This window comes from Oreochromis aureus, linkage group 5, assembly GCF_013358895.1.
Source record: "Oreochromis aureus strain Israel breed Guangdong linkage group 5, ZZ_aureus, whole genome shotgun sequence".
In the NCBI taxonomy this organism is placed as follows: Eukaryota; Metazoa; Chordata; class Actinopteri; order Cichliformes; family Cichlidae; genus Oreochromis; species Oreochromis aureus.
This window is the reverse complement of record NC_052946.1, coordinates 1,292,396-1,364,484: the sequence shown is the minus strand read 5'-3', so window position 1 is coordinate 1,364,484 and position 72,089 is coordinate 1,292,396. Positions and strand designations below refer to the sequence as shown.

The window sequence follows — 72,089 nt, the reverse complement described above, 5'->3', positions numbered from 1 at the left end:
TTCTTCTCTCAACATTGAACCTTAACATTTGGGGGCTCGTTCCGGTGAGAGAGAGGGAATAATGTTGGGGTTTTGGTGAGATCCGGGGTCCGTGGTAATTGGACGGGCAGACGGTAATCAGTGGTGAAAGTGAGTAGGCATTCCTCGGGGCATTTAAAGGTAAGACACTGCCTGTTGAAATATATTTCCAAAAGGTGTCACATTGGGCATGTCAAATTAAAAGCCTGGTCACTGTAATTACTGGTGAAGGTCTGTTTTGAGTTTGATGGGAATTTCATGAGCATGCTGGATGAAGTAATGATAAGTGATAAGTAAAAGTACTGGGTTCAAGTCCCAAAGAAATGTAGAAAGTAGGAAATTGGTCATTTCTGTGGGTTCAAGTCCCGCTGGACATTGGGTCTATCTTGTGATGGTCATCTCGTGGGTTCAAGTCCCCTATGTCCACAAAGGTAGATCTGCCTCAATCTTAATCCTGTTTTGGGCTTAGATTGTTGTTTCAAATTATTCTAAATTTGTCTAGGACGACAGCGGCGTCTGTTAAGAAGCGCATTTTCTCGGAGGTAACGCTCCCTCCTGGATAAAGACGTTTATCCTTGACCTAGCGGCGACTAATGGGATAGTACGGTATGACAAACCGGGGAAAACTGGGGAACTTCCAAAATTGCTAGGGGTTCAAGTCCCCTATTCTTGCGCTTTTTTGGCTACCGGTAAATTAAGTTAGGGCTAGAAATCTGGACAGAGCAGTTCGAGTCTGGTCTGTTAAATTGGTTGCAAAAAACCTGAAGGTTTGCCCGTTCGAGTCGGTTATGGAAAATTTTCGAAATTTGTAGGAGCGACAAGGCCTAAAAAATCTGTGCAGTTGTAATTAATAAGACGTCTGTAATATAAAATATGAGATCTATGAGTAAGATCAGTCTCTGTGTCAGTAATGCACAGCCGGATGTGCACGGATGGTGTGTAAATGCAAATGAGCAGCAGTGACGCGCAGAGAGGGTGGTTTCAGTTTTCGAGAGGACTGAGAGCTTTTTGCTAAATGCCTGTATATAAGAGGTTGGTTTTGCTTATTATGAGAGTGTAAATACAGTTTGAATATATTAGTGTGGATGTATAGAAAATGATTAGAAAATGACTGAATTTTGATAGATGTATAGTTCGTGAGCCATAAATGTTGGTGTGGTTTATTTTCCACTTATGTGTGTGTGGGGAGAAGCTGCGAGACGATGAGAGGTTTCAGTTTTCTTTTTCTTTTTCCTTTTGACTTGCTCTTTCTGATCATGGAAGGCATGTCCAAAATACTCGTATGAAAGCGTATTTTGTGTGATTTTAACTGTGTGAAGGCTGTCAGTATGTGATTTGAGTGACTCTGCATGATTTGTCTGAGTGAGTGGAAAATGGAAGTTTGAGAGAGAGAAGGCAGTGCGTGTGAGACGATTTATGGCGTCTGAAAGAGGTTAGAGCATTTAAAAGGTGTGTATGGAATAAAGGAGTGTGAAATATATTTCTTTTGTGATGAAAAGTAGGATGTTTTAAAGTTTGAAAGTGCTTTTAATTCGAGAAATCCATGAGAGATGTTATGACAGGTTGAGTTTATTTTTTCTGATTGAAAACACATAAGTATATACACTTGGGAAGCCCAGTTAAGAGATTATTGGGTGACTGATGCTATAAAACTGACCTAAAGAATGGTCCTGTGCGTGGAGAAGTGTTAGTTGTCCTGATGTTTGGAAGAGCTCTATTTAAAAGTGTGTGTGAGAGGAAGGTGTGTGTGTGTGACTGATGATGTCAGAGGAGCACCCAGAGGAATAGACAGAGTTAAATTCTAAGAAGATGAAGCGAATGCATGTTTTAAGAAAAAGTAATAAAGTAATAAAATTATATTAATTACAGGTTTTAGAAAAGAGACAGACCGAGAGAAATAAATACAGGAACTAACAATTACATTAATGAATTGAAAATGCACGTACACAAACTGTTACATGTGAAATTATTGTTGGAAAGTTTAATAAAGAAAGCAGTTTACACTCCTTTAATTTCCAGAACCAGTGTGTCCCCTAGGTCTGATAACACCCTTGCCCAGTTGGCTCCTGTAGTAGGCGGGCATGGAAGGCTGGACAGCCCATGACGGGTAAGATCCCACCTCGAAACCCTGGGACAACCTAAGGCAAGGCGCAGTCACGATTGCTTGAACCTAAGTCCCGGAGTGACCTTGGAGTCACTGGAGGAGACGGATTTAACAGGTAAGGCCACTGGGCACAGGCGGAGGGGAAATGTCATTAACAAGGACCAGTGATGAACCAGAGAGAAAAATACACCCTGTCAAAAGGAGTTTGAAACACTGCAAAAGAAACATTTACAAGATCACAAAGATCATAAAGAAACATTTATAAAAACCACACATACAAACAGAAAATGCACTAACCTTACAGAGATAAGCTCATGAAGAGTAATGCATAGATAGTGATTAAAACCTGGCTAAGAACACAAACATATGTAATTAAATCAGCCTGCTAATTTCATGAGGGTTAAAATGGTGTGAATGTTGAAGAAAATACACTTAAAACACACTTGGATAAAATAGAGTTGTTGTGGAATAACTCAAACGAAGCTGTATGACAAGGGAGTGAGTTATGCAAATTACCTGGAGTGAGTGAGTGACAAAGACACTTCCTGTGTGTCTGTGTGTCGGAGGCTTTCTGTTCAGTTCAAGAGAGATCGGGGCTGTTGAAGAGTATTTGGCGAAATATAATGGTAAAGTATCAGGATAGTTGATTACGGTGGTCAGGTCTGTTCAGAGGGGCAGATTTGGACAGGAAATTTATAATTTAAGGATGATATGTGGTTGAAATTGGTTTTTATCTTGTGCTGAATGAACACATGGTAAAGTGAGGAAGGGTGACATTGTGCAAACGGTCTTTGATCTTTGACGAGGTTTTCGTGTGTGTTGAACGGGTGAAATTTAAGATTGTTTCAGATTTTTGAGGCTGTTGTTTTATTTCCAGAGAGGGTGTTTAATTAAGACATGGATATGTCTGAGAGGGGCCCCAAAATTTTTGTAGTAGTGCACTCAGGAAAAAACCTGTCAGGTGATTTTGTTTGGTACTTTGATGAGCTAATAATCAGCTCTCTTTTTCATTTTGTTCTAAGCAGGCCTGGAAGAGAGTGAACGGACGGCGTTGACAAAATTACCAAGTACGAAAAATCAGGTGGGCTTTACAGATTATAATTGATTACAATCAGAGACTGATTGGCGGCAAGTCTCTGTCTAAAAATGGATTGTATCGATTCAATCCAGTCAAAAGTATAGAGAACTATTTTCCTAAAAGGAAAACGAAATAAAACAAATGATTGAGCTCATTTTGCTGATGTGGAGCATCTGATGACGTGCGCAGAAGAAGGCTGCAGATCAGCAAAAATATCATGTGAATGCATGTGAGTGAATGTGAGTGACTGGACTAAGGTGGGAATGAATAAATGTGGACAGATTTATCATGTGAGGAAAAGAAAGGGGATGCTTTGTTTTGCTTTTGCCATAAGCAGGACAAGTGGGAGACTTAAATCTGGGGATGCTGATGTTCCCTTGAGTGAATTTCTGTTTTATTGATTTGGGTTAGACCATATTAATACATTATAAAATGCTAAAAGGGAAAACATTGATGTAACTTAAGTTACCATTAACTGAGGTAACACATGATTAATAACTGTTCTGTTTAAGTTCATTTTGTGTCATGACACAGACTGGATCATAGAGGGAGAGTATGAAATGTAAAGTACAGGTTTTGTTTCCAGGAAGTTCCAAGGATCCAGACTTTGCATGGAGCAACGAGTGGGAGGAGATTTGACATGATGATTAAATTAATTTTGTTCCGTAAACATAGGTTTTCAGGGCTGGAGCAAAACACCGGTGAGGAGAATTGCTGAGCTGTTCTGAGAAATGAAATGATATGACTAACCTTTTTTCCTTTTGATTTGTTAAGCTTGGGTGGAGCATGTTGAGTTTTTTGCCACATGAGATGTGTCAAAAAAGGGAGGGATTTAAGATTTAATTTGTTTAATTTGAAAGGGGTTTTACTAGGATTTTATAACGATTGGGGTTGTTTGATAAGCTAGATATAGTAAAACTGAGGATTTGTTAAAAGAAAGGATTAAAATGAACTGAATCCTGTTTAGAAGATAAATTGCTGGGGTTAATAAGAAGTTGTACATCAAACTTAGGGGGGAAACTGTGGGAATAAAGGATATGCTTTGGGGAAAATAGTGAACATTTGATGAGTAGAAAATGTGGGATTTCTTTTTGATTTTTAGGATAAGTTGTAACAGTGACATAATGTCAGAATGTTGTTATAATGTAGGCTTTAGAAACAGATAGTAAATAGATTTATTTCTAGGGTAGAGGAGAGCTTTTATGAGGATGTTAAAAGTCTCGCTGACTCAAATGAATAATATTGGAGATTATATATGTAGAAATGATTTTTTCTTACACATTGCAATCGTGCTCATTAACCGAGTTGAGGTTCGGTCCATTTGAAGGTCATAAGCTTCGATGAGCGTTATGTCTCAGTCGATATATTGTAGGGGACTTGGAGCAACAGAAGGATAAACAGCATTCACGCTTACAAACACATATGGTTTAAACATAGGTGAGGCCTAGGGCCTGAAATTCCTTTAGCTTTTAACTGAATTTGAGTTGGCCCAATAACAAATGACAGAAAGAGGAACTGAATAGGAGTTTTGCTTGTAACTAAACTGAGTGACATATAAAATATTGAGATAACAGATGCAGCTCTAACTTAGTCCTCTTATATAAAAAGCAGTTACAGAATACAGAAATACAGAAAACAGAAGCAAAGGGAGAAAGCTTATATATGTTGGTTAAGTCTGATAAAGTTTAAGTTAGAGGGAGGCATTACATTAAAAGCAGCAAAATGAAATAAAATGATAGATTCAAACAGGTTATCACCCAGGAAATAGGAGTTCAAAATACTGTTAGAGTTCAGCTTTTAGCTATGATGAAGTTTATCTAGGAGCAATTAACTATGTGCTTACACTGAGTGATTAAAGCGGTTGTTTTTTATTATCCTTTTAGTAGAATAAGCCCTTATAATGATTTTATGATGATTTTGCTTGTGAGAGGTGACTTTAGATGAGAGGCCCTTGCAGCAGTGACAGTTTTGTGCACAGGATGTTGATGATCAGATAAGGAGCAAAGAGGAAGCACATGCAGAGACGTGCTTCCTTCGATTCTCTTGAAGGCAGTGCTTGAAGAGTTTTACAAATGCTGAGTACGGTTGATTAAGATTTGAAAATAAAAGTCAAAAAACCAAATATGGAATAAGGTTCATGTTTTGAGAACAATTGAGGGACATAAGGCAGGGAAGCCGTACTAGGGAGAAAGTGTTTTGTTTCCTTTGCAGGTGGCCAGAGTTCCACTAGAGTGGGACCCAGAAGAGGAGCAGAGACCACTTAAGCATGAAGTGTTCTCAAGTGGGAGCGGGCATTTTATAACTAAGACCACCTAGATGACATGAGGTTGTCTGATTTGTTAAGTCACAGGATGCCAAGAGAGGGTCAGAGCTAAGAACAGTGATCCTAAATGTCCATGACGTCAGGGGTGGACAGGGAAACAGTTGAATGGGCCAAGGAGTGACCCAACATAACGTATGGCGACCTCTGGTGTGCCAGAGGTCGAGAGTGGGGGTGAGAGGAATAGAAATATTTTCCTGCTATTATTTGCTGCTATTTTATAATCATCATTAACATTTCAGTGTTGATAGGGATGTTGCATTCAGATGCATCCAGATGTTCAAATATATTGGTATTATATTAGTCTTTATTACAGGTTCAGTTATAATCAGTTGAATCTATAATTTAAAGGTTTCTGAATGTTTTTATATTCTTACACATAGTCTCCAGTGGGTGAGAAAACTGAGTTGCAGGCTGACAGGAAACGGCGTGCTTTTGCAGAAGTGAAACCGAAAGCAGAGCGAGTGCAAGCCAAAGAGCCAAAGAGTTATTATGCATTTATCTTTGATTTAAGCTTTTAGTAGAGGCTTTTGATCAAAACATTAATTCAGTAGAGTACACATATATAGTCTTGGTTCGGACATACACGTAACCACACGCACACTTAGTTAGAGGGATCACTGATAGGGGAAAGTTCAAGTTGCTTAAGTTGAGGTCAACTAAGGTTCAGAAAAGCAGATGCAAACTCTGCACGCACAGACAGACAAATAGTGAGAGGTCATGACACGCACGCAGTACACAGCATGCACGCACGCCCTCACGCGTACGTGCACACACACACACACACACCATGGTAGATCTATTTTGGTAGGGCAGAAATGCAGAAGTTGTGCCTGTATGAGTGACATTTTCTACAGGAAGTGCACCTGATGTTCCAGGGAGATAAGCGACAGCGAAGGCGGGCTAACAGGAAGCATCAGCCGTCGACACGAAGATGATGTTCTATGTTAAAAGTCATTGTGGTTTTGGTGTGACGTAAATCTGCCTAGTAACAGAAAAGGGGGCTGTACAATTCTTAACCCCATAAAACAGTTGTCTGAATATGAGAAAGACAGTTCAACACTGATTGGGTTGTTGAACTCACACATGTGTTCATTAAAATGCCGTCTAAATTGCACACGCCTGGATCTGTGGTTTTTATGGATTCTTCTCTCAACATTGAACCCTAACATTGACTAAGCTTTTCCTTTCATTTTATAAGAGGTGGTGAAGTACTTTGAGTATTTTCAGTTTTAATAGCTGGTTTTAGCTTATTTGACACATGAGATGTGTCAAGAAGGGATGATTTGGGGTTTAATTTGAGGGGCTTTATGATCATGTTAGGACCTGGTGGGAGTTTGTTGATTTAGCTATGATAAAACTTACGCATAAGTAATTGCTTTTATGCTTAAACTTAATTGATTAAAATGTTTGTTTTCTCTTTGATCTTTTAGTAGAATAAGCGGTGTACTGTGACTTGTAGGTCAGAGTTAAGGCACATTCTGCTTGGGAACTTTCGCACTTGCAGAAGCAACGGTTTTGTGTACAGGATGTTGATAATCAGATAAGAGACAAGAGAGTGAGCAAGAGGAAGCACCTGCAGGGACGTGAAAGCGGCGCTTTAAGTGTGTTAAAGGTGTCAAAATGTTGTTTACTGAGATGACTAATATTGAAGAATATATATAAATAAAAGTCAAAAACTTGGTTCAGCGTGGCTGACTGGATTGATATATTGTAGGGAGGACCTTGAGGGCCGATGGATAGATGCTAATACTCTTATACACATAATTAGGTTAATGCGCTTGATTAGAGAGTCCTAAACATGATAGGTTGAATCAAGTTTGAATAATTAAGAGAACAATTGACGAACATAATAAGTTAGGGAGGCGTAGTAGGGAAAGGTGTTTTCTTTCCTTTGCAGGAGATTTTGGGACCACAGCAACCACAGGGGTGGCGAGATTCCAGGGAGCACCGGATTGAACGGAACCACCAGAGAGGGGCACCCAAAAGAAGCACAGAGCACCACAGTTGAATAAAATTTGTTGTTTAGGAGATTAAAAGCTTGTTAAGGTTAGATGTGAGCATAAAAGTAATGAAAAGTAATGAGAGCAACTTTAGTAATAGTTTCCAGGATTTATATGTTAGGTAAACTGCCCAAGAAATAGTGCTAAGACCGGATTTAGGTTATCCGTAGAGGGGGTGGGAAAGCTTAACTCTACAGAGGCTGTTTCCAAAGAGTGATAAATGTAAGTAGGCCCTTTGACCAGGAAAAGCTAATTATATCTGTTGTTGGTAGACAGTAGTTATTGGGGGAGTCAGTTAATTAGGTTAACTAATAGAAATATGGTGACCTTTCTGGGGAAAGGTCAAGAGGGGGAACTGTTAAGGTTTAAATTTATAATCTTAAATGCTTATATGCTGATTATATTGCTTTATAAGAAAGGCCCAACTCTGAGTACACTCTGTGCCAAAAGTGTTGATAGGAAACGACATGCTTTTGCAGAAGCAGGCTTTTGCAGCCAGAAAGTGAAACCAACTAGGCTGTTTGATCGAAACTTAAAGTGTGATGTGACGTAGAGAGCGAGTATATAAATAGCTAGGCTTCCGTTTGTGCTTCAGACCTGGGGTTGTGTGTGTTGTGTCCAGGTCTCCATATCCGGATATGTAAAATTAAAGATCATTTTTAAAGTAATAAGACCACTTCTGAGCCATGTCTTTTTTTTGGCCGTAAAGAATACAAAAGAACTGGGATTTAATAATTCTTTTAATAGAATTCAGTGGGCTACATACTGAATTTAAGAGGACACAAACAAAGTATCAATCCTGTCGCACTAGTATCGACTCGATACCAATACTAGAGTTGTCAACTTTCTCTCAACTCCCAACTTTATTTATATAGCGCCAAATCACAACAAAAGTCGCCTCAAGGCACTTCATAGGTACAGAGAAAAACCCAACAATCATATGGCCCCCTATGAGCAAGCACTTTGGCGACAGTGGGAAGGAAAAACTCCCTTTTAACAGGAAGAAACCTCCGGCAGAACCAGGCTCAGGGAGGGGCGGGGCCATCTGCTGCGACCGGTTGGGGTGAGAGAGTTGGTAATGATACTATCAATATTTGGACTGATCTGCTCACCTCTAGTATAAAGACAGTGTAAACAGCGTACTGTCAGTGTAGACTGGGGCAGGACACTGCATAAAACACCTGGTTACCTCTTGTTACATTTAATTAATTTTAAATCCACAAAGAGCAGTAAACCTCAAAGCAGCAGTACCGCAGATCAGCTGATCACAGCCTGTACACAAAGAAAATCTACTGGAGCCCACAATATAAAGTCTTTTTTCCCCATGCTGAGCCGCTACAACCAATTTTGCTACCTGCTGCTTTAACCTCTGTTTTAACTTCTGTTTAGAGGCAAAGTCAACCTCAGAAACTGGAGACATTTTTTAAATTTTCTTTTCCAAGCTGAGTGCATTTATTAGAATTAAAATTTAAACTGAAGTAAAGTTTGTACACTCATTTATAAATATTATTTTATTATTACATTAATATAGCACAAGGTTGAGTTACCACTGCTCAAAAATAGCTGGTAGGGACATTCTCCAATGAGATAGTTTTTACTTCCTTACTTTGGGTACATTTCAGAGCCTAAGCTTTTTTACTTTTACTCAAGTAAAGAAGTTGAATCAGTACTTCAACTTTTACTGGAGTATTTTCAGTGCTAGTATGTGCCCTTCAACTTGCAGAATGTCTAAACTTTTTCCACCTCTGAATTAAACCAATCGTCTGGTCAAGTCTTTATGTTTACAATCAGAAATACACCAGCCTGTTCAAATTCAAATAATCCAAATTGTCTTTGCTTATGACCTTTATTCATTCAGATATACAGACAGGACAGTTTTCCTCAGTAGACTTCATGGCAGTGAATACCATCATAAAATGGATTAAAATAACAACAATGAAATATATTATACAATGACAATGTATCATACAAAATACTGTAACGAAACAATAAGCATCTAGTTAAAAGTGTATACATTTACTTTATTTTACTTATTGCTTCATTATTTACAAAGCAAGTGAATAGCATTTGTCTCCTTTTACTATAATTTGCATAGTTAAAGCAGTTTCTCTATTTTAAGATTCAAAATAAGTATAAAAGTTTTAAACTCAGAATGTTGTCAATAATGTTAGTCATATTACTGATAGCTACATTTAGCATCAAATACAACACACTAGCTTTTGAATGTGATTTCTGATTTTGGAAAATTACAGAAAGGTCTTGTGCTGTAATTTTCTCATTACAAACATACATTTGTTGTTAATTAAAATGCCCCTTTTTTTCTTACTGTGGACTCACTGTAATAGTGGAAAAACAGGAATTTTGTATTTTACAGCTTTTCCTATTGAAGGCCGCCTCCATTGCCATCAAATCAATTAACTAACAGAGTTCAAAATCTACACACTATTTCATATTTTCTAAAGTTGTCCAGCAGCTGTCACTTGACGGTATCCAAAATCAAAGTGGATAAAGGGTTTAGGATTTTCAGCTTCTTAACCAAAAGTACTAAAAGTAGGGGACCAGAAGTAATTGGACAATTGACTCAAAGTGCTATTTCATTGGCATGTGTGGGCAGTTCCTTTGTTATGTCATTATCAATTAAGCAGATAAAAGGCCTGCAGTTGATTTGAGGTGTGGTGCTTGCATTTGGAAGATTTTGCTATGAACAGAAAACATGTGTTCAAAGGAGCTCTCCGTGGAGGTGAAACAAGACATCCTAAAGCTGCAAAAACAGAAAAAAAAAAATCTGAGAAGGATTAAGAATGGCAAAATCTACAGTTTGGTACATTCTGAGAAAGATAGAAAGCACTGGTGAAGTCAGCAACACAAAAAGACCTGGACGTCCATGGAAGACAACAGTGGCGGATGATCGCAGAATCATTTCCATGCTGAAGAAAAACCCCTTCACAACAGCCAACCTAGTGAACAACACTGTCCAGCAGGAAGGCGTATCAATAGGTAAGTCTACCATGAAGAGAAGACTGCATGAAAGTAAATACAGAGGATTCACTGCAAGGTTAGATAGGACTCTGCCAAAAAACATCTAAAAAAAAAGCCAGCACAGTGCTGGAAAAACAGATGAAACCAAGATCAACCTCTTGCTCTGATGGCAAGAAAAAATGTATGGAGAAGGACCACATCGTCTGTAAAACACAACGGAGGCAGTATGATGGCTTGGGTGTACATGGCTACAAGTGGCACTGGGACACTAGCGTTTGTTGATGATGTGACACAGGACAGAAGCAGCTGAATGAATTCTGAGGTGTTCAGAGACAGACTGTTTGCTAAATCCAGCTAAATGCAGTCAAACTGATTGGGACTTATTTCATAATACAGATGGACAATGACCCAAACATACAGCCAGGAGTTTGTTAAAGCAAGGAAGTGGAATATTCTTGAATGGCCAAGTCAGTCACCTGATCCAAGTGAGCGTGCATTTAAGTTGTTGAAGACTAAACTTCAGACAGCGGGGGCCACAAACAAACATCAACTGAAAGTCACTGAAGTAAAACCTGGCAGAGCATTAAAAAGGAGGAAACAATGAGTTCAAGACTTCAGGCGACGTCCGCGCCGGCATGCCTTCATATTTATCTGTCTCGCTCATGTCTGCGGTAGGCTCACTTAGCATACGGGGTCTAGCCTTAGGACCCTTACTGGATACAGACGCCCCAGGCAGGAATCGAACTTGCTATCCTCTGCTCCAAAGGCGTGTAGTCTAACCACTACGCTATCCAGGTCATAGAGGCTGGGGTCTATCACACCAGGCAAGACCCCAGGTGCAGGCTGTGTAAAGATGCCCCAGAGACAATCCAGCACATAACAGCAGGGTGCAAGATGCTAGCAGGCAAGGCATACATGGAACGCCATAACCAAGTGGCCGGCATAGTGTACAGAAACATCTGTGCCGAGTATAACCTGGAAGTCCCGAGGTCAAAATGGGAGACGCCCCCAAGGGTGGTGGAGAATGACCGAGCTAAGATCCTGTGGGACTTCCAGATACAGACGGACAAAATGGTGGTGGCTAACCAACCGGACATAGTGGTGGTAGACAAACAGAAGAAGACGGCCGTAGTGATCGATGTAGTGATGACAGCAACATCAGGAAGAAGGAACACGAGAAGCTGGAGAAATACCAAGGGCTCAGAGAAGAGCTCGAGAGGATGTGGAGGGTGAAGGTAACGGTGGTCCCCGTGGTAATCGGAGCACTAGGTGCGGTGACTCCCAAGCTAGGCGAGTGGCTCCAGCAGATCCCGGGAACAACATCGGACATCTCTGTCCAGAAGAGCGCAGTCCTGGGAACAGCTAAGATACTGCGCAGGACCCTCAAGCTCCCAGGCCTCTGGTAGAGGACCCGAGCTTGAAGGATAAACCGCCCGCAGGGGTGAGATGGGTGTTTTTATATATATATAGTACACAGTATGTCGAGTCAGTACAAGAAGTAAATAACATGTTATGGCACTGCATTACTGGATGAAATACCAGTATTTCAGTATATAATACCTCACAAAAGAGAACATCTTTTAAATACCAAACTGCTCTTCTAAGGTCACTTCTATTGTCCCATTCCATATACAGCATATCATTTATAAAAACAAACAATCCACATACCTAAAAATGTGACACAAACACATGGAAAAGTCTGTGAGGAACTCTAGTGAATTTGATGTTAAGTGCAAAACCATGTAACCAAATGCAGTATGTGTCTGTGTTGAGGTAATCATGTCCCTTAAAAATAGAACTAGCAATCCCATATGTGAGTCCAATATAAATTACATTCATATGCAACAACCTGTCTTGGTTTCCACCAGATTTCAGCTACATGAATTTTCAACATCCCTCAAAATTTGCTGTACAGTACCCATACCAGTCAGATGGCTGCTTCAATGTACAGAGGTTATAGGTCTCTTCAGCGTCCGGGATGTTATGCTCAGAGACAAACCTATAACACCACGAAGGGTACATGACTACACGACATCTGTGTTCAGCTCTTGGTAGGCTGTATAAAATGTAAAGAAAAACAAAAGATCCATATCAAATGTTGACATAAAGCAGCAACATATTTTAAAGCTGCTGCGTGTTACTGGTGCACAGCTTTAAGGCCAGCATCAGTAACAATATGAGGGTGCATCATGGTATAGATGTTTTCAACATCTGTGAAGGCAGCATTTACTTACATGCAATGATATGTGTACTAGTTAATACAGCAACATGCTCTCAACCACATATCTACTTTTCTGCCAAATCCTTGGACTGCATCAGCATCGATGTGCAGTCCAGGTGCTAAAATGGCCTGCCTGCAGTTCAGGTCAATCACTCACTGTAAACATTTGGTGCATTATGAAATGAATTACACCAAACTTGGGAGCATCTTCTTTTCAAAAACAATTTCCCCTTTTTATTATATATAGTTTTTCTTGTACCATTTTCATAAACGTAATCAATTTGTTTGTAAATCATTACATTCTGTTTTTATTTGCATTTTACACAGCGTCCGACCGTAAAGAAAATGTGATTCTGTTACACAAAACTTTCCAAAGGCTTCAACCAGTGTGAATAAATATCCACAGCCTCATTCCTCACTGAGCTTCACAGGCCAGTAGTTGGGCTGGTTGGTTCTTTCACTTTCACTTTGGCTTCCATGGTCCAGATGCATCTTTGGATTCATTTACATCGCACTGTCAGAAACTCTTTCTGTTCATACTCTCTGTAGCTTTTTTTCATAGTTGATCTTCAGCGTGAGCTTCTTATATGCTATGTTCCCTTGTTAGTTTTTCAGTAGTCTCTAATTTATAGGATATATCCTGAGCTAAAAGAAAAAGAAGTATGCTAAGTGATCTGAAGTGTTCCTTTGTTAATACAGTGCATATATAACAGGAGGAGTCTTGAGTTCAGGAGTCTTACCCCATTCCTTTGGATTTGAAATTGTTATTATTGCCCAGAAATTTAATTTGACACATTTAAATGATTTTGTTGTAAAAATTTGGTCTTTTTTTTCCTATTTCTGAGACTTTCCAGTTTTTTGAGTCAATCCTCAGAAAGATGCTCCATCAACCTTAACAGCACCCAGGGGTTGAACTAAAAGAGGAATAAAAGAAAATTATAAGAGAGGCAAAGATAGCTTATCATGGGAAATAAATGCAAACCACTATAGTTATGAGAATAAACACTCCTATACTAAACAACTGTTCAGATAACCAAACAGCAGATGTTAGGATCTGACTCACTTTTTCTGTAAAGTGAGTCATTTTTCTTATGATGTTGTAAGTTAATAAAAGAAGCATCCAGACTGTGATATTACTGAGGGAACACTTGCCCACATTGTGAACATAACTACGACTTTTCAAAACCTACATCCTTATAAACAGTCATATCATTTGGGAGAATCACACACAAAAACAGCACCACAGAGTAATGTAAGAAGACGGTCTGCTGAATAGGACAGGTGGAAAGGTTGTGCTGCTAATAGAGACTCACCTTGTGAGAATCACACCTTCATGGTGTGGGTAGAGTTGGGAAAGTCAGCCGAGGAAGGGGGAGAAACTATGTTTGTTGGGGAGACGGGAGAACTGGAGGCACACTGAGCTGCAGTGAGAGGAGATGGGCAGAAGGTGAAAATGAGCAGTGACTTATTTTCACTCAGACATGTAGCATCAAAGAAGCTCCAGACTAGGCTTCATGTGATTTTGATTAGTCTGAATTGTTTCTCAACTAAGAGTGTGTAAGACACTGCAAAGTAACACAAGTACCGTTTAATAAACTCAAGGACACATCTCTTCTGCATTTTTGCAAAGTAAAGATGAGAAGGATACATATGACAGCAGAAAAAACAGTAAAGCAAGCACACAATGTTCATGCACATAAAAGCAGCTACCAGTCAGGGCTTTAAAACACAAAGATCGATTGTGCCACTGTGGTCCTGTCTATGTCATGACTTAGTTTTAAAAGAGTGTGGTGGACTCAAGTGCTATGTGATGCTGCCATGCAGTGAGAGTGTTCACCAGAGAGAAGGCGACTACGACGAGAGGCCTCAGCAGCCAGAGCACAGGAGATCTCAATACGCTTCTCTTGCTCCTGCAACTGCTGCTGGGAGCTGGCTGGAGCTCGACCCTCCACTGGGCCGTCCAGAAGGGGAACCATATTCTGCAGACTGACAGGAAGTACACGAATGTGATAACTTTCATAAAAATGAAAATCTTTCTATATATTTAGTAAATTTATAAATACCCACACAGGAAAATATTAGAAAAAATGTGTACAAAACCCTCAATTTCTTAATAACATTCAGCTTTTCAATAATGAATTACACAGCGTTGAGAAATACATTTCATTACACTATGTGTTTTCTGAAAATGCTGTAACTGAGTTAAGGAAGTCATTCCACCACTGTTCATTTCTTCATTGTCATGTACCAACACAATTTAGAGCAGCTATCTAAACTATACTGCCACACAGGTCAGTTATCACATTAATAGTGCCCACTGTGTCCAGCTGCAGATATTGTGATGTTTTTTTATACAGTGCCAAATCACAACAACAGGCTTTGGATGATGTGACACCTCTGAAAAAGAAAGCCTCAAATCAGAAGTGCTTGACTCCCTGGTAGAACTCACAAATGCATTCCTTAAAGAAAATAATTCATAAACTGGACAGGAAATGGGGTCTCACTAATTTAAAAGGGTCTTCAGTTAGCCTGGAGAAATAGTTTGCTGCTTTATAAGAAAGCCCTCCGCAAAGCCAGAACATCTTACTATTCATCACTGATTGAAGAAAATAAGAACAACCCCAGGTTTCTCTTCAGCACTGTAGCCAGGCTGACAAACAGTCAGAGCTCTACTGAGCCAACATTAACTAGTAATGACTTCATGAACCTCTTAGAGAAAAAATTATTGATAACCATAGCCGTATTATAGCTTTTATACTCTGAAATGGACCGTGCTTCAGAATGTTGTTAATGCTACTGAAGAGGAGGACATTTCTATTAGCTCAGCAAATATCAGGAAACACACAAACTGTTTGTGTGCAGTTTGTTGCACGTTTCATCTGCTAGCTAAACGTCTAAGGGAGAATGCAGAAAAAGAGCTAACTACACTCAAAGATGGAGAAAGATGGATAGGACAGTGGAGGACGAAGAAAGGTTATATAAAGGTAATGATTGCTCAGAAATACTTGATAAACTGCAAATTTAAAGCTTTTTTGTAATGTCACATTCATTAGAATTAGAATTTAGACTGGAATAACATTCTCATGTACTAAAATTATTTTATTATTAATATAGCACAAGGTTTAGTTAAGTTTGCATAAAAATTGTTCTTTAAAGAGCTACGTTTTACTTTCTTACTTTGAGTACATTTCAGAGCCTGTACTTTTTCACTTTTACTCGAGTAAAGAAGTTGCTTCACTACTTTAAATTTAACTGGAGTGTTTTCTTTTTTGTGAGTGTCATTTTGCCATCCCTCACAGTTTGTACTGACAAGTATGCTTAGTTATGTGTCAGTTTCATTTCATTATATACAGTAAATCCAGGTCTGATAAATTGAGTCAATGCAAAAGAGTCACACTGTTAAAACTGTAAGGTTTCCCTTTTCAGTTTTTGTATTGTCAGTTTGGGTTCCTTAATGGATATTGTATTTAGTTTAGGTACATTGTTTTATATGTTTTTAGACCTGGGACATAGTAATTCTTCAAATTTGGGGGTATATAAAGTATTGCTTATTCTTACAAATGTCATGGTTCTGGGTCCTTTTGACCCAGCATTTTGTGTTTTTATGACCTATTGTATTATAGTTTATGATTCTTTGTGGTAGTTTATTCTATGTTAACCTTTGTACTCTGTGTCTCCCTCTACGTATCGGTGTTTATTTAATTGTGTGAGTCGTGGTGCCTTGTTTCCCCTCCTTGTGTTCAGTGTTGGGAAGGTTACTTTTAAAATGTATTCCACTACAGATTTCAGAACACAAACCCCTAAATGTATTTTGTAAGGTATTTTGTTACGTTACTCAATGAGAGTAACGTATTCTGAATACTTTGGATTACTATAGATATTATCAAACTTTTTTACAACTACATGAATGTACTATTGCTGTGTTATTTATTAGTATTACTGAAGGCTACTTGCCATACCAATACTGTGCTGGTGTAGTTCTTCTTCCCACCAGCAGGAGTCACTACATTTCTTTCATGCCAAGATTTGTTTTTATTACCTGTAGAGTTAGTAATGCAGTACACTTTGAGAAAAGGCTGACTCAGCATGTTGTTCTCATAACATCTGCATCCCCCCTCTTCATTGTTTTACAGAAAGCATCGCTTGTGAGTATTTACGTTGAACAAGAGTTAAGGCAACTATATTGTTATCATTTATGCACTTTTATGGTTAAAGGTGTACTGTATTCAGATTTAGTTTCTTTCCAATGTTAGCTAGTTTGGTCAACTGATTTGCATTATTGTGTGAATGTATAGACTGAATATTGTTTATTTTGTCTGTTTTTAGTTTCACTCTGTTGATAATTGAAGGCAGCGTCAATAAAAGGGACAGTACACCTGTCAGTTGTTGAGGAGTTTATCTATCTGCATAACTGTATCCAGTATAGCAGTGAGGGCAGAATAAATACCAACTAGATTTTTAAATCTTAATATAAAATGAGTAACAGTAGGTGGACATTAGGTAAGGCTGCACTTTTTGCAGCTATGTCATATAGAAAACTATTCCGCGTGTATATAAAACAGGTCCACGTCTCCGAACCGTAGTAAAGGGACCTCTGGCTAATACGTCGTCGTGTTGTCTGGGTCAACTTTGCTAGCGAGAGACAGAGAGAGGCGATGAAAGGCTGCTCCAACGGAACTTATTGTTTCAGAGGAAAACACGAGCACAGTGTACAGTCGAGTCTTAATAGCTTACTTACAACTGGGCTACACTGCCAATGAGGCTACAACCTTTAGGGCTATACCTGTGACACTCTGCCTGTTGCCTTCATATTAAATCGTTTTTTGAATAATAATTTTAAAAAATATTTCTGCACGTCATTATGCGGGCTGCAAGAAGAGGTGACATGGGCCGCGAGACTGAGACACAGGCATCTTAGTGCGTGTTATCGAGAGGAGAAATATTTTACTGCTATTATTGGCTGCTATTTTTATAATCATCATTACCATTTCATTATTAATGGTGATGTTGCATTCAGATGCATTCAGATGTTCAAATATATGGTTATAGTCTTTATTACAGGTTCAGTTATAACCACTTCAAACTGTGGAGTAGAATCTATAATTTAAAGGTTTTTGAATGTTTTTATATTCTTACACTGAAGTCTTCAGTGAGTGAGAAAACTGAGCTGCAGCGACAGGAAGTACATGTTTTTGAAGTTACATGCTTTTGCAGAAGTGAAACTGAAAGCAGAGTGAGTGCAAGCCAAAGAGTAGGGTGTTTATTATGCATTTATTGCGGATTAAGCCTTAAGTAGTTGTGTTAGATTGAAACAGTTGTTTTATATATTTTACATAAGTCAAGATCATTACACACAGGATGGCCTTAGCCTGGTTGCTTGAGTTGAGGTCAACTAAGGTGCAGAGAGCATCTGCGCACAGACAGACGAGACATACACACACATACAGACACAAATAGTGAGAGAGGTCACGACACGTACGCAGTACACAGCACGCACGCGCCCCCGCACGTGCACGCACACACAAATTAGATAGACTCATTTAGTAGGTAAGAGTGAATGATGTTTTGCTTATGGCTGCAAAGTCGAGGTGTACGTGTTAGTCTGTTCCAGGAAGTACACCAGATGTCCCAGAGATGAGCGACAGCGAGGATGGAGACAGGAAGCATCTGCCTTCGAGGCGAAGATGATGTTCTGTTTTAAACTAGGTTAAAAGTCATTGTGGTTTTGGGTTGACGTAAGCTGTACTTTGTCTGCTTTGCAAAAGAGGGGGGGCTTTGTTGTCCTACCCCTATAAAACCTTTGTCTAATTATTGTAAGTTTAGTTTGACGCTGAAATCTGCACAGCGTTCGGACTCACACATGTGTTCATTAAAATCCCGTCTAATTGCACCCGCCTGGATCTGTGCTTATTTTTGAATTCCTCCTCAATATCTGAACCTTAACAGTGTTTTGTTTGGGTTTCCATCAGCGTGGAATTACCAAAACTAGTGAGGGCATAGCGTAACATATGAAAAAGGAAAAGACCGCCGTGTAATCCCTTTATTTCAACAAAGTAACTGTATTCTGAATACCACCTTTTTAAACAGTAACTGTAACGGAATACAGTTTTATATTTTGTATTTTAAATACATAACGCCGGTACATGTATTCCGTTACTCCCCAACACTGCTTGTGTTTTATTTCATCATGTTTCCCCAGCTCAGTCTGTGCTCTCCCTCGTGCTCCTCTGTGTTCTTCCTGTTTTACTTTGATAGTCTCCCGTCAGTGTACGTCATGTTGTGTTTGCTCCTGCCCTGTCTCGTTATGATTATTTGTGTCAGCTGTGTTCCCAGTGTGCTCCCAAGTTCCTTGTTATTTTTCCTCTGTTTTTATGTCCGCATCTCCCTCAGTTCCGTGTTGTGTCCTCCCTCATGCTGTGTGTGTTTCACTGTGTGCTTCTCCACGAGTTTAGTTTATATTATCCCAGTGTAGCATTGTATCATTTTTCCCTTGAGTCAGCAATAAAGCTGCTGTTTGAGTTTGCTTTACCTCTGTGAAGTCTGCTTTTGGGTCCGATCTCCTGCCTGCCACACAGCGACTCATGACAACAAATTGTTTTTCTAACCATAGTTTTGAACTTCTTCTCCTTTTATTATACAGGAAGAGGTAAAAGATGTTACGAATTTAAAATGTGTGCAGCTTTAAATAAACAGACTATTGCTAGAAATTTAAGGAAGTTAAAACTGTACTTTGATTTGGCAATAAGGGTCTTGATTCGCTCTAGTTTCTTCTGCTTCTCCTTCTGCTCCTCTGGGCTCAAGGGAGCGTCATTCTCCACATCCAGGTAGTGCTCAGGAATCAGAACCTTGTCAGGAGCCATCTTTTATAACAAGAAAGAAAGAATCTCTGTTATCTTTGTCTTTTATGATTTTGGACACAAAGGTAAGCTATTCAGTTCAGTTCAGTTCATTTTTATTTCAAACATATACATTCACCAACATAACAGACCTCTCTGCATCGAATCATATCTGTTATTAATCTCTGTCTCTCTTCCACAGCATGTCTTTATCCTGTTTTCCTTCTTTCACCCCAAACGGTCGCAGCAGATGGCCCCGCCCCTCCCTGAGCCTGGTTCTGCCGGAGGTTTCTTCCTGTTAAAAGGGAGTTTTTCCTTCCCACTGTCGCCAAAGTGCTTGCTCATAGGGGGTCATATGATTGTTGGGTTTTTCTCTGTATTTATTATTGTGCTATCTACTGTACAATATAAAGCGCCTTGAGGCGACTTTTGTTGTGATTTGGCGCTATATAAATAAAAATGAATTGAATTGAATTGAAATTGAATTTCATAAAATCTTTCCATGCAGTTGTTTGAAAAGGAGTAAGCAGAAGTATATACTTATTTAGCCCTACCCCCTCAGGTTTACATCCTCATCATCTAAATTTGAACAACAAAAATGTTTACAATGCCTTCAACTTAGAACATAACATCACAAAAAATATTTTCTCATATTCAACTAAAACTATATTTAGATTTGCTAATTTGCAGAAGAAAATAAACATCACTTTGACGGCTGTCTTGGATTAATTGCATTTTCTTCATTCTTATACTTATTTGAAATTTCTTTTTTGAGTTTTATTTTAAACTGGTTTATATCACTGCTGACCTTTATTTCTCATTCCAGAATTTAACTCTCGCTATTGAAATCCTTTTCAATGTTGTTCTTACTCTTTGTAATTTTAAATTCCACTTCCCTCTAAAATTATACCTCCCTTCTCTTTCTAAGAACCATTTACTTATTTCGATTGGGAGCATCCCTTTCCTTGCCTAATATATTATTTGCATTTTTTTAAACTTCACCAGATCCTGGAATTTTATAGCTTGCGTCTTAATAAAGAGTGCGTTTGTGTGAGCCCTATACCCCTCCTGATTTATTAGTCTAATAGCCCTTTTCTGCATTATGATTATAGTCTGAATATTAGGTAAGCTATATTCAGACTATAGGTAAGCTATTATGACTCTATTGTGAACATATCTGCTTTAAAATAGCCACAAAGTTAATAACAGATTCAACTTATTTCACCTCTTTGCTGATGTTGTAATGTTCTGGTTCAATCTGTAAACGTCTCAGACGAGCAATTTCTTCCTGTGGTGACTCTTGCCCCTGTCCTCGAACTGCCTTCTCTAAATCTTTGATGTCAATCTCATGAGGTGTGAGCCGCCTACGAACCTGTCAATACAAAGACAAACTAGATAGGACAAACAGGCAGATACAGATACAATCAAATCATCAGCTAGCTAAAAAGCGTATACCCTAGTCATACAACTTTGGCCTATATCAATCACTGGTTTTACATTTGTAAATATTGGTAATGTTTTTCAGTGGATTATCTTACCCACCTGGAAGTACCAGAAATGCAAACAGGTGGACAATATGCATGGTACATGGATTGTTTTTTACTTTCCTACTATATCTGAGCACTCAAAGCACTTTACAGAGCTCTCCTCATTCACACAAGCACTTTTTCTATGCAAGTGCTTTCTATCTAGCATTCACATACATTCATACTCCAATGGATGCACTGGAGAGCGACTTGGGGTTAGTATCTTGGGAAATTTGGCATACAGACTGGAGCAGGCAGGAATCGACCAACCAACCTTCTAATTAGCAGATGACCTTATCTACCTTCTGAGCTACAGCCACCCCAACGTGATCAGTGTAAAGTGATCTCTATCATTCTGTCAGTTTTACACATGAACTTACGATGTTGGAGAATCACACTCACACAACAGGAGAAGGTCCATTTCAGATAAGTTGTAACTACGTGGTGTTTACATGGGTTAAGTCTAGCTATTGTACCCAAGTGAATTTACTAGACCACAACTTTCTCAGATGGGCTCAAATGGAAATTACAAAGCTTTGTACTGGAGTAGGCAGGTATGATAGCAACAATTTGGGAAATTTGGGAAATGTGCGATATTGAGAAAAATTTCAAGCTGCAGTACATTTTTGAAAGTTCTTTATAACTCTGTGACTATCATCTAAAAAATAAACACCTAGGAGGATAAATACATGATTCAGTTTTACTTTACTAGCTCACTGTGACAATACTACAATTAAATACATGACAAGGATCACCATTAGCTTCCTCATACCACTTTGTAATTGGCTGGAGACTGGCCTCCTGACAGGTTTAAGCTTCTCCTTTTGTCCCTCATAGAGCTGCTCTGGTTGCGACGAAGTCGCTCATTCTGCTCCTCCACACTCATCTTCATCTTAATTTCTGCAGGAAATGCAGCACTTTTTGGGCGCTCCTGTGACATAGAAAAGGCTTATTTTTAGAGATAATTTCTCTGATATAAAAACATTTAAAAAATGGATTAGAAATAAATTAATGCTGTCAGCGTTAATCTCGTTAAAATGACATTAACGCAGTAACCGCATTAACACGGCAAATCTCCGTTATGGCGGAGATTTGCGGTTATGGCGGTAATGTCATTTTAACAAGATTAATGCTGACAGCACTAAAATAAATATCAACCTTGTAACAGTCGCAGTGGTGTGGTTTCTCTTTAAGACAATGTAAGGGTTAGTGATGTCATAAGTATGCGCTACTGCCCACTGTGGAGTATGAGAGCAACTTCCTTGTAAGTGAGTGTATGGGCACAGACCTCTAACTTTTTGCAATGGGTTGCAGGAACACTGTGCTTCATGTATGATAATCAGCAGCTGTTCAACAGGGCTTTATAAGGTTGAGTGTGCATTAAAAGACAAGCACTGTGGAATTCCCAGTACCAGTGTGGTCGTGAGTTTTTCTGACTGTCCTGCTAAGTGTTTCCACCGCTCCTCTCAACCACTGAGTACAACCCACGTTACAACCTCTTGTGTGCATTCATGTCTGATGTTGTGAATATGACCCATTTCACATGTTTCTCAGTTACACTAACCTGTTCATTGTTTATTATTGTTTGTTGTTTATTAAGGCTTTTGTTTTTTCTCTCCTAACCAGAGTGGGTTGACATACCCTGGAGACTCCATTAAGCACTCTGCTGTTACGGCGATGAACTTCAGTAAAGTTCCTCTGTGATTCATCAGTGGGGGATTTGGTTCTAGGAGGAACAATGCCAACTGGCATGTGAAAAAATAAATACATTTATAAGTACAGGCCAAAAAAACATGTTTGTATTCTCAAACATAGCACTATGAGTCAGTCTTTAAAGTGTCACTTGATTAAATCATGCAATCAGACGTCAAAAGACAGAATACTGAATTTTTATCTCTAACTTGCTATTGTAAGCACCTTAAAGAATGTATCTCTGGGTTCTGCATAGCCAAGTTATTGTTGTCATTGTTATGGCCATTTTTAAATAGGATCTTGATATTAAACTGTTGTACCTTTATTCACGGTGGACTGCCTGTCCTGGGCCTGCTCCTGAACATCGCTGACATTGTTCGATTCTCCAAACTTGGGCTGCAATGCAGAGATATTTTCATTTTGTCAGCACTGAACCTGAAGGCAATGAAAGATTCTAATACTGTTCAAAAACCTTTGGTTTAACAAGAATGCATTAGATAATGCCGTTTTGTATATGGTGATGGAAGAAACAGCTGGTACACCTGAAAAATCCCCAATGATGCAATCACACTATGGTTGAAAAAGTCTTTTTTATTTTAAAGGAATTGCAGTAACCCATTGTTTAACACTGCTATACCTTTACTGTGCAGCTGACCAGCTGCCAACTGAAGTGACAGTGCTGATCAAAATGTCCTCTTCAAGTACAAATGACTTTTACAAATGTGATGCACCAAGGTTGGTTCACGTTTTATTTCTTTCTCTAATGAAAGAGAATATACCAGCAGAAATACCCAATTACCTTTCTGAAGTCAGAATCTTCACCACCAAGGTAATCAACATCGATGCCGAAGCTGTGTGGCCAGGTTGTGCTGTCAAAAGGCAGGGTAGGGATGGAGGGAGGAAAGGTATAGGAGGGATCCAATGGGTAATAGGATTTGGGGAGGGGAGGCCTAGGGGGAACAGTTTCCTAGATCACCATAAGGGCAGTAGGGAGTGAAGAAGGAAGTTAACATAGGATAGGAGGAAGAGAGAGTGCTGCATATGAGGATAAGTGACAATAAGCCAGGCAAATTGCAAAGCAGAAAAGTATTAATTGAGTTTCAGTCTAGTTAGTTAAAGAGTTGGATGAAAATCCCCAGCTGGTTGCTGAAACACTGGTAACACCTTATAATAGTTAAAGATGGTCTTAAGTGTTGACCATAAACCTAACACTGGCCAGTCAAGTAAGAGCCATATACCTGTCAAATTTAAACTAAAACATGGGCTGCACAGCAATTGTGAAACTTGAAACAGGCTTGATTGTTTACAAGAATATTAAGGGTATAAAGTGCAAAACTACATTATAACCTAAACCATACTTCAAGTAGACCAGTGTGATAAAAAGCACTGATCATGCACTCTTCCCTTCTTATCGTAACATCTTTTATCTTAGACTTGTCACCTCTTTGTATTTCTATTTGTATTCTATCCCCCCACCTCCTCCTTTTTGGTTGGTGTTTTATTTTTGTTTATTTCTCTTGCCTGTCTTGCCGTATACATTATCATATTAAACCACATACAATGTAATAGCTGAAATAACACATTAAAATGAATAAATAAATAGATTAAAGATTCACATGAAGAGGATGCACCTATAGACACTCAATATAGCTGTTCTTGCAATAGTAAAATGTGTTTGGCACCACAATGCATTCAGATCACAATTCAGACAGGACAGGATTTTTTTTAAAGACTTTTTACCTCTTTTTCTTATTTACTTCTTCTTTAGTTGTTCAGAACTTTAGTTATTCAGTTGAAGTTGATGTTGATACTAAAATAATTTGGAAATAATTTGAAATTCATCTAAAATAATTTGGTATTAACTTTGTTCTTTATTTTATTGACAGGTAAACTGAAATTCAAGCCTGAATATTTGTCATTGTCCTTGATCCAGTGTTTTTATGCACACACACACACACATACATATATAAAACAAGGTGCACGTCATGTGTTGAGAAACCAGGACACCTCAAGAAGTGGGCTACTGAAACATGATGGCATAAGTGGGAAAGAGAAGAAAATAGGGCGCTGTTGATATCGAAACAACTAGTAGCTCAGTGTTCCAACATCCAGAAGAAGAACCTGCTCTCACAGCTAGAGATTGACAAGGTACAAAACAAATGTTATGGCAAGGGAGACCCTGGAATGAACCAGCTGTTCTCCGCAGAACCATCCAAAGTGTACTCTCAGTGGCAGGGGAACAGTATGAGAACAATATGAGAACAGCACCAACAAAGCTGGAGACTGGGAAATACTGGAAGAACATATGTGAGAAGGATGCAACCCATTACAGCAATGCTCAGTGGCTAGTGGATCTAAGAGCAGACCACAGCAACCTCCATGAACAGGGTCCAGTAACCATCACAGTGGCAGACATGCAAGAAAGGGTCTCCAGTATGAAGAGTTGGACAGCACCAGGCCCCGACATGGTTCACGCCTACTGGCTAAAGAAGCTGACTGCACTCCATAAGCGCCTGGCAGCACAAATGAACCAGCTGCTAGTCGGTGAGAGACACCCAGAGTGGCTAACTGAAGGCCAGACAGTCCTGATCCCCAAGGACCCCCGGAAGGGATTGGTCTCATCTGGCCAATACCCTGCCTCGGTATCATCTGTCAGTCATCATATCGGCCAAGATGAACAGGCATATGGCTTAATACATGAGCGGGGCACAGAAAGGGATTGGCAAGAATACCAGAGGCGCAAAACACCAGCTACTGGGAGACAGACCAGTCACCCCAGACTGCAAGATGAGGCTGACTAACCTGTGCACTACCTGGATTGATTACAAGACGGCCTATGACTTAATGCCCCACAACTGGATCCTGGAATGGCTAGACCTATACAAGATCAACAGGACCCTAAGAGCCTTCATCAGGAACTCAATGGGGATGTGGCGTACAACACTAGAGGTCAACTTCAAGCCCATAGCACAAGTCACCATCAAGTGCGGGATCTACCAAGGAGATGCTCTGTCCCCACTGCTGTTCTGCATAGGCCTGAACCCTCTCAGTGAAATCATTGACAAGAGTGGCTACGGATACCGACTACGGAATGGAGCAGTTGTTAGCCACCTTCTCTACATGGATGACATCAAGCTGTATGCCAATTCACTGATCAACACCACCAGGATATACAGCAATGACATCGGAATGTTGTTCAGATATGAGAACCTGGTACCTGGGAATCCCACAGGCAAATGGGAACAACGAAGAGCCCGTTAGGAAAGCTGCAACCACCACAAGTACCTGCAGAAGGTCAGGCAAGTCCTGAAGAGTCAGCTGAACGGTAAGAACAAGATCCTGAAATCAAGATGAGGAAGCTCCTGACCATGCTTGGAGGGTTTCACTCCAAGTCCAGCACCCTGAGGCTGTATGCTAAGTTGAAGGAAGGAGGTCATTGACTGGTGAGTGTCAGTACCACAGTCCAAGATGAGACAACAAAAAATCCTTGAGTACATCAGAAAGACAGCCACAACCAACCGCATGCTCAGTGAATACCTCAGGTAGCAGAAACCCAAGAAAGAAGAGGAAGAGGAGGAACCATCATGGTTCACAATATGTACCACCGACATACAGAGGAAGTGGCTGACATCCTACCAGTGGCTGGACAAAGCTGGACATTTAGACTGGTTGGGCAAACTCACATGCATCCTTGAATGTCCTCCAGTGGATAAAGAGGAGTTCTAAGACAAGGAAGAAAACTGCTTTGTTCCTCCTGAATCTAAGGTTCAATTAACAGATGGACTCCCCTCTCCAGTCCTGGCATAGACTTTCCCACTCTGATCCCCCTACAATTGGAGCATAATCTCTAGTCCTCTTTCTTAAATATGGGAACCACCACCCCAGTATCCCATTTTAAAGGCACCACTCCAGACCTCCACACAACGTTGCAAAAAACATGGCAGCCAGGACAACCATAGCATGATGATACTATGCTATGAACAGCTCCTAAATAAATGATCTGTTCTTAAATTTAGAAATGGTGAAGCCATTATTTAGAAATTATGAAAACACCTTTTATCAAACAGGTTGTATATTAGGTTATTAATTAAGAATAAAAATTTCATACCTGTTTTTTTAAGTGCACACTGATATGTAATGATGTGGGAAATAATGCCTTATAAATGATAAAATAACTATGTATGAATTACAAAATAGCTAGCCTAGTATTTCAGACATTTGTGAATTAGGGGTTAAATTGTAAAACAATTGAAGGAATCAGTAAGACTAGAATAATGCTATTCCATTTCAATTTTTGACATCTTTGTTGAAAATGATGAGAGTATTTGAATGCTTATTATTTCAGTTAGGATTACATATTTTTTTTAAAAAAATAGGTAATGAACTATTTACTTAAACACTTACTGAATGAGCTAGATGTTAGGAAACCCAACTGGATCATTGTTAGTTTACCCATGATTACTGGGGTAAGTAGCTGGCCTAGTAGGGCCACATGACAAAATGACTGAGTAGTTAATTGTTGATTATTTTAATTAGTAAGCAGAATTAATATTAAGGGTTAAAAATGTATGAAGAAATCGATAGTAAAACATCAGCCCTAGAAGAGCCCTTAAGAAGGAACATTTGAGATGCAGATAGAGAGTAACACATTTTGGAGAAAAAATTTCCATGGCAGTTATGGTACACTGCTGGAAAGTGATCTGGGTTGAAATGTGGATCGACATGTTTTCTGAGGACAAGCTTGGCTTCATTTCTGCAACCTTCTAAGGTTAACTAATTAATCTCTCGAGTATCAGAATGGGTATGGATTGCGTCTGAGTGCTGATTGGTATATTCAGAATATTGGCATTGTACACCAAGAAAACTGGTGTGTTCTCTGGCCTTTCCTGGGTTTATAGCTTAGTTAGTCCTTTTTGATCTATTTCCTCCTCTACAGGGTTTAGCGTCCTTAAGGACTCCCTGAGGTTCTAGAAAGCTAGAGTAATCTTTGAAAAAGTATGCTCACAGTTTTCACAACCATAATAATTTATATGTTCTGTATACGACGCCGGGTCAGCTTCCATATAACTTTGGGGTCCATAGTTTGGCATTTTGTCAGGTTTGAAATTAGGCACAAGGCATGGCTTGGGACGTTTAGAACTTCCTCTTCTATGTAATTTAGGATTAAGTGCTTACCTCAAGACCCAACTCCTTGGTTGGAGAAGCCTGGCAAACAGGCACTGGGGAGTAAGGGCTCAGCGGGCTGGTAAGGCTTACTGAGCTCAGGGGGCTTGCTGGACTATTGGTGGTAAAGGAGCCTGATGCACCACTGTCAACTGAAAAGAGAAAAAAACTTTAAAGTATCAGGAAAAGAGCCGTTAGATAGAAGGTAGAAACACAGGCCATTATGTTCAAAATTAGTTTATTTTATTTTACCTCTACCCTTGGCTGTGTTAATGCCTCTGGATAAGCTGTTCTTTTGCAGACCTTCTAATACATCCTGGACTCTCCAAAACTCTTTTTGGATGTGCCTCCGAACCAATTCACTCTAAAAAAAAAATAAAAAAAAATTACAAGGAAAAATAGCAGAAATTAGACCCTAATACTAATAACAGTGAGGTAGACTTGTAGTCAAGACCGCCTATACCAAGACCAAGACAAAGTCGAGACAAGACCAAGACCGAGATAAAAAAAGTCTTTAAACTGCAGCCAGATGCTGCTTCGTTTACGGGTGTCAGGCATATACTAATGTGTTTTTGCGATGCACTCACTGTCTACTGTCTCACTCACTTACTGAGAGGACAGACGCACGCTCCACTTGACTGTCCCGTCTCTCACCCTCTCTGTTTTTCACATAATGATATTATCCTATATCCCCGCATGTGATTGGCCACAATATGGAGGGATCGGAGCATAGCTGAGCCACTGTGTGAGAGCTGAGCAGCAAAAGGAAATTAAGTGAGGAGCCGGCTCTCGCTCAATGGGAGTCGACTCTTCTGATTCACTACAAAGCACTCTCTAAGCACGGCTCTTAGAGCTGATGCTTTTGCGCATGACACATTATCAAACGTTACATTGTGTGTCATGGATACTGTTGACTCCAAATCTCCCGACCACTATGTTGATCTGAGACAGCAAGACCGAGACCAAAGTCCGTCGAGACCACGAGAAGACCAAGACCACGTAAAAGACTGGTCTTGAGACTCCACAGTGAGGTCCATTTATCAATTTCAGTTATGTGGAAAAAATAACTACATGTCATCAAAATTGCTGGCATTTTTTTTTTTGTTTCATTTTAACAAAAAAAGAGGAAAAAACAAAAAAATCTTTTATTATGGAATCATTAAAGGGTTGGATATATGTAAAATATATGATGGCAGACCTCCAATAAGATAGTTCATTCTCAGTACTTACTTTGCAGCCACTAGTATTTGGAATATACTCATTTTGTTTTCTTTGTTCTTTCTAAATGTAGTTTAAAAAGTTTGCAGTCCAGTAAAAATTAGATAACATGACATATTTTTACTTTGATTACACAAAGATTACGTAGAAGTAATGGATAACAGGTTTTTGTACTTGTCTCTATATATCTTGTGTTTTGTGTTTAGTGTTGCCCTGTTTAGTTTTGATATTTCTTCTCAGTCTCCCCATGACTTTGTGTGTTTTTCAGTTAAGCCAGAAATAAATGGCTCGCTTTTTGTTTGTTCCATTTATCTGCCTTTGGGTCCACACACTCCACTCCACGCCATCTGCCACAGCAGACATGAAACATCCCTATGGCATACAACTCTGGATACTGTGGCTTTTCTGAAAAAAGACTCAAATCAGGCTTGACTCCCTAATATAACTCTCAAAGGCACACCTTAAAGCAGATAACCTATGAGCTGGAGAGGAATGGCATCTCACTAGTTTGGAAGATCATCATTTAGGCTGGAAAGAGTTTGCTCCTCCGTAAAGCTCACTATGTCACTGGCTTAAGAAAATAAGAACAAGGCTTCTTTTCAGAGTCATAGCTCTGTTAAGCCAAGCATTCCTTTAACCTTAACCAGTAACAACTTTATGAATTTCATTACACAGATTTTTAACCGTTAGACAATTAGTTATTCATAACATCTGACTGCTCAAAGAAATGCTACCACAAATTAATGCTTTAATCTTATAAACGCGATCAGTCAATCTCTATTACTGGGCTCCATACCACAGGCCTTTAAGGTGGCAGTGATTAAACTATTACTTAAAAAGCCATCAAAAGCCATTTACTCAACTGTCTTAGCTAATTACAGGACATTCTCCAACCATCCTTTTATCTGAAAAATTCTTGAAATAGCAGTTATAAAACAGCTAACTGATAATCTGCAGAGGAACTATTTATTTGATCTTCTTATGGCCTCTGACAGTGGCCTTACCCCTGTGCATGTTTTACTTGACGTCAGTGCGGCTTTAGTTGATCATTGCATTTTATTACAGAGCATGTCACAAGTATTAAAAGGTACTGTGCTGCAATGGTGTGAATCATATCTATCTGATATACTCAAATTTGTTCATATTAATGTGGAGTCCTCTTCATACACTCAGGTTCACAGGCCTATGTGCAAGGATATGTTCTATTTAAATTATACATGCTTCCCATCTTATCTTAAAGACCTCATAGTCTCATATCATACCACTTTGTTCTCAGACTGCTGGCTTACTTGTCATGGTACTCCAGTCCTCCTGTGTGTCCACTTTGCCCTAATCTCCTCCTGTGCACATATTGTCTGCCTCTCCCTGTGTTTTAATCAGGTTTGTACAGTTGTTGTTGGGTTGGGACCTTGGTTACACTACAGTGCAACATGTGGCAATTAAAAGCTAATCTTTAACTATTAGCAGTCGCTTATTGACAAAGTAGTCAGCTTTTTACTGGAATCTCCCTCTCTAGTTATGTCCCACCATCTATTTTCTGACCATGACAATAATACCTTCTTCCATCTCATCCTCACTCTGTTGTTGGGACTGCTAATTCAAAATTCAAAATCCTGCTCCTCACATACAAGGTCTTAAATAATCAGGCCCCGTCTTATCTTAATGACCTTGTAGTACCATATCACCCTATTAGAGCACTTCGCTCTCACACTGCAGGCTTACTTGTTGTTCCTAGAGTATTTAAAAGTAGAATGGGAGGCAGAGCCTTCAGTTTTCAGGCCCCTCTTCTGTGGAACCAGCTTCCAGTTTGGATTCAGGAGACAGACACTATCTCTACTTTCAAGATTAGGCTTCAAACTTTCCTTTTTGCTAAAGCATATAGTTAGGGCTGGACCAGGTGACCCTGAATCTTCCATTAGTTATGCTGCAATAGGTGTAGGCTGATGGAGGACTCCCATGATGCACTGGGTGTTTATTCTTCACTCACTATGTGTTAACAGACCTCTGCACTGAATCACACTTATTATTAATCTCTGTCTCTCTTCCACAGCATGTCTTTATCCTGTCTTCCTTCTCTCACCCCAACCGGTCGCAGCAGATGGCCCCGCCCCTCCCTGAGCCTGGTTCTGCCGGAGGTTTCTTCCTGTTAAAAGGGAGTTTTTCCTTCCCACTGTCGCCAAAGTGCTTGCTCATAGGGGGTCATATGATTGTTGGGTTTTTCTCTTTATGTATTATTGTAGAGTTTACCTTACAATATAAAGTGCCTTGAGCCCACTGTTGTTGTGATTTGGCGTTGTATAAATAAAATTGAATGAAACTGAAAATTTAATCATCCATTCTCTGGCACTTCTTGTGATTGCGAGGGGTGGTTACTAGTTGTTGTTGGTACTGTTGACAGTGCAGCAGCAGCCCTGACACCTGACTGTCAGTTAATATGAGAGTTTGCTGTGTCTATTTCTAGTTTCTTTTTCTCTCTTAGCTTTTCACCTCCACCTTTTTGTGTTTGTTCATCTTTATCAATCACTTCTCCCCCACTAAACTCTGTTCCACAAGGTGCACCCAGGAAAAGGAGGGGTCGGTAACATAAAGAGGTTAGATTAGGAAATCAGTGTCAGAAATTACAATGAAGAAATGGGCTGTAAGTGCTTGTAGGACTGTTGAGCAGTGGACTCTGTTTTAAAGTGAGATTTAGGTTTAGGTGCTGTTATTACTGGATTTTAATCAATTGAGAGAGTCAATAAAATGTTGTTTAGTTAAAAATTCGAAACTGGCAGAAAAAGCAGGCTCAGTTTGCTTAATTTAAACATTCCAAAATAATCACAAAATGTGCATATCCTGCATATCTGGCTTTTTTCAATTTAATCCCATTTTTTCCACACAGTGACAAACTTATTGAATTAGCCTCTGGAATTGAATTACTCATATTTAATTCACACATTTAAAATTGCTTTCCAGTGTAACTTTGGGACAAATCAACAGAACCTCATTTGACCTAAGGTTTTAAAGACCTGCACAAAACCAGGTAACCTGTGGTAGCTGGGATAGGCTCCAACAACCCTGACAAGAATAAATGGAAGTGAATGGATGGAAATTAGGTATAATAGCCAGATGCTGTAAAAACATGTGTTTTAATCAGATTTTTAGATTAAGTTATGTCACATCAAAACCTTTGCTGTCTTGTTTTCTTTTTTGTTTTGTTGTCATCATTAAAAATGATTTTAAAAAACAGACAAATAAAGAATAAATGACAGTAGATGGTAGTGGCTGAATAATTATGAATAATCTTACTGTAAAATAACCTAAAAAAAATTAACAATAAGACCTTTTTTTTAAAAAAGGGTTTACAGATATGATGATATTGTGACCTTTTACCTGTCCTCCTGCATTAAGCTGCTCCCACAGGTCTCCATGGATGGCATTGGCCTCATCCTCTAATGCTTCAAACTCCATGCAAGCAGTTGTTAAAGCCTGAGAGACATACAAAAAAAAGAAAAGAAAATAGTATTATTTATACTGTCAGCACTATTCAGGCTGTTTGATTTAGACATATAACAAATAGAAAATTTAATGAACAGATGTGCATTGCACAACCATGTGCAGCTATGCATTTTTTGAAATACAGATAAGTTACTGCACTCACACTGGAGGCCTGGGAGAGCTCCCCTCTGATGTTAATCAGCTGATTCTGCTGGGTTTCCTTTTTGAACTGCAGCTTTTCCATGATTAAAGGCTGGTTATGGTATATCTCCATTTCCTGATGAGTCGCCAACAGTGCTTCCTCTAGGCTGTCCTGGTCACAGCAAGTGTTTTGTTGAAAATTAGTTTTTCTGCTAATTTAGTAAATAGACAACACACTGCAACATCCCTGACGATCTATTTAAGAGAACGTACACATTTCATCTAAATATTCGGGTGTAAGGTTATAATGGTTTCACATAAATAAATGAGTGGAATTATTAGCTACCATACATGCTAACTGACCAGGAAAAGAAACACTACATTGTGCACTAATTTAACGCAACAGTGCAACAAATTACTTTTACTGTTTTACTGAGTCAGAAGATGTTGATTCAACTCTGTGGTCATTAATTCTGCTGTAGTTAGTGGGGTTGTTGTATTGGAACAATTCAGCCTCACCGCAGGGAGTAAAACTACTTGGTTAGGGTTAGAAAAAGATCATGCTTTGGGTTAAAACACAACAGATATCATTTTTTTCAAAGCTTGCCAAAGCGACGCATCCCCTCAGAATCCACATAGGCACGAGACATTCCTCCAGTTGAAATACATTTGTTTCAAAGTCGTGCTAACTGTAATGAAAAAAAGAGGCCCGGGTGGTGAAAAACAAAACAACTTTCAGTGTAAAGAGGTCCTATACAACAACACCACAAAATACAGTGAGAGGAATAGAAATATTTTATTGCTATTATTTGCTGCTATTTTATAATCATCATTACCATTTCATGTGATGTTGCATTCAGATGCATTCAGATGTTCAAATATATTGGTATTATATTAGTCTTTATTACAGGTCCAAAGAAGAACCATTTTAAAGGGTTGAGTTGAATCTATAATTTAAAAGTTATTAATGCTTTTATGATCTCTGTGTAGAGGGCAGAGACAGGAAAATACTCTCTGTGCCAAAATGAGACAGGAAACGAAACGCGTCTGCAGAGCATGTTTTGCAGAAGTGAAACCGAAAGCAGAGTGAGTGCAAGCCAAAGAGTAGGGTGTTTAGTCAGTCATATTTAGCAGATTAAATATATAGTTCCAGTAAGGTTATTATAGGGAGGATGAGCCTCTGTTCTGGTGAAAGGTCAGAAGGGTAACGGGCTGATGTGAGAGCATTTAAGGGCGAGACATATACATACAGACACCAATAGTGAGAGGTCATGACACGTACGCAGTACATAGCATGCACGCGCCCTTGCACGTGTACGCACTCACACACACACCATAACAGATCTATTTTGGTAGGGCAGAAATGCAGAAGTGTGCCGAAGTACTTAGAGGAAGTGCACCCGACGGCGACAGCGAAGAGGGAAGCACCGACCGAAGACAATGTTTTTAGAGCAATGTTAAAGGTCATGGAACATTTTGTGGTTTGGATTGACGTAAGCTGTACTATTGTCTATTTTTGTAAAAGAGGGGGGGCTTTGTTATTGTACCCATATAAAACCTTGTCTCATGATTGTAAGTTCAGTTCAACACTGATTGGGTTGTTGAACTCACACATGTGTTCATTAAAATGCCGTCTAAATTGCACACGCCTGGATCTGTGGTTTTTATGGATTCTTCTCTCAATATTGAACCCTTAACAACAGCTTCAGGTGAAGTCACCACATATTAAGTGTTGACTAAAGGTAAGGTTGTATTAATAGCTAGGTTGTTGTAATGTACTGAGTTAAACTGTTTTCCTCTGATATATAAAGTATTTTCTCTTCAAATATGGTTAGGACAAATTAGGCTTCATGGGTTTCCTTTACCTTCACAGTAGTACATTGCTGTGTTTAGTAGTTATTAAAAAACACCAGTGATTTCATAGTTTTATACTAATGCCCTAAATTTGGCCATCATCACAGGACAAAGCATTTCTTAAGAATTTCACAATAAAATGTCACATTTCCAAGGAAAATCATGTACCTTATTCATTCTCAGTCTGTGGACAACTGCCTCATGATCTTTCAAAATCTGGTTCTGCTCACATAATCGCCCCAAGAGCTTCTGTGTAACAAGGAGCGGTTATTTTGTGAATTTGAGAGACACCAGGAAGGAAATATAAAACAAAGACAGTACAGCAGTGTGTATATGTCAGTAAACAATATACATATACCCCATAGTATATATGTGCACCAAAACATCACATTTGTATGCAATATGTGATTTAAATCTGCTACTTTTAGTCTCAGCCATTAAACTGAGTAGCAACTGATTTCAGACTTTTAATAAATAGGGTTAGTGTAATTACATTTTTTATTGTTTTGTTGACAATGTTCGCCCTCATGCAAAAACCAGGAAAAGTATATTGTAAATATATTATTGTGGACTGTAAGGTTGAGATTAGGTTCTTAGGCTACAGGACATAGAAACATGGGGAAATGAGTGCTCACATACTTTTCCCCATGCACTGTATAAAAAATAAAAAGCACATCATTTGGGTGTGAATGTGAAACTCTCTTACACTGGTTTCGATCTCATTGAGTTTCAGTGTAGGATGCAGTTCTCTGTAGTTTATATCCTGGAAAGGAGGCACCTGTAAAAAATGATTTACCTGTCATTATCAATCAGAGACTGTATACTGTTCCACTGAGAGAAAAACAAAATTAAAATCTATATTCTGGTCTTTATTGAAGTAATGTAAATTGCATCTTTAGATTGAAATAAAATCTCAATGATTTTATTTATTCACAAAATCATTGAGATCAGTGGTTATGTTCTTTCTGAGATCAACAGTTTCTGTACTGTTAAACTTGACTGAATTGAGTTATGTAATGGTTTTCAATCTAGTCAACATGACTGTATTAAAATTACATACCAACAAAATGTGATCACAAGTACAAAAAATGAAAAAAATAAAATCATAAATTTCAATTTGTTTCTATACATTTCTATTCACCCCTTTAAAAGGGTGATAAATAATTAGAAAACAAACAGTAATGTCAAGGTTGAGCTTAAACATAAGCAATTCAGAAGTGTGAAAGAAAAAAGAAAATTAACATGTGACCACATTAACAAAACCAATATTTCAGATTATGGAATCCCCGATAATCACAGCAGAAGGGATAAAAAGAGGAGCGTGAGATGGATTGCTTTCGGATTGACTACATCCTGTTTGTGGTGTGGGGTGGTGACATTAAGACTGGAAGTAACAAATCTGTGTCACAAACAATGTTCTGGCCACACACGAGAGTGTTTGATATATTTTGGGACTGTGACTATAAATAACTAGCAGTTTTCACAAGAGAAGATGTGTCTAATTTTGAAAACAGTGGCTCAAATATGGTGCCAAGTGCAGCATTCAGTTATGTTGAATTCACTCTAGAGATCCTCTTGTCACTATGTTTGCACATTTTCATTTTAATGCCAGTGAATCAGACCTGAATTCAGCTAATTCCTCATGTATATCTTCAATGAAATGTCAGCTGCAGGGGAGGGGTGGAGCGAGGTTCAAGGGGTAGTGCCAGTTAAGGCTGGTCATCACACCAGGCAATAGTTGTGTAATTTTGCCTCCCCTATTTCAGTAGATATTGGGACCCGGAGAGTGATAAGAAGAGAACTAGCAGCACCGACGTGCTAGAAAGAAGTGTGCGCCCAAGCAAACAAGTCCTGTGTGTGTGTGTGGGTGTGTACAATAAAATAAGCCGTCACCATTACTCCTTAGTGCTAGTGGTGCTGAAACCCAGTAGTGTGATGACAAATCGATGACCTACACAACAGTTGGAGGTGGAGCCCAGACAGTGGTGGAACTGCCAGCTATACAAATTCAAGGAGGCGGCAGCGAATTGCCAATGGCTGGACAGGGTTAAAAAATGATTCAAAAAGAATGACTGAAAGAGAATGATTCAAAAACTCGAGAGAACCGGATACGGTTACCAGGGCCCCACCCTGGAGCTAGGGCTGGGGAGGGTGATTGAGGATGGGTGTTTGGTGGCCGGGCCCTGGTGGACTTATCCCCAGTGACTGAAACTAGCAATTGCGACAAATAATGTCACCTCTCTAATGGGGAAGGAGCCAGAGTTAGTGCGTGAGGTTGAAAGGTACCAGCTAGATATAGTTGGGCCAACCTCAGTCCATGGTTTGGGTTCTGGAACCAGTCTCCTGGAGGGGGGCTGGACTCTGTCTCAGTCTGGAGTGGTGGGGGGCTGGCGTGGGTATTCTAGTAATCCCTCAGCTTGCTGCCTGTATGTTGGGGTTTTTCCCAGTGGATGCAAGGGTTTGTTTCCTGCACCTTTGGGTGGGGGACGCGTCCTGACTATCATCTGTGCTTATGCCCCGAACAACAGTTCAGAATACTACTTACTCTACCTAGGGTGCTGCCCCCACGACCCAGCCCAGGATAAGTATAAGAAGATGGATGGATGGATGGATGGAATAATGGCCCAATTGGCCGGGGATTTGGGAGGACATGCACCAGTGACGCTGTAACTTAGGTGGTAAAGCAGGTCACCTACTAATTAATGGTTCAGATACTAACCCCATGTTGCTCTCCGATGCATCCATCGGAGTATAAATGCATGTGAATGTTACATAGAAAGCACTTACATAGAAATAGCATATTAAAAAAAGTGCTTATGTGAAGCAAGTTGTGTAAAGCGCTTTGAGTGCTCAGAGTAGAAAAGCGTTATATAAGAACCAGTCCAGTCCATTTGGTGTGCTCTGATTGTCAGCTGGTGAACCAGCGGGCCATTCCAAAAACACCCAGTAGTGTTAAGGGTGCTCTAATTCAAGCACATTGGCACGGACCAGCATACCATGAGGACTACTGTTCCCTTCACGGTCCACATGTTCTTGAACTCCTCTCTTAGCCTTTTTTTATTTCTCAAGTTTCTCATGCTCCTTCTTCCTAGTGTTTCTATTATTTGGTATAGCTACATCTATCACTGGCGCCATCCTCCTCTGCTTGTCCACCTCTCCTATGTCTGGTTGATTAGCCATCAGCAGTTTATCCATTTGTATCTGGAAGTCCCACAGGATCTTAGGTTAGTCAATCTCAACTACCCTTGGGAGGCAAAGCAAGGGTAGTTTGACCTCTGGACTTCCAGAGGTCAAACTAGCACAGATGTCCCTGTATACTATGCTAGTCACTTGGTTGGGGCATTTCATGTATTCCCTATCTTGCGCCCTGCATTTACTTGCTGGATTGTCTCGGGGGAATGTTCACAAAGCCTGTACCTGGGATCGTGGCTCAAGAGTTGGCAGTTTGTCTTGTAATCGGAAGGTTGCCGGTTCGAGCCCGGCTCCGACAGTCTCGGTCGTTGTGTCCTTGGGCAAGACACTTCAACCGTTGCCTACTGGTGGTGGTCAGAGGGCCCGGTGGCGCCAGTGTCCGGCAGCCTCGCCTCTGTCGGTGCGCCCCAGGGCAGCTGTGGCTACAATGCAGCTGCCATCACCAGTGTGTGAATGAATGGGTGAATGACTGAATGTAGTGTAAAGCGCTTTGGGGTCCTTAGGGACTAAGTAAAGCGCTATACAGATACAGGCCATTTACCATCTCTTGCTTAGGGTGTGTTCCTGTATAGTCTAGTATATGACACAAAAAGGGCAAAAGAAATGACATGGTGGTGTTATAAATACTTTTAGTCCCAACTGAAGCCTGCCTGCCTCCTCCGGGGCTGCTACTTTCCTTACTTCTACTTTGTTGTTGAGGGTGAGTGCTCGAAAAAATTGGGGACCATCCCAATTCGATGGTGTGTGCAAAGTATTTATTGGCAAATACTACTGTATGTGTCCTCCTACCTGTTGATCGAGGTAATCCAGGTTGCGCTGGAGCTGAAAATCTAATATATCCTCCTGAACCAAGCAGCAGCATTGGTGGCAAGCGTGGAAATCAAAAAGACAAATATTGTATAGATAGCAGCTGTTTATCTTATTATTTTGATCTTATCATGTATTGTTTTAATAAATGCCTATGCAATAAAAATAAGACCAAAATGTGCAAGTCATCCTTAATGTTCCCTTTGCATATCATTCCTAGTTTATTTTTCACAGTCACAAATACATAATATTGGGTACCATTAAAATATAATATAATTAATGGTACCCAATCATTGCTTGTTATCAGTAGATACCCAAAGCCAAGGTAACCAAAATGGATCAGACATCTCTACTGGGACATACAGATAATTAATGCCAGACCTCACAGCTGACAGCATTTACAATGCAAAGTTACATATGCTACGGCATGAAGTGAATTAAGAACTATTTACATACTTTTGCAGCACATACCATTTTACTGTGAACAGAAGGGGATACAGGGTAGTTGTGGTGGTATAATCCTTGGCTTAATGACCTCCTATCACCATGGTAGTTATACTAAAGGCAGTAGGGAAGAGAACATAGAAAGAAGAAAGGACAAAATAGAAGCAAGGTGAGTGAGAGTGTCAGAGTGGTGTAAGATGAATATGGTGTCACTATATCAAAACTGGCGAGTCTTGATTTTATCCCTGCTGACTTTCCATATTGATAAAGGTTATTTAAAGACTTATGAAACATTAGTTTCTCAAAGCTACACACAAACACAGACAATCTCATTTTCACCTTTGGGGAGCTGAAAGATCTTCTCAGACTGTAGACTGGTGGATAGATTGCGTCTTCTGTCATCCTCCCTGAAAACCCGTCAAAACAATTGGATGGAGATCGAGCAGGTGAGGCATAGGTGCATGACGCTGGTGAATAGGGCCGCCTTGATGATGAGGATGGTGATCTGGGCACAGACCTGGAGCGTGGCTGAATAAACAGGCTCCTCATGGATGTTTCCATTCCTCCATAGTACTGTGGCCCCCATTGGTCTTGGGGCATCTGTTTCCTGTACAACCGGTGGGGTTCATCCCTCAGAGAGTGTCGCTTTTGCTCAATAGTCCATAGTCTGTCATAGCCCCCCACAGCAGACATAGAGCAGATGCTGTCTGGTCGGACCCCTGGTAGGTACAAAGAGTATTCGTCCACAAAGTTATAGTAGCCAGCTGAGACTTCTTGGTTCACAGAATAGTAAGAGGGTGGCCTGAAAGCACAGGAAAAATTAGAGAATATTTCCAACATGAAAAACTATTTGATCGTGTGAAAGTTTATCTTGATCTTCTTTAAGAAACACAATAGGATAAAGACTAAAATTACATTTTTCCCTTTTCAAAATAGACATTAATTTTATTATATACATTACATTTTCATAAAATAAATCAAATTAAGTTTTTCTAGAAACACAGAAAGGAAACTTACTCATGAAATAGCAGTTAGCTGAGTTGTCACTTACAGTTGTATGATAAATAATACAAAACAGAAAAGATGAAAATAAAAACAGTTGAAAGGTTTTATTTAATTATGGGATCTTTGAAATTAGTGTGATAATACTTTTTTGGGATCAAATAAGAAGTGTGAATAATTTGGTTAGTGCCAAAGGTGTCTGAAAACTATAGAAAATCATTTGTGAACCAACACTCTTTCAAACAGCCTTACAAAACAAGTGGTGCACTGCTTTATTTGTTTTTGAAAGTTTTAAGTTAGTCTATTGTATTAAAATAATCACCAATAATGTATATAATCTTCAATCTTTACATTATTAGTGTGCACATAATTCAATGATCACTGTGCCAGCGTAAAGTCATAGTAAATAACTTATAACATTTGAAGACCTGGAGACACAAAGAGCAGTTATATTTCTTCTCTTCTAAATTGAGCTACCTGTTGATGTCTTCTTGCGAGGCCATGCCCCGCCGCTGGTTGACCCACTGTTGCAGCTGAGCCATTGAGCACTTTCTTTGGGCCAACCTCTCTGGAGCTGTCCTCGGGACAAAACCTCTCCTCAGCACCACATTCTCCTGCTGTTCCCTGGGGTCATATGATAAAACAACACCTGGCTCTTCATGTCCCTTAGCTGGTTGATGTCTACTGTGACTCTTGGATGGAGGGGGTTTACTACTGCTGTTGAGGGGCATGGCACTAGGAGGAGGCGTTGTTCTTCCCCCTTCAGCTTCTACACTTTTTCCTTCCATTCTATCATTTATGTGAGAGCAAAGGTTTGAGCGTGCAGGTGTTCCAGGGCTGTCAACCCCATTGATATTAGAGTGGAGGGCCAGGTTGGTGTCAGTTTCATTCTTTGTTTGTATGTGTGGATTCTGTTGTGTTTGTGAGTAAGGAGGCTTTGTCTCCATGCCGTGGTTGATAAAAACTGTCGTGTCTGGGTGTTTCCTGGGTATTTGGAAGAAAAAGAATGAATGAGAATTAGGACAATACTGGATCCGACACCAAAAGATCAAGCAGAGTACAGCACCAAAGAGTCAAGAGCCATTGATACAGATATTGCCCCACTTCTTTATTTAATAATAGTAGTTTCTGTTGTTGCCAAGTCCTTGGTCTGCTCCAGGGCCTTGTCCTGCTCCAGGGCCTTGTCCTGGTAGGACATGTCTGGAATAATTCACCTAGGAAGCGTCCAAGAGGCACCCTAGTCTGATGCCCAACTACCTTAACTGGCTTGGAAGTAGAAGTAGATGAGCAGCCGCTCTACACTATGTCCCTCTTGAATGACCAAGCTCTTCACGCTATCTCTAAGGGAGAGCCGAGCCACTCTTCCAAAGAAATGTATGCCGCTTGTATCCACAACCTCATTGTTTCATCCACTAACGAGAGCTTGTGACCATAGGTGAGGATAGGAACACAGATTGCCTGGTAAAAATAGATCTCCACTTTTATTCTCATCTTTCTCTTTGCCACACTAGAGCTCATGTATTGCATTATCTCATGTTGACAGATGAAGTGAGGGAGTTTCCATTCTCCACTCAGTTGGGAACAAAACCCTGAGATACTTCAGCTCCACCACTTGGGGGGTATAACTCGTCCCTGATCTGCAGTGGGTGCTCTGCCCTTTCAGACTTCTAAGTGTGAATTATCATACCCACCAGTTCACACTCGGCCACAAAAAGCTCCAGTGCAAGCTGGTGGTCACCACCTGATGAAGCCTGAAGGCCACCACTTAGCTATGTCTCGATATTTTTTCACAGCCAGGCTCCACCATCACCCACTGCTGGCTGACTTCTGGCATGGTAATTGGTATGTCATCCAGATATGGGCCAGGCCTGGCGTAGATGGCACTGTTTATGTGATGGCATGCAACATCTAGGCAGATTGTGGTTTGGTTTATGTGGCCCAGGCTCATAGAAAACAGGTCTGGGCTGGATCCGGCATCAAGCTGGCACTTCTAACTGACTGGTGTCATGGCAGGGTGTATGTCAACCAGATGGCATAGATGGCGCTATTTATGTTCCTATTTTAGTTAGAAGACCCAAATGCCATGTTGCAATACTATACTGCTAGGGTAGCCAACGTTTCAAATGCAGGTTTGACAGGTTTGTGAGTGTACACTTTATCCAAAACCTGATGAAGGGTTTACTCAGGTAAACCACTGGGTGGCTGTAGCTCAGGAGGTAGAGAAGGTCTGATCGGAAGGTTAGTGGTTCGATCTCTGGCGCTTCCAGTCTGCATGTCAAGAGTGTAAATGTGTATGGATGCAGTTAGGAACCATTCAGTTTAGAGAAAGTGTGTGATTGGGTGAATGTGGCATGTTGTATAGACCACTTTAAGTAATCTGGGAGAGTAGAAAAGTTCTATATAAGAATGAGTCCATTCACTGTCTGAACAGAGTTTCGTCATGTTACTTTTGCACTATTACTTCCGGCGCCCCCCGTGTGTGGCAGCCTGTTACAGCAGCTCTGCTCATTCATGGTTTCTTTCTTTATCATCTTTTTTTTCCTCGTAATTTTTATAACTAAAGTTTTAGCAGTTAGACTCTGCAACATGTTCTACCAATTTGTGCTAGTCTTGGTCGTTTTTCTCTGTTTTTTTTCCACTTTTTCAGTCATGTTTGGGGACCCAGTGCAGGGATCCTTTGTTTACAGTAGGGATTAGCTGTTAGCGCTGCGTCCCGCAGCGGTACCGCTGACAGACAGACTCGACATTCCCAGCGAGCTGAGGAAGAAAAGACGGGGGTGTCGTGCTGGGAGGGAGGGCCGTCGCCCGAGAAGGAGATGTTATAGACCATCTCTCCCTTCTGTAATCATTGGAAATGTAAGATCTTTGCCCAATAAGATGGATGAGCTCACGTCACTAACATGGTCACAGAGGGAGTACCGGCAATGAAGCATCATGATGCTAATGGAGTCCTGGCTAACACCGCTAACTCCGGACACAAGCGTGATGCTACCTGGATTCCAGCTGCTGCGGGTGGACAGGACGAGAGAGAGCGGTAAGAGGAAAGGAGGGGGACTGACAGTGTTTTTGACTGACAGATGGTGTAACCCTGGGCACATCACTGTGAAAGAACAACTCTGCAGCAGAGACATTGAGCTGTTAGCCGTTAGCATGCGTCTGTTCTACCTCCCCAGGGAATTCTCGGTTGTTAACAACCATAGAATTAAAGAAACTGTTTTACTGTTACAATATAATCTGCAGCATTAACATTGCATTGATAATATCACATATAGCTTTAAGACGGCATTGAGACATTTAAACACACTGACACCATATTAACCTTTATTACAGGTGCAGTTATAACCATTTTATATTTTATACCTTTATACACACATTGCAGTTCTGTGCTGATAAAAGAGTTGAAGCTCGCCCAGGTAATTAAAGGTCAAAAGCTTCATTCGGCGTGAGGTCCGGATGATACATTGGATAAGTGGGTTAGAGCTGAGGAAAGATCACACACATGCTTACAAGACACATATATACTACATATAACCTAGAAACAGACCTGAGCAGAGGCCTGAGTGTATTCAGCAACATGTTGCACTAGAGTTTGCTTGACAACAAGTGACAGAAGGAGAGGACCAGTCCATGGGGACCTCAAAGGCCTGAGACCGTCGCTTTAGTTGGAAGAAGATCCCAGAAAGGGGAACTCCTGTGTCTACATGTATCTCTTAAAATTGATCATTGTCTGTAAAATGAGGCAAATAATGTTCTTAAGATGCAAATTATGTGCTTGTAAACGCAAGAGGGGGCGTTATAATACTCTGATGTTATAAAAGCAATCTGAAGTGTATTTTGGGCGGAGATCCATGCTGATTGTGTGCAGTAATTATCTCCCGCGCGTGTGTTCAAATAAAATCATTGTTTTGACCCAACCCTTCTGGACTATCATTGTTTTGTACTCTTCCTCAATATTTGAATCCTCAACAGTATGTCCCCCCTTCAGCTAACACGGATGCAGCCTGTGACTCTCTCCACTGGGTGGTCAGCAGACTGCAAACGCAATCTCTGACACCTCAGCCACTTCACACCTCCTCTATTCACCCTGCTCACTACTCCCCACCCCCAACAACAGCATCCTATACACACTCAACACAAGGCTCCAGCCTGTCTCTCTCAACCACCCAGGTTAGGAGGGAACTGAGGAAGATTAAAGCCAAGAAGGCAGCGGGTCCAGTCCCACAGCTCTGGAAAACCTCAACAGCTACAGACCGGTGACTCTGACATTCCACCTGATGAAGACCCTGGAGCGGCTGGTCCTGGCTCAGCTTCGGCGCCTGGTGCTCTCATCACTGGACCCACTTCAGTTTGCCTACCAGCCTGGCACTGGAGCGGATGATGCTGTCATTCACCTCCTTCATCGTTCCCTCGCTCACCTGGAGACCGCTGGGAGCACTGTGAGAATCATGTTCTTTGATTTCTCCAGTCCCTTTAACACCATTCTGCCCACAGTCCTGAAGGACAAGATGGAGAACTCAGCAGTGGACCATCACCTCACTACATGGATACTGGACTACCTCACCGACCGACCACAGTATGTGAGAGCTCAGGGCTGTGTGTCGGACAGGGTCGTCTGCAATACGGGGGCCCCACAGGGAACGGTTCTGGCTCGTTCCTCTTCACCATCTACACTGCAGACTTCTCCCACAACTCCACCCAGTGCTTCCAGCAGAAGTTTTCTGATGACTCTGCAATAGTCGGCCTCATCACTGAGGAAGGAACACTGAGGACGACAAGGAGTGACCCATGACTTTGTAGACTGGTGCCAGCAGAACTACCTCCAGATCAATGCCAGTAAAACCAAGGAGCTGGTGGTAGACTTCTGCAGGCACAAACATCCTCCACTGCAACCACTAAACATCCAAGGTATGGACATTGAGGCTGTGGACAGCTACAGGTACCTTGGTGTTTATCTGAACAATAAACTGGACTGGACTCATAATTCAGACGCCCTCTACAGAAAAGGGCAGAGCAGGCTGTACCTGCTGCGGAGACTCAGATCTTTTGGAGTGAAGGGCCCACTCTGTAGGTGTTTCCTCCCCACTGCTGTCAGACTCCACAACAAAGACTTCAACTGACCAAACACATACATCCACACATGTGCAATAACACTAAGCGCAATACTCTTTTTCTGACAAAGCTGTATTTTTACTCAGTTATATATAGCATTTGTATTCTATTTTTATCCTATTGTATATAGTATTTTATTTTATTCTATTCTGTACAGTTGTGTACAGTATCTTATCCTTATTGTATTCCTTTGTTCTCTAATTTTTGCTATATAACTTTGCAGTGTCCACTTTCTTCTGTGACAAAACAAATTTCCCATGTGTGGGACTAACAAAGGTTATCTTATCTTATCTTATTATGTTCTGGCACATGATGTTATTACATGGCTTGATTAAGGTACACATTAGGCTGACATCTGGGGCCAGAGCTGAAACTGTTCTGGGCCAGCACAGGGCCACCAGTGTGTCTGCAACTGGCGTTGTGCTGGCCCATGTGTGGGCCACCTCTGGCAAACCTGATCTGGGCCACCAAGGGGCCGTCATTCTTTGCGGTATGTGGGCCATGTGTAAGCACATTGTGTGGGCCAGATCTGGGCCATACCAATTTTGCTATGTGGGGTGTTATTCATTTAAACGTCAGAAGTCTTCTTCCTAAATTTGATTTCATGAAAAGTTGGACGAAAGCGTTAGATACGGATATTCTTATTTGATTGGAAACCTGGCTTACAAAATCAATTCCTGACAAAGACATCGCATTAAGGGACTAATCTTTTCCGTTGCGACTGCCCCAAAAGGATGGCGGTGTTGCAATTTATGTAAAAAACAAATTCCATGTTACTGTCCAATCATCAGTATCTCTTTGTCAACACTTTGGACTTCTTGCCCTCATGCTCCAACTTTTCAAAGGCTATTTTATCACCATTGTGGGCTGTTATAGACCCCCTTCGGCTAGCAGTGAGGCTTGAATTTCATTTAGTGAAAAACTATCTACTTTAGATTTTGATGAAATTGTGCTAGCTGGAGATTTCAACTGGGACTGGTCGTCTTCTGCCTCAGACAGTTTTAAATCTATGTGTAATTCATACAATCTCACAGAACTAATTTACAACTCATCCAAATCCTAAATGCCCAGAAAAGTCATCACCTATTGATTTATTTTTAACTAACATGCCGTATAAATATTCTCACACTGGGTTTTTTACAAATGATATCAGTGACCACTGTGTGATAGCTGTAGTCAGACAACTGAAGCTCCCAAAATCAAGGCCACAAAAGTTTTTAAATGAGATTTGAAGCATTTCTGTGAGCAAGCTTTCTTTCATGATTTATGGGACTATAACTGACATAAAATCCAACTGATCACTGATGTTGAGCTCGCATGGAATTATTTTTATGGTACTTTTATCAAAATTATAAATAAACATGCCCCCATGCACAAATTTAGAGTAAAATGCAGAAACAGTCCTTGGTTTTCTCCTCAGCTCAACAGTCTCCTCAAAAAACAGGGATGCTGCCTGGGCTAAGGCCAGAAAAACTCAACCTGAAGAGGATTGACTGATTTTTAGACAGCTCAGACTTTGTTCAACCTCCATAATTAAAAAGGCCAAATCAGAATTCTGTCTTTAGAAAACAACTAAACATCTGAACGTTCCTAAAAAATTCTGGATATAATAAAATAAATAAATAATAATAAAATAATAAAATCTTCTTATGGGGACATAACTACCAATGAGATGCCAGCCTTTGTTGTAAAAGACGTGTGCACGTTAACAGAAAAATGTGGCATCTTAAACTGCTTTAATGACCATTTTGTTTCATCAGAGTCTTTATTTGAATCTTTCTATCCAGATTTAAAACAGCTTAATCAACAGGACTCTCTCTGCAACCACTCTGGATGATCAGGTATTGTATTTTTTCACGTTTGTATGGGATATTGTACTTGTTTTAATTGTTATGTACTTATGTGGTACATGTATTTTTGACTTTTGCTGCCATGATGCCAGGTCTCTCTTGGAAATGAGATTTTTTAATCTCAATGAGATTTTTACCTGGATAAATGAAGGACTAATGAAAAAAAACTATAAACAGAATTGGTGACAAAGAGCAGCCCTGGCAGAGTCTAAAACACACCAGAAACAAGTCTGACTTACTGGTGGCAATGCAACCAAGATCTCACTGCAGTTGTACAGGGACGGAATGGCCTGTATCGACTGGACAGACACCCTGTACTCCCAAAGCAGCCCCACAGGTTTCCTCCAGATACCTGGTCAAATGCCTTCTCCAAGTCCGCAAAAAACACATGTAGACTGGTTGGGCAAACTCCCACACACCCTCAATTGAAATGAGCTTTTCTCAAAATAATAACTAATAACAGCATTCATAAATTTAAAACAGCAACAAGAAAGCAAAAAAAAATAAATAAAAAAATAAAAAAATAAAGCAAAGTGAGGTAAAAGAAATAGAAAATCAATAAGATATTGCTTGAAACCAACAAAAGACCAGCAAAAATTAGATGAAACAGAAGGTAAATACAAGAAGTAGCAATAAAATTAAATAATAGTCAAGAACAATAAATTGTCCCAAGGAAATAGTTACTGCCCCAAGTGGAGCAGTTCATATATCTCGAGTCTTGTTCCTGGGTGAGGGGAGAGTGGACAGTGAGATTAGCAGACCGAATGGGGCAGCTTTTGCATCTGTTGTGGTGAAGAGAGAGCTGAGCATTAAAGCAAAGCTGTCAATTTACCAGTCAGTCTATATTCATAACCTTGCCTGTGGTCACATGCTGTTAGAAGTGGACAAAAGAATGAGGACAAGGATACAAGTGGCAGAAATTAGTTTTTTTCAAAGAGCGGCAAGGCTCTCCCTTAGACATGGGGTGAGGAGCTTGGTTACTCAAGAGGGCCTTGGAGTAGCGCCACTGCTCCTCCACTTCAAAAGGAGTCAGTTAAGGTGATTCAGGCATCTGATTAGGATGCCTCCAGGATGACTCCTAGGTAAGGTATTCTGGGTATGTCCTACCAGGAGGAGGCCCTGGGGCACACCTAGGATTTGCTGAGAGATTATATCTCTCGCTGGCTTGGGACTGTCTTGGTGTCGCCCTGGTTGAGCTGGATGAGGTGGTGGGCATACGGAACTCCAGAGCGATTAAAGCGCGCTGTAGGTATTACAGGTACTGCACTGCAGTAGTTTGTATCATATCTATCTAATAGACTCCAATTTGGTCATGTAAATTGAGAGTCCTCTTCACACACTAGGGTTGTTAATTGAGTTCCACAGGGTTTCATGCCCTATTAGAGCACTTCGCTCTCACACTGCAGGCCTACTTGTTGTTCCTAGAGTATTTAAAAGTAGAATGGGAGGCAGAGCCTTCAGTTTTCAGGCCCCTCTTCTGTGAAACCAGCTTCCAGTTTGGATTCAGGAGACAGACTCTATCTCTACTTTTAGAGATAGATAGATTAGGCTTCAAACTTTCTTTTTTTGCTAAAGCATATAGTTAGGGCTGGACCAGGTGACCCTGAATCCTCCCTTAGTTATGCTGCAATAGGTGTAGGCTGCAGGGGGATTTCTATAATGCAAAGAGTATTTCTTCTTCAGTCGCCTGTTCCACTCACTATGTGTTTATACACCTCTCTGCATTTAATCAGTATTAGCATTAGGCTGGTAATCTGTCCAGGATGTACCCTGCCTCTCTCCGTGACCCTGATCAGGGGAAGAGAATGGATGGCTGGATCAATCTTTAAAATATGAAAGTGATCTGTGACATCAACATTTCTAAACTGTGTAACACAGATCCAGAACAAATACTCACTCAGATCTTTTAATGTATGATTTCTGAGCCACATAAGTCTACTCACCTCCCAAGTTGCATCATTAAAATTCATATTCTTTTCATTTCATGTCAAATTGTGCCACTCAACTCTGCCACTGTCACTATTTATTCTGTAGTAATTCAAAACCTTGGCCCTTGTACTGTAGTTAGGACTGATAGAGATTGTGTATACGTTCGATAACCAAGTCTTCAATTCACTGGTTTTAGGAAAGCAGTTTATATTTGCTGATAAAAATGGATCTGTTATGTGGTTACAATTATGCCCTGGCTATCGCCTTGGGGATAAGTGGAGCTTTTGTACATTTCTGCTCTTTTCATGCAAAATAACAACATTATCCAAAATAAAAACATGATCCAACTTTGCCATTTATCTCTTGCCTGGCTTGCATTCACACCAATCTGACTGGACATTTGGATAGGTTCAAATAAATAGGTCCAATAGACTATGGTTGAATATATTTTCAAGTGCATGTATATAGCTCCATGCATGTGTGTGTGAACAACACCTGTTTGCTGGTTGACTATTGACCTCAGCAGCATCACTCAGGGCTCTGATCCACTCTTCCTGTTCTGCATGGCTGTCTGTGCTGAAATAGTATGTCCTGGTCCCGGCATGCTCCGCCTGCATGCAAAATGCAAATAAACCCTTCAAATTGCCATTTTCACTTTTCTCCTCTTCCTTCCACACCTTCAGAGTGAAACAAAGAGATGCAACACATTCAACTCAGTCTCAAACTATGCCTGCTATCCTGCAGGCAGTAATTTATGAAACTTATTATTCTTCTATAAATGTGATAATATATTTTATAATAAAAACACATTAGTATTTGTAGCTGGCTTTTATAAATAATAAAATAAAATGACGTTTTTTTCCTTTTTTTATTCTGAAACGCTCGTGGGTTAGGGTTGGTGGTGCCACCATATTCCCAGAGTATGGTTTCGTTTAATAATACAATTAGAATGGAAACTAGTCCAAAGTTGTAATAGCTTAGTATTATCCTGGGTATAGTTTTTGATTAGCTTTGCTAAGTAGCATGCCAAAATCCTTACATGTTCTCTTGAGGTGAAAGTGAAACTTTATGAACTAAACCAGGATGAAGAATAAAGATGACTGAAAAAATGAGACTGCAATTCAATGCCACAGAGATAATAGTGCATTCCTTGCAGGCAGGGAAGTTATAAATTAGAGTAAGGCATAAAATATTAATGCTGTATCGTTCACCATCTTTCAATGCTGTGCTTGCAGCCATTCCCCAACTCTCTGTGAATGGTACTCATGGCAATTGATCAGTGGTTGCTGATCAATGATCAGGCCAATTTGCATAATAATCAGTGGTGCTGGTTTCAGTCATTGTGCAAATGTCCTGTTTATAATGTTGGAAACCTGCAGTCAGCTGAGACTGAAGAAGTCACCTGGATGATGATGAAACGTTTCTTCCACTGAAAACGCTACGTCCAGATGAACAGAATCAACTTTTGGGATATTAATGTTGTTACCAACTGCATTTCCAAATAAAACAAAAAGACAAAGCCCTCGTGTGTGTAGATGAGAGCGGGAGGAAAAATACATAAAGAGGAGGAAAAGCCACCGGTCACTGCTCTTCATAAAATGCTGCAGTATACTCTAGCTTACGACACTGTGCACTATGGATCACAATGGTTCAAATATCTACCAAATATTAATAATTGCTTTATGTAGTACTGTGGTTATTTTAAATAATGACATAATCAATCCATTTTTGCTACACAGGTAATTCTTCATATTTCAAAAAACTCATATCTGTCAGTCCGATTTAAATTCTGGGATGTAGATTTTGTCTTGGACACATTTTTCATACCTCCTTTTCATTTGCGGTTCTAATTTTAAAGCATACTGCCTCTTAAAACACAATTAAAGCATCAGTGACCAATGTGGGTGTGTGTTGTGTGTGCGTGTGTGTGTGCGTGTGTATGTGTGTGGAGAAGATGTCCTCTAATGTGGATAGAGGACATGATGTCACTCATAAACAAGAGTCATTTCCTTCCACGGTGGAACATCACAAGACTCCACCTCCAGCACTCACAGAGGGTGATGCAACTGTGTGAAATGGCTGAATATTAAGACGCAGCAGTAACCTAGCAACAGAGGTTGGGGCAAAGCGTGTGTGTGCATGTACGTGTATGTATATCCCTCCTTTGTTGTCGTTCCTTTCTTTCTTTCTAAAGAGCAGAAAATGACAGAAGGAGAAGACGTGACTGATCCCTCCATTCTTTGCTCCTTTCTTAAATCATGAACATATTACTTACAATTATTGTATACTTTTTATATCTACTGTATACTATTTACTGTTATACTTCTGAACATAAAATGAAAATGCATTTAGGCAAAGGCATTAGATTGGGAAGCAGAAAAAATTCAATAAATTAAAAAAGAAAGGGCTAAAAAGAGAAAAAAAATGGAATGACAATAGAGCAAAAACATAGTAAGGTTTCCAGTTTCACATTTCCTCACTGGAAACTTCAGACTGAAAAATAAACAAAAGGTGAGAAACAATGAAAGATGGAAGAAAGGAAGAACAAATAGAGAAGAAACAAAGGAAAAACAAAGCCAATAAAGAAAATACTAATGTGGCAATAATATGCTTCAGCGAACTAGAGATGAAGCAGACAATAGCAGACTACACAAAACCTCTTCAAAAGTAGAAAAAAAGAACCTGAATTAAACAAAAAATGTAGTTAAACTTCAGCACTTTCTAATCAGAGGCAAAATCACTTCATGGATGCAATTGTATTTTGTATTTTATATAACAAAATGTTAATGCATCTATAAAATATTTCTCTGCCTTTTACATTTGACCTAAGGGCATTACTTGCATGAATGAAGCTAAATAAACAAAGAAGCCCTCCTAACCACTGGACACTCTGAGAAACACTAAAACCACAGTGCAGCTCTAAGCCTGGTACGTCCTTGGGTTGGGTTTGAGTTTGGGTTTGAGCTCCTATTAAAGCAGTAAAATAATTTTATTTTTTGTGGTTACAGCTAAATTTTCAATGTAGTCAGCGTTATTCAAATTAATGCTATTCATATTAAATAAATATTTTACTGATCCTACATCCTACTGATCCCCTAACCCTAACCCTATGTCTTCAAAATGTCTGAGTTTTATAAATTGTCTAATTTAAGTAATTGCCTGACAGAAATTAACAAATGGTTATATGACAATTTTCTCCAACTAAACTCTGATAAAACAGAAACTCTAATTATTGCTCCAGACCACATGGTCCCAGAAATTAGACAGCATATCAGCTTCTTAGACCCTTATGTAAAATCAAGCCTTAGAAACCTCGGCGTCATATTTGACAGCTCGATGTCGCTTGAGCAACATTCTAAGCAGCTGGTCCGAAACTGTTTTTATCATTTACGGAATATTTCTAAACTCAGACTAATGGTATCAAAGCTTGAACTTGAGATGATTATTCATGCTTTTATTTCTTCTCGTTTAGACTATTGTAATGGCCTTTTTACTTGTTTTAACAAATCAGCCTTAAATCGTCTTCAGACTGTGCAGAATGCTGCAGCACGTCTCTTAACAGGCACCAAGAGAAGGTCGCATATCACTCCAGTCTTGGCCTCCCTTCACTGGTTGCCTGTAAATTTTAGGTTTCATTTTAAAATTTTAGTTCTAACCTTTAGGGCCCTACATGGTCAGGCTCCCCAATATTTATCTGACCTGCTGAAACCACATACATCTTCTCGGGCTTTAAGGTCATTAGATCAGAGACTGCTGGTGGTACCGCGCACTCGTTTTAAAACTCGTGGTGATCGGGCCTTTCAGACTGTGGCACCACGGTTGTGGAATTCTCTCCCACTGTCTCTTCGCTGCACGGACTCCATTGATTCTTTTAAGAAACAGCTGAAGACATTTTTATTTAGAAAAGCATTTGATTAATTTCCTCTTATGCTGTTTTTATAGTTTTATTGTTTTACATTGTTTTATTTACTGTTATATTGTTTTTATATTCCCATTTCCTGTGTTGTAAACCACTTTGTGATTTTTATCTGTGAAAAGCGCTATATAAATAAATTTTACTTACTTTTTTTTTTACTTACAGGGGACATTTTTCTGTTATAGTAGCATGATAAACAGTAAAAACAGTACAGTCTACAATACACAACAACACAGCTGAAATGAAACACAGGCTCCTGGAAAATGCCTTGTACTATGAGAGAGCACAGGAATTTATATATTGAAAAGAGTGATAGAAAAAGAAAAGTAAGCTATTGCTCACAAGAAATATGCTAATCTCTTCTGACTACAATTACTAATACTAGTATAGTAGCACTTCACCACAAATCAGAAGGGCAGGAGAATACTGGATAGAGTAGGAATAGAGCTAATATTCAAAAATAGAAAGTGTACTTATGTTACATAAAAAGGAATTGAATATTAGATACAATTTTCGGTCAAATCTTAAAAATAGAGGTGGCAAAAGTATAGAAATTATTTACTTAAGATGAAGTACAGATACTTGCATGAAAAAATACTCCAGTAAAAGGTAAAGTAATTCTGTTTCAACTTCTTTACTGAAGTAAAATAAGTAAAGCCTCTGAAATGTATTTAACGTAAGAAAGTAAAAAATAGTTCTCTGAAGGATATTTCTACCAGCTATTTTTCTGCAAAGCTAAATAAACCTAATGCTGTATTAGTCCATAGGAATACAAACTTTTTTTTTTACTTTGCCCCCACACCTGAACAGAAAATGTAATATATTAGGGCAATAAAGTGGCTTTAATGGGAGGGAAAATCTTCAGATTGGTTGTAGTGACACAGTATGGTGAAATGATCACAAATCAAAATCATTTCTTTTGTGAGTTTAAATAGATTTTCTTTTGTTCACAGTCTTTGATCAACTGTTCAACTGTGATCACGAAACTACTTAAAGGTTTAGTTCTCTTAGTGGATTTACACAACTGAATTCAATAAGATATAAATAGCTTAGCTCAACTCCATTCCCTACACTTACAGTATACTGTTTATACTGTGTTTATACTAGACACAATAAACAGTATTCAATTCTGTGAATAAATTTAAGAATGTTCCGTTTAAATTCAAATTCATCTGAGCTACACTTCATGTAACCTAACACTGACTAGGAACACCACAGCCACTGTGGACCAGTCCAACACAGTCCTTTACTGTCATGGTACTGGGTCTATGATCCAGTGTTTCTGTTTCTTAGACTTTTCCTGGAATTGTTTAGGTTTCTACTTTAATCATTTGGATTTCCAGGTGGTTTATTCTGCTCAGACTATATTGATAGTTTCTAATCCGTAGGTTTCTGTTACTGTGCCTCGCCTGTATCCTACATTTCATGTCTAGTCTTGCTTGTCTACTTGTTCGTTTATCTCCTGTATCCGTTTTCTTTCTGTCTTCCCAGTCAGCTATGTTCTTATGTCTGTTGAAGATGTAGAAGCAGCTTCAGCAGAATAATGTTAATAAAGTCTGGAAAGGCCTTAGAACAGTGTTGCCAACTTAGCGACTTTGTCGCTATATTTAGCGAGTTTTCAGACCCCCTAGCGACTTTTTTTCTTAAAAAGTCGCTAAAAAGACGTGAAAGCGCGTATATCGCTTTTACTCTCAACAAGCAGCGGTGCTGTAACACAGTCAGTTCTTCTTTTACTCTTTTACTCTTATGCTGTTTTGTGGATCACAAGGTTTAAAACTACTTATAAACACACACACACAAAGTAACTCCACCAGAGTGCCTATTTCGGATCACTTTTGCGGTCCAAGCCGGGTAAAGGAGCAGGGTTGGAATTGTGACATTAAAAAAACAATAATTGCTAAAAGAAATTTAATTTGTAGTTCTAAATAAACTCTAAATGCATTTAGGACGTTTTTACTCACTTTATGTCTCTTCCACGATGTTATTTCTCTCTCCAACAACATAGGTTACAATTATATTAGCATGACCAATTATGCAAATTAGGTGATGACGTCATTTAGCGACTTCTAGCGACTTTTAGGACAACCAATAGCGATTTTCCTTACTGAGGAGTTGGCAACACTGCCTTAGAACCATCTCGGGTCACAAAGATCAAAACTCTCTGCCTGTGGGGAATGTGAGGCGGACAAATCAACTGACTCTTTTCTTTAACAGGTTTGATTCATCCATGAGGCAGTCTCCAACATCGGCTGCAGACTCACCCACCCCCACTGCTGCTGTTCCACCTCTGACACCTCAGCCACTTCACACCTCCTCAACTCACCACGGTCACTACTCCCCACCCCAACAATAGCACCCAGTACACATCCAACACAAGGCTCCAGCCTGTCTCTCTCAACCATCCAGGTTAGGAGGGAACTGAGGAGGATTAAAGCCAAGAAGGCAGCGGGTCCAGATGGCATCAGCTCGAAGGTCATCAGGTCCTGCGCAGACCAACTGTGTGGGGTGATGGAGCACCTCTTCAACCAGAGCCTAAAGGTGAGGAGAGTCCCACAGCTCTGGAAAACCTCAACAGCTACAGACCGGTGACTCTGACATTCCACCTCTTGAAGTCCCTGGAGCGGCTGGTCCTGTTACAGCTTCTGGCCCTGGTGAGCTCATCACTGGACCCACTTCAGTTTGCCTACGTACCTGACATCGGAGTGGTTGACACCGTCATTCACCTCCTACATCGTTCCCTCGCTCACCTGGAGACCGCTGGGAGCACTGTGAGAATCATGTTCTTTGATTTCTCCAGTGCCTTCAACACCATTCTTCCCTCGGTTCTGAAGGACAAGCTGGAGAACTCTGGAGTGGACCATCACCTCACTACCTGGATTTTGGACTACCTCACCGACCGACCACAGTATGTGAGGACTCAGGGCTGTGTGTCGGACAGGGTCGCTGCAGTCACGGGGCCCCACAGGAAGCGGTTCTGGCTCCGTTCCTCTTCACCATCTACACTGCAGACTTCTCCCTCAACTCCACCCAGTGCTTCCTGCAGAAGTTCTCTGATGACTCTGCAATAGTCGGCCTCATCACTGATGGGGACGACAAGGAGTACAGAGGACTGACTCAAGACTTTGTGGACTGGTGCCAGCTGAACTACCTCCAGATCAATGCCAGTAAAACCAAGGAGGTGGTGGTAGACTTCCGCAGGCACAAGCATCCTCCACTGCAACCACTAAACATCCAAGGTATGGACATTGAGGCTGTGGACAGCTACAGGTACCTTGGTGTTCATCTGGACAATAAACTGGACTCATAACTCAGACCCAGTGCGTTCCCTCTACAGGAAAGGGCAGAGCAGACTGTACCTGCTGCGGAGACTCAGGTCGTTTGGAGTGGAGGGCCCACTCCTGAAGACCTTCTATGACTCTGTGGTGGCCTCAGCCATCTTTTATGGTGTGGTCTGCTGGGGCGGCAGCATCTCTGCTGGGGACAGGAAGAGACTGAACAGGCTGATCCGAAGGGCCAGCTCTGTTCTAGGATGCCCTCTGGACCCAGTGGAGGTGGTGAGTGACAGGAGAATGGTGGCTAAGCTGTCATCACTGTTGGACAACATCTCCCACCCCATGCAGGAGACTCTGACAGCACTGAGCAGCTCCTTCAGTGACTGCGGCACCCACGGTGTGGGACGGAGAGATTTCGCAGGTCTTTCCTCCCCACTGCTGTCAGACTCCACAACATGGTCTCTGCAGATGACCACACACAAGCAGACAGACAAACACACGCATCCAAAACACAATGATAACTTTCACCCTGTCTCCCTGATGTGTTATAGTACCAAGTGCAATTTTCCCAATAGAGCAAAGTATTTTTTTTTGTATAGCATGTTATTCTATCTTATCTTATTCTAGTCTGTTTTTTTCTTTTGTTCTTAATTTTTACTGCTCTTGCACTTTCTGCCGTGACCAAAAAATTTCCCTGTCTTAGTGTGTGACTCATGTTTCCTGTTTTACTTTGATAGTCCCTTGTCCTATGTTTAGTTTATTCAGTTTTGCTTCCTCCCTGTCTTGTTATGTCAGATTAGCTCCAGCTGTGTTTCCCTCCTGTTTCTCATTCCCTTGTTAACCTCTGTATATTTAGTCCTCTGTTTTCATTTGCCTGTTGACACATCATCCCATGTTCCCATGTATGTTTCTCCGTGTGTCCCATTCCCCAGGTTATTTCCGAGTTTGTTCCTAGTTTTAGTTCTAGTTTTCAGATTTAGTTTTTATTTCCCTTGTATGTTTCATTTGGATTTTTTCACAGCAATATAACTGCTCCTTTGAGTTTATCCTGTTGCGTTTAAGTCCCGCATTTGGGTCCCGCACCACCATGACATTTACTGTACATTCATCACAGTCAACCCCTGACAGGGTCTCCCAAAGCAAACTGATCCTGGAAGAGGGACTAGACAAAGAGCAATTCAGTCCACCCCTTTGTGAGAGAAAAAAGCAAGTGTATCCAGGAGTAGGGTTACTGGGGCCCCACCTTTGAACTAGAAAATCAGACTCATTCCCAGTGCGTTTTGGACTCTAGAGAGAGAGAGAGACATCTGGGTATCCTTGCTTTGATTACTGCCCCTGTGATCCAGATAAATGTAAGAAAATGGGTGGATGGATAGATGCATGCAGATGTGTAGAGTACACTGAGAGAGAGGGAGAGAGAGAGAGAGAGAGAGAGCTGTGCAGGAAGTGTGATATTTATTGTGGGGGAGGGAATTCATGACGATGTTTATCAAACGTGAAGCGTAATTTGGATCTTTTGCTGCTGGTTCAGTGAATTTTGGTGATGAAACCTGCATCTTCAGAATCTGTTAGATCTTGGCTTTTAGCTTAGATGGCATATCCAGTGCCATCCAAGTGCCATCGGGTGAACGATCCATGGTCTGTGTTTACATCTTTGTGCTGAATCCGTGTAACTGCTCTCATTTACTGTTTTAGCTGTTTAGTGGTCCTTAAAATAGTTTTGTGAGCTTTAACCTGAGATTCTGGCATTTCTGGCAAAATCCATTTATATTTATTGTATTTTCCGCACTATAAGGTGCACTTAAAATCCTTTAATTTTCTCAAAAATTGGCAGTGCACCTTATAATCTGGTGCGCCTTATCTATGAATTCTGGCTGTTCCAGTGTTTATAGAGCAGCTACCAGAGAATTCAACGTTAATGAATTAATGGTACGGAAGTGGAGGAAGCAAGAGGAATGAGTTGAGTAAAGTTTGACTTATCTGACTGTTTTGTTTCATTTAATGCGCTTTATAATGCGGTGCACCTTATGGTCCCATAAATATGGTAAACAATCGATTTGAGATTTAATGAATCGATATCGCTTTATTTAAGATAAAGTTAATTTGAAATGGGAAACTTGTTTTTTAAAACCCACTCCTATTTCTGCCTCCTTAGTTTAACTGTGTTGGTCTAGCACAATAGCTGATATTGTGAATAAATCTGACACCCTCCCTGGCTGCTCCAGTCTACATGTCAAATATCCATGGACAAAATACTAATACCAAGTTACCCTCTGATGTATGAATATTAGATAGAAAGCACTTCTGTAGAAGGACGTGCTTGGCTAAGGCAAGTTGTATAAAGTGCTTTGACATTTGAATTTAAATAAATCTATTAAAATATAATAATTTTGGTTTGGCTTGAACTCTGGGATGAAACATAACTTTTAGTTGCACATTTCTCAACTTTACTGAAACCCTTAAATGTAGCGTAGGTTAACTCACACCACTGTACAGGAAGGTGGTAAATCTGCTGGTAAAACAGGTTTCAATAGCTTGCTAGTTGAGCTGATATTTGAACCATGCTGATAAATAACTGAAATGCCTTGATTATCTGTCACATACTTAAACACAAACCCAGCCAGATGCAGCTATGTCATAAAAACTACACAAAGAACTGAAGGACCTGAAATTTTGGTGTGCATGTCCATGGTTTCAAAATGATGACTTTGCTGAACATAACAGAAAGATTTTATTACATATTCACCAATCTATTTTTGTTATTAACAAGGAAAAAAATCTAGTGACACTGAAAATGGTCAGCAATGACCTCTCGCATGCTTCTGTAAATGTGAAAACAACAGTTACAATTATGTGTTCTTTTTAATTGACTCTTTGCAACAGGAATAACCAGACAAAAAAAAAAAACTTAGTTTGACTGAACTGGTCAAGTACACCACTCATGCCACTGATGGTCCTGCTATTATTTAACTGTATGGACTCTGTACACTCAAAACCAAATACCTTAGTTATGATGAAAAGAGTCAACAGTACTAAGTACTGTAACAACACTGAATACAAAAAGCTTTTTCAGTTCTTGTTCTTTAGAAGAAAAAAAGCAGTCTGTCTCCACGCAGTAAAAAACCTACATGTGCTTTTGTTTGTGTGTGTACACACTGGGCCACAGTCCACATACACTGGACTTTGAGCCAGACTTTGCACTAGTCAAGAGAAAGAGTGACAGAAAAGCCTAGCCACTTCTGAAAAGTGAAAAAGAAAACAGTGATTGCAGTAAAAGCTGAAAACAAAGATTAAAATAACCAAATATATTTTGAATAATAACCCATTGTTCTAATCCCAAGTCTTTTCTTTAAATGAAAATAAAGCATAAATATTTCACTATGATGTAAAAGTTAACTCAGCCCAAGGCTATTCAGCTTTTATTAGCCAGTACCAAATCAACACCCTTCACTACGCCAAGGCAAAAAAAACAACAAAGTTCCAACATTCCCAAATCCCAATTTTTGCAATGAGATGTTTTGTTGCACAAGGCAGCTCAGGGGTTAAAACAACTGTCCTGTGAGGAACTGTTATCACTCAGGAGAACAGGTAACAACCCTCCCACTATATGGAATATTATAACAGCTGCCTATTTCATTATAAAAATCATCTTGTGCTAAAGAGAACCTTTCTAAAGACCTTCATTAATCAGTTGTATAAGTTAAGGCAAAGCACACTAATACAAAGAACCAAGTTATATTTGCTTTCCACTAAGCTACAGACTAAAGACTACAGAAGTGGCTTTAGCTCAGGAGGTAGAGCAGGTCATCTACTAATCAGAAGGTTGGCGATTACCAGGATACTAACCTACTAACTAAGTTGCTCTCGGATGCATCTGTTGAAGCGTGAATGTTAGCTATAAGCACTTAGATAAAAAATACATACTTATGTATGAATGGGAGAGTGAAGCGAATTATATAAAGTGCTTTGACTGCTAAGATGGAAAAGCATTATATAAGAACCAATGCATTTATTGCAACAATTGCACATTACAAAGTCACTGAATAGATCTATGCTGTTCAATACACAATGCATTCCTTGCATAACAAGCAATTGCATATGAACCTTTTGTAATCTTCAGTTACTGACCTTAAAGGCAAATTTGCAGGTGATGTTTTCTGAAGGCTCTACTCCTCCAATCTGGAAACTGAGCAGGGGCAGACTCCCTAACACTATATCCTCTTTGTCATCTGTGAATAAAAATATTTAAAATGTAAAAATATGCAGAATATTACACTTGAGCAGTGCTACCAATATGTGAGAGAAATACCAGTTACAGCTTGGATTAGTACAATTTGTAGGATTAAGAAACAATAAAAGGAAGCAGGAATGTCTAGCCCAAACATGACTGGAATGAGAACTGCTCTTCTAGGACACCCAGCAATCCCTCAGCTTCCACATTGAAAGTTTCCCACAATACAGGTCCATGAAGGAGCCTGTGATATTCAGTGACAAAGGCACAGACATTCTTCCTCACACATACACAAAGGTATCCAGTGGAGATAAACAGGCGTACTGTAGAAGGGGAATACCAGCACTGACTAAATAATAAAACACATGAAAATTTAAGTAGTTTGAAAAAGAATCGGTGTTTTCCTACCTCTTAAATCGCGAATGTAGCTGCGCACCGACAATTTTGCTTTGGCTGAGTGTGTGCCTTTATGTGTAGGCGTGCACTACAGAGAAAAATAGAGACAGCAGAAAAGGGCAGGGAAGCAGAGAGACGGAGGGAGCGACAGGGAGAGAGCTCTAAAGGGAGGGGGAAGGGCTTGTGCAATCACAGAATACACAGATCCCTGCTCTGTGTGCCTATTTGTGTGAGATAATCATCAGCCCATGTGACTAAGTGTTGCAAGAATCTAAGCCCAGCCAGCTGAACCTGCTGCTTGCCTGCACCAATGAGATTCAAGCGACGCATGTGCTTGCATGTTTGAGCGCTTCTCCAATTCTGCTCATTGCTCCCATGCATATGTGAAAAATGTATTGATTTATTATATTTATAGACTGGAGCCATAAGATAAGATCTTAAACTTTATTAATCCCACATGTGGGAAATCTTTTGGTCATGGCAGAAAGTACAAGTTAAGAGCAGTATAAATTAAGAAAAAAAAAGGAAAAAAAAAACAGTAGAATAGAATAACTATACAAAATAGAATAAAATACTATATACAATAGAAAAAGTACTATACAAATAGAATAACATACTTTGTTCTATTTGGAATATTACTGTTGAAAAAGCACATGGCAGTAGTGGTCGATAAGACTGAAAAAGCAAAACTATTTGAACAGAAAACACAATGAATGCAAAAACAGTGCAGTGCACAAAATGAATAAAAAAAGAGTAAAAACATTTTGCAACGTCAAATTAAATAGTCCCAGAATTTCTCTGGGACAGCTTACTGTATGGTATAGTATTTTTAAAATCACATAGACAATAATTAACATTAATGTTAGTAAAGGAAGAAGCCAGAACTTGTATGTGAGGTTGAGAGGTACCATGGAAATCAAGGTAGGACCACCTCAATACAAATCCTTGTTTCTGGAACTAGTCTCCTGTGAAGAGGCTGGACTCAGTTCCACTCCACCGTTAGTAAGGTGATTATACTTCAGTGTCTGTAGATTGGGATTTTTGGTAGGCAAGAGGACTGTTTCCTTGACTAGGTTTGCAGCCTAGGTCAAACCTACAAGGTCAAGGTAACTTTATTTATACCCATAGGCAAGGTAAATTTGCTTTACAGAAAAATGATAGCATTTGGCATCCCTTCAAAAACACACATACCTAGTAAAAATATAAACCTCACTGTAGCATATAGTAATTTAATGTTTTGATTCAAAAACAGTTCTTATTTAATTCAGTGACAGCAACAGGGACAAAGCTGTTTTTATAACGCTTTGTCCTGCATCTCGGAAACAGAAACCTCTGTCCTGAGGAAAGAAGCTGAAATTCACCCCTTAGTGGATGGGAACCATTTCTAAGGATTGATAAAGCCATCCTCTGTACCTGCTTAGAGTACAGGGAGGCTAAACAAGACTGTGGCTCACCTATCAGACGACTGGACCATCTCACTATCTGATTCAGTGAGTGTTTCTCTGTGACAGAGGTCTGACCAAACCATGCCACCAAACAAAAGGATAAAAAACGTTGATGTTTTTGTAAATGTATCGTCAGATTTGCAGCCATATGGTCCTCCTATTACATGCAAGTGGTGAGTCACTTAGGCTACGTTCACACTGCAGGTCTTAATGCTCAATTCCGATTTTTTGATCAAATCCGATTTTTTTATCTGCTTGTTCACACTACACATAAAATGCGACAGCAAACACGCTCTAGTGTGAACCCTCAAAGCGGCCCGCATGTGCAAAGGAAGATGTCACACACAACGTGCTCTGTTTAGACCCAGAGCAAACAGTATTGTTTGACTGATCGCCCTTAATATAAAGACTTCGGACTTTACGTTTCCCAATTTTTGCTTTAAGTTATTTTGTTATAACCTGATAATTATCCTTATTGCTGTTTTAGAGGAGCGGTGCTTCAAAGGATAATCTGCAGATTTCTGTCAGAATCTGCAGATTATACAGTACAAATAAAATGTTCACGTTGTCTTCCCAACAGTTTCACTAACATCTACACTGGATGGCCAGGAAGCGTTCGCGATGTCTTCTCGGGCGCTTCTCCGGCGCTGATAATTGGCGTCTGTCTTGTGTCAGTGACGTAAAAGACGGATTTAATACGACATGACCGTTCAAACAGCAGTCGCTTTCTAAAACATCGGATATGTATCGGATTCAGTACCACATACGAAAGTGACCCAGATCGGATTTGAAAATATCGGATTTGTGCCGTTCACACTGTCATACCATGATCGGATATGGGTTGCATAGGGTCAAAAATGTCGGATTTGATGCGCTTTCGCCTGCATTGTGAACGTAGCCTTAGTTGGGTGATGAGAGGGTGGAATCTGACAGATGCGATAGAAAAGATTCTAAGTTTTCCAACACTTTTGAGTTTCTCAAACGGGCCATGGGCATACAACCACTCTTCTCCATCAAGTCATCATCTTGCAGATGATATAATGGTGGTGCCGAACACACAGAGACAGGCGCAACGGGAGAGGTTTTGTCACCTGCTGCGTCCTCTCTGGAAACATAGCATTTAAGCATGTTAATGTGGCAAACCCTCAGTGTCCACCTCATAGGGACCAGAAAACTGAGCATGGAGACCAGACCCAACTAAAGGGAGCCACGCCAGAACTTTTTCACCAGGAGCAAAATTTCGGACCACCAACTTTTTGTCATACCGGGCTTTCATGTTACCTTGGGTAAGTTTTCACAGTCCAGCTGACATGCGTGGAAATGGCGCTCTTTAAAACTGCAAACATAATCTAACACATTATGTCCGACTTGATGTGACTCTGACAACCATTTTTCCTTAAGCAGTTGCAGGGGACCGCGTGTCCAAAAACTAAGTCAGCCAGATAAACCACTCAGGAATCCCTAGGATTTACTAGGGATTAACTCCTTCAAAACCTGAGCAAATACTTTTGACATAAAGTTTGTTCCCTGATAAGTTTGAAAAATTCTGGGTAAACCAAAATGTGAAAAGAATTTTGTGAGGGCTTTCTCAATGTTCTTTGCCTTTAATGTGTGTAATGGAATTGCTCCGGGAAAACAAGTGGCGGCAGACATTACCGTTAATAAGTAATGATGGCCTGATTTTGTTTCGGGCAACGGGCCCACACAGTCCAATAGAACTCTCTCAAACGGTTCACCAAGCACTGGAATTGGGTGAAGAGGTGCTGGTGGGATCGGTTTACTTGGCTTTCCCACTACCTGGCATCTATGACATGACTGACAATATTTCACCACATCTGATTTTAGTCCAGGCCAAAAGAAGTTACGTAGCATACAGTGACGCCTCTTTTTGACACCAAGATGTCATGCCCAGCTGGCATCATGCGCGAGACTGAGAATCTGAAGTCTATATTCCTTTGGCACCAGAACCTATGTAAATCAGTTGAGTCAGGAGACCAAGATCTCAACACCACACCCTTCTCCATGAAATATTTTACGGGAGCTTTAGATCCCTCTCTGTCCACAACAGAGAAAAAACAAGGCACCAGTGAAGGATCACACTGCTGTGCCCTGATCAACATTTCTCTCGTCATGTTTAAGCTCTGATTAATGTCTGCAGGAATCATTTCAGGAACATCACATTTGGACATTTTTGCAGAATCAGTGGGTGACACAAAAGAGTCGTCTTCATCAAGTGTAGCCATAAACGACCCCGACAAATCCACAATCTCACCCATTTTACGAGATTGCGCATGTGTAATTGTGCACGCAGGAAACACATCTGAAGAGGGGGAAACCGAATCAGCAGCAAGAGCAGGGACATCAAAAACTTCTGGTGCAGGAAAAACTTGCCCACCAGCTAGGTCATTACCAAGAATGAAGGAAAGTGCTTCAACTGGTAAGCGTGGGCACACGGCGACTTTAACGGCAAATGTAGGTTTACCATATGCAGAGGACCTTGGGTGACACTCATTTTTATTCCCCACACTACAGGGTGGGCCATTTATATGGATACACCGTAATAAAATGGGAATGGTTGGTGATATTAAAGTCCTGTTTGTGGCACATTCAATTCAGATAAAAGAACCGAATTCAATACTTCCTTTTTTCCATAACACACCGTCATCAGCGAACAAAGACCTGCCAATTCCCTCAGGTACAACAGAAAAAACATCATTAATCATTATGACAAAAAGCAGGGGACTAATCGCACTAAACTGTGGCGTTCCATTCTCAACCGTGCACTGACTAGAAATTGTAGATCAATTCGCACTTGGATCTTCCTACCAGATAGAAAGTCTCGGATCCAACTGAATGTCCTGCCACCAATACCCAGCTTATGCAACTTGATTAAAAGCCCATCCCTCCACAACATATCATATGCCTTTTATATGTCAAAAAACACTGCCAAAACAGACTCTAGAAAAGTGCAGGCCAATTAAAAAGACATTTTCAAGTCTAATAATAGCATCAGTTGTGTTTCGGGCTGCCCAGAAACCACTTTGATAATTGGCCAAAGCCCCTTGTGTCATGACTGTGTGCTGGCGGGCAGGGAGAGAGGACCCAAAATGCAGGTGTGGGGACCTCTGGCAGGTTTGACGCTGACTGGAGCTGAGCAGCACATTGGTTTGGCTCAAGCAGCGATGACAAGGTGCAGTCCTATGTTGGCTGAAAGAGTTCACAGAAACTCCCAACAGAGGGCGGAGGTGACTGGGTTAATTCTCCTGAGCTCTCAGCGGAGAATGATTGCCCTATGAGAGGGCTCATAGTTCTCAGGTAAAATGGGTTGTGCTAGCTTCTTGGTTTCCAGGGGTCCAGAGTCAGCTGAGGGTTGAAGGTCAGCCTCTGGGGAGGCCCTGGGTAGAGTTCCAGTCTCTAGAAAGACCAGCTTTTGAGGGAACAGAACAGTCTTAATGAGTGCGTCTTTTTGTTTGGTATGAATGAGTGAAGGGGGCGGCTCAGGAGGAGACTGGGCTGCTAAAGGCTGGAGTGACTGTTGAGGTGAGAATGAAACTGGTGGTGGAACAGATGATTGAGCTACAGGCAGCGGGGACACTGGAGACTGAGCTACAGGTAGCGGGGACGATGGAGACTGGGTTAGTGGCAGCTGAGCAGGTGGCACTGGAGACCGGGCTAGTGGCAGCGGGGCAGCTAACTGAAGTAAAGACGTGGAATTCTTTGTTTCACAAACATTACCACAACATGTCTTTAAATGAGTGTCAGTAGTCCGAAAAACAAAACACTCAGACGCATAATGAACAGTCTCTTGAGGTGGCAGCTCAGACAACAAAACAGTCTTTTTATCCTTTGGGCTGAGGTTAATTGTCTCTGGGGTGACAGCCACAACTTTAGCAGACTCAGAGAGGGTAAACCCAGGCTCGGATGGAGCAGGACACACACAGTTCTTTTCATTTTTATTCCCCAAAGGAGAGCAAGGAAAACAGTCGAGGTTACTCACGATTGTCGACTGTTGTGGTGAGAAACTGGAGTGTGGCTGTGGCAAGGTACAACAATTCCTCCTGGGAGTGGGAGTGGAGATTTCAGAGGAGGCTGGTAATGACGGAGAGGTTGATGCCGATTCCTCATCGTCCGACCACATTGCCGCAAGGAAAAAAGCTGGCGAACAATGGTTGGAGCCAGATGTGGAAAGCGGGTTACTCCGCGGAGGCGGCGTAGGGTCATCTTCCTGCCATAGCGCCCGCGGCCGCACTGTGGGGAGCTTCTCCTTTCACCGCTGCTGCAGCTGCTTCGGCGTGAAATCCGGGAAGGCGGCTCGGTCACGAGCTTGAATCGCCTCCCGGGCTCGATGCAGCTCATTAATAACGTCCATTAATCCCGAGAGCTGGCGAAAATGATGATTCCTTTCTAGAATCGCCTCGATAGCGTTTATTCCCAACACCATCGCCTTAATATTCTCTGTGTGGGAAATCCACCTCTCCAGGCTCATGATGCGGGCGAGATCGCTCTCTCGGGACGAGCTCACTGGGTCCAGGTTCTGGTCGCGTCGTTCTGTCAGGACTGTGTGCTGGCAGGCAGGCAGAGAGGACCCAAAATGCAGGACTCACGAACGCAGAGACAAAAAGGTGAACTTAAGCAGCTTTATTGCTGTGCACAAACTGAACTAAACTGAACTGGAAATACAAAACCAAGCTAGCAAGCAGGCAGGCAAACTGAACACACAGGGGAGGAATGAGGGTGAGCAGACATTAACGACACGACAGAGAGCAAAGGAAACACAGGGCTTATATACACAGGGGAGTAATCAGGAAATCAATGGAAAACAAGAGGGAAACGCAGCTGGGAGGGATAGGGCTAACGAGAAAGGAGGCAAGTAAAACTGAACACACTGATACCAGACATGAACCTTCAAAGTAAAACAGGAAACAAGAAACAATTTACAAGGACGCAGACTGACACTGAACTAAATCTAGAATAATAATCAAAATAGAACCAGAACATTAATCATAATACAGAAATATACCAAAATATAAGAAACTGAAAAAGCTGGGTCAAAATGACCCAGAACCGTGACACCTTGTCTCTCCAGTTCAAAGGACAGTCTTACCATTATCATATGTTTCATCAACTTTCACACATTTGACGTAAGAGCAATTGGTCTGTAGCTATCTGATTTAGATGGATCCTTCCCGGGCTTTCTTATTGGCACAATAACACCTGCTTCCAAGTACTTGGGAGCTCTCCCTTAATCCAAACTGTATTAACTGAATAAAGCAGTTTTTAAGTGCTTTCATACCAAGGTTCTTCAACATTAAATAACAAATCGGATCTTTTCCAGGGGCTGTGGGCTTTGTTTTCTTAATCGCCCTCACCATTTCCTCCAGTGAAAACAATGCATCCAAACTACTGTCTATATGCGCCTTTCTTACTAGAGCCTCCGAATACCATGTTTTAGTTTGGCACATTCTGTCTTTTCCCAACACCAATATGTTATCAGAGCTATGAATCTTAGCAAACATTTTTACCATAACCTCTACTTTTTCCTGATCTGTTACAAAGTTTTGTTGGTGTAGCCGGATGGGCTACTCGCCTTTCTTTTCTCTCTCGCTCACTCTACTGCTCTCTCCTGCGCTCGCTCTCTTCTGCGCTCGCTCTCGCTGCACAACTACGCTAATTAGGAACCCACCTGTATATTGATTACAGGGTGGTGTTTACCTGTATAAAGGGAAGCCGGTTTTTCTTGTTGGATCATTCCTCCCGAGCTTCTGGTGCGACACAGCAGTAAATGCTGGCCTATCGGTTAATTTTACGATCGGATCGTGTGACTGCTACAGCGCGGCTGTTTCTTTTTTTTTTACTCCAGCCCTGGTGGAGAGACGCGTGAGTTGCGTCCACCGTGCAGTACAGTGCCTCCAAGTTCTGGGGATTTGATTGCTGCCGCACCCTCTCAGGGATCAACTGCCTGATTTTAAGCGAAGAGTTGAGACGCCTGCCTGGCTGCTGTCTTGTCTTGTCTTGCCTTGTTTTATCTTGTGTTCCGATCTGTTGGTTGTCTAGTTTTGTTCCTGCTGCTTACCTCGCCCCTGGGGGCTTTGGGTCTCACGCTAAGCCCCTTTTTGGACTATCGTTTCACTCCAGCTTTCGCGGCGGGTCGGGGCGATCCTCAGCTGCATATTGGGCTGGTGTTACAAAACTGGTACTGCCTCTCCCTTTTCTCCCAGTTGTGGAGAGCTGCGCGAGACTGAGTGGGGCTACGGACAATCGGAACCAGCACCAGCTGTGGGCTGGCTCGCAGAGTACAAGTACTTCTAATCTGTGCTCTGTGGTGTGTATGTGGGTGTGTTTTATTGCAGATCTCCGTTTTTCTTTTAATTTCTTTTTTTAGTATATAGAGAGCCTGTTTTAGGTCCCATGTTTTTATCCTTTTAATGTGTATGTCTTGTGCTTTTATTTCAGCGAACTGAGGATCTACCAGCAGCCGTGGGACCTTAGGTGGCGGGTCGTTTTCCACACTACTTTTGTTGTACAGCACCAGGTGAATAGACTATAGTAGGTTTCTTTTGTGTGGTTTTCTTTTGGTCCACCGCTGCTGGTAAGTCCCAGTTGTGTGTTTATTTTTATTGTAATTTGGGACACCGTTTTAGACATTTAGTGTGCTCTCAGTGTTTTGTTTTTTATTAATAAATAAAATTCTATTAATATTTGAGTCGGCCTCAGTGTGCATCCCTGAACCTGTGCAAATGTTGTTGTTGTTGTTGTTGTTTTAATTACATTTCATTTTTAAAGTTCATATTTCCTGGGGGCTAGAATTCCCCCTCAGGTGGCGTTGTCATTTTATTATTTCTTTTATAACCCCGCCGACCACTTGGTCACATTGGCATGAAGTTAGATAAAAACTGTCCAACAATAAAATACAACAGGAAGCACAAATATTCAGATAGACCATGGTGTCAGGGTTCCTGGGTCGGTGACCCAGTGTTTTCAGTTTTGTCACGTTTTATTTCTGTTGCCATATCAGTGTTTTCACTTCCTGCTTTTCCTATGTCAGCTCACCTCGTGTCGTTAGCCAGATTATGTTCAGCTGTGTACTCACCGGTCTCTCATTATCATCCTCATCAGTCTGTGTATTTAAGTCCTCAGTTTCCTCCAGTTCTTTGTCGTGTCATTGATGTTCTTGTGATGTTATCTTGTCGCTTCCGCCTGTGTTCAGTCAGCTAGCCATTCTGTCTTTCAGCCAGCCAGTCAGTCCTTCATTCATTCATCCGGTCAGTCGTCCAGCCAGCCAGCCCTGTCCTACTTCAGTTCTGTTTGTTTACTCCGTTGACAATAAACACCGACCTTCACCTACCAACCTGTGAGTCCAGCGTTTGGGTCCTCCTTCTCTCATCCACGACATCATCCTGACAGAATGACACGACCCCGCGTTGTGGACCCAGCGGACTCGGAACCTTTTGAGCGGCAGGAGACAGCGCTCCTTCGCTGGACGGAGGAGCTCAGGGGGAAACAGCGGCTCTTCGCTGAGAGAGAGCACGTCTTTGAGGGGACTCGTCTGGCTCTGGGCGGGCCTCGGAGACGCCGCGGTTCTCCACCTGCTGCCTCACCTGCATCGGAGCATTCACCGCGGAGAGTGGGCGTCACAGGCCAAGCTTCGGCTGCTCGCTCTCCCGCCGCTCCGCTCCTCACTCACCCGCCAGCCGTCTCACTCACCGGCTCTTCCACTTCGCCACGGCACAGCGGCTATGCCTCCCACCTCGGCTCAACGGAGGCTCCCGCGCCAGAGGCTCAGCTGTTCACCCCGCCTGCTTCCTCTTCCCGGAGAAAGCGGTGCACACGCCGTCATAAATTGGACTATTCTCAGCAACTCCCAGTGGTGAGTTCCAGTGACTGTTTTCCACACCCTTCATCCAATCGTCCACTCAAAACGCATAAAGGACTCATTTCTGATTCATGGGGAACTTCCCTCCTACAGGATGAAGTGGACTGGGAGGATTGTTTCTGCTCTGCTCCCCCAAAGACTGTAAATAGTGATGGCAGGAAGACCAGAACAATCCCTGATACACCTGCCAGTATCACACACCCAATCACTATTTCCACACCCATCACTCAGCCATTTCCTACCAGCACGGTGACCCAGATTCAGCCTTCCTCTTCAGCCGTTTCACCTCCTCAGATGACTAGGGCCCAGCCTACACCAGTGCCAGCTCCCAGGAGGAGGGCAGCTGCGACCCAGTCTACCTCCACACCTGCTCCTGTCTCTCGGGTGGGGGTGACTGGTGTCCAGCCACCTCCCGTGCCTGTCCCAGCGCCCAGGCTGAGGGCAACCAGAACCCCGCCTGACCTCCCTAGAAGCGCGAAAGAGCTAGCCTCTCCACCTGTCAGTTCACCACTTCATCCACCGCCTGATCCAGCTTTTCACGCCCTCGCACTGTCCCTGGTTAGGCTAGCTGAGGTGTCCCCTGCTCAGGCACCAGCTTTATTAGCCCAGGCTGTAGCTTTATCTCCCTCACTAGCACACTCTATAGCTCAGCCACCAGCCACACCAACCACAGCTCCGTCGTCAACCTCACCCACCTCTGTTCGTCCCTTAGCACCCCCACTCCAGTCAGTTCACTCGCCTGCTGTTCAGCCTCCAGCCCAGTCAGTCCAGCCTGCTCCAGCCCTCCAGGCCCCTGTAGCTCAGTCTCCTGTCCCTCAGGCCCCTGTAGCTCAGTCTCCTGTCCTCCAGTCTTGTCCTCTCCAGCCTGTCCAGTCTGTCATCCAGTCGCCCGTCCTCCAGCCTGTCCAGCCAGTTCAGTCTGCCATCCAGCATCCTGTAGTTCAGTCACCCGTTCTCTCACCGTCTGTAGTCCAGTCTTCTGTAGTCCAGTCACTCATTCACCATCCTGTTCAGTTCCCGGACCTGCAGCCACAGCATCCAGAGCCAGCTGTGAGCTCTCCCGCTCCTCAGCCAGGGGTTTCCGCACCCGCTGGCCCGGCCGCCTCAGCCAGGGGTTTCCGCACCGCTGGCCCGGCCGCTCCTCAGCCAGGGGTTTCCGCACCCGCTGGCCCGGCCGCTCCTCAGCCAGGGGTTTCCGCACCCGCTGGCCCGGCCGCTCCTCAGCCAGGGGTTTCCGCACCCGCTGGCCCGGCCGCTCCTCAACCAGGGGTTTCCGCGCCTCCTGGCCCAGCCTGTCTCCAGCCAGAGGCCTCCGCGCCTCCTGGCCCAGCCTGTCTCCAGCCTGTCTCCAGCCTGTCTCCAGCCTGTCTCCAGCCTGTCTCCAGCCAGAGGCCTCCGCGCCTCCTGGTCCAGCCTCGGCTCCAGCTTCTGCTTCGCCACCGCCGGCTCCCATGCCGTCGCCTGGTCCAGCCTCGGCTCCAGCTTCTGCTTCGCCACCGCCGGCTCCCATGCCGTCGCCTGGTCCAGCCTCGGCTCCAGCTTCTGCTTCGCCACCGCCGGCTCCCATGCCGTCGCCTGGTCCAGCCTCGGCTCCAGCTTCTGCTTCGCCTGGTCCAGCCTCGGCTTCGCACGGTCCAGCTTCTGCCTCGGCGTTAGCCTCGCCTGGTCCTGCGGCTGCCACGCCGCCACCCAGGCCATGTTCTGGACGTCGTCTTCCTCGCGGCCACCCACCAGATCGACTCCAGCGTCACCGTCGGCCACGTGGCCGCCCACCTGACCTGTCTTTGCCTGGACTCCGTCCCTCCGTCCTGGACCCCCTCCGCCCTCCCTGTTCTGGTCCTTCTCTCTTTCGGCCGTCGGGTGCCGGCCTTTGAAGGGGGGGGTACTGTCAGGGTTCCTGGGTCGGTGACCCAGTGTTTTCAGTTTTGTCACGTTTTATTTCTGTTGCCATATCAGTGTTTTCACTTCCTGCTTTTCCTATGTCAGCTCACCT

The 72,089-nt window shown here is 41.3% G+C and overlaps 1 protein-coding gene across 1 annotated transcript; it reads right to left on the bottom strand.

Annotated features, from left to right (window-relative positions):
- Positions 1-11,858: 11,858 nt before the first annotated feature.
- plekha6 (pleckstrin homology domain containing, family A member 6) lies at positions 11,859-66,361 on the bottom strand. The gene is made up of 23 exons (XM_039612194.1): positions 66,221-66,361; positions 60,791-60,866; positions 60,280-60,380; positions 49,459-49,574; positions 40,553-41,059; positions 39,413-39,875; positions 39,101-39,187; positions 38,612-38,665; positions 35,337-35,408; positions 34,799-34,879; positions 32,799-32,948; positions 32,531-32,626; positions 28,193-28,304; positions 27,953-28,092; positions 23,577-23,744; positions 23,098-23,173; positions 22,727-22,830; positions 21,858-22,016; positions 20,785-20,931; positions 19,453-19,583; positions 14,561-14,709; positions 14,037-14,144; positions 11,859-13,637 (listed from the first exon to the last, which is right to left on the bottom strand). Exons 1-22 carry the CDS (start codon positions 66,359-66,361, stop codon positions 14,047-14,049), a joined length of 3,228 nt encoding a protein of 1,075 aa, XP_039468128.1. The 3' UTR covers positions 11,859-13,637; positions 14,037-14,046.
- Positions 66,362-72,089: the final 5,728 nt, after the last annotated feature.

What these genes read in the sequence shown, in the direction of transcription:
- plekha6 (XM_039612194.1), bottom strand. Translation starts at nt 66,361, where the DNA reads ATGTGGTCGGACGATGAGGAATCGGCATCAACCTCTCCGTCATTACCA. An exon ending in GATCTTTCAGCTCCCCAAAG is followed by an intron (nt 39,188 to 39,412) that starts GTGAAAATGAGA and finishes TACTGCCTTTAG; the next exon opens with TATAACTACCATGGTGATAG. An exon ending in CTTCTGTTCACAGTAAAATG is followed by an intron (nt 38,666 to 39,100) that starts GTATGTGCTGCA and finishes TGCTTGGTTCAG; the next exon opens with GAGGATATATTAGATTTTCA.